Source organism: Betta splendens, chromosome 14 (assembly GCF_900634795.4).
Source record: "Betta splendens chromosome 14, fBetSpl5.4, whole genome shotgun sequence".
In the NCBI taxonomy this organism is placed as follows: domain Eukaryota; kingdom Metazoa; phylum Chordata; class Actinopteri; order Anabantiformes; family Osphronemidae; genus Betta; species Betta splendens.
In genome coordinates, this window is record NC_040894.2 from 8,145,831 (window position 1) to 8,204,140 (window position 58,310).

The window sequence follows — 58,310 nt, forward strand, 5'->3', positions numbered from 1 at the left end:
AGGCCGCGGCGGAACCGGCCCGACATCCGCGTAAACGTCCACATCATCAATCTCAGCCTTTTCTTGTTTGATGATTTCTGACTGATGGGCTCAATTAAACATTGTTTGCTGCTTGGCGGCGGCGCGTCAGTCCTTCATTTATCGCATGGCTTGGTGTGACAGAGTCTGGTTAATGTAGAGGAAAATGTGTTGCGGTCTCAGTGTTTCCCATCTGATATCTGTGTGCACGTTGGGCGAAATATGCTACATGCAGTAATGTGAAGACATATGGATGATGTGTTTTACGGGCACCGGCTGCACACACGATCCTGGTCCCACCTTCTCCTCTATCTCGTTACTTCCTCTGGACATGTTTTCCTGCAGAAAGTAAGAGAAGGTCTCTAACATGCAAATTTAATACAGCCGGGTGCATAAATAATAAAAGGATGTTAAGTTTTAGGGCATTGAATTTGAAATAAAATGTTTGAGATACAAGTGAAGTCCAGAGTTTCAGTTTTATTTTATTGGTTTTGACTATCAGAATATTTTTATACACACACTCACACACTCATACACACACATTTTGTAAATAATGGCTGGTAAGCAGTTCCATTGCCATGGATGGCCTGTTCCCTTATTACTCAATGATTAATCAAGCAGATAAAAGGCCTGGAGGTGGCCCTGAGTGGTGCATTAGCATTTAATGGCTGTTCACTGAGAGTCTCTGCATGAGGTCTTAAAAGGTGTCTAGATGCGAGAGAAGGAGGCCGTCGGTGGGGGAGCGGACAGCTTAAGACGCAAAGCGCCCATGTTATGTGTCAGACCCGGTGCGTGTGCGTCAACGGCTGCTGGAGGAACCAGGTCACTGGTGTTTGCTGGTGACCTGAGGTGTGAGGAGCTGTACTCTCTGCTTATATTCAGCCAAATTCTGAAAATGTAAGACCCTGAACCTTTGAATAGTAGTGAGAACCAACAGACTCAAGTGCAGTGACTCACGGATGCTCCTTTCTGCTGATTGGCTGCGCGTTTGAAGTGGCTTTTTACACAATGTCTTTCATATGCAGACTGGAGGCCACTATGCATATAGACATTGTCCCGCAGTGATACACAACCGCAGTACAACAATATTGCTGCTCAAATGAGCGGCTGCTGGGGTCAACACACCTCACAAAATGAGGTTTCCTCAGAACTCTGAGATGCAAATTTTTGTTTTGTGGGCACAAATCTACGCAAACATTATGCTCGACCATGAGAAGATTATGTGATGGTGCCATAAACTGAACATTGGGATAATAGTTCCTTTATAAGAAAAGGGCCAATCTGGGTTTATTGAGCATGTAGAATATAGCTGCTATGAAACGCGCCATTGATTCAGCAGGGGTGGCTTTCAGTGATGTCAGCATGAAATGCTGCTACAGTATGTGTGGAAGGTGTCGGCGGAGGGTGTAGGATGTCCTCATATGAGTGTTGGAGGTCTTAGCGGGTTTCAAGGCGACCTCATAGCTGGTCACAGGCATCCAGGCAGTGCTTTGACTCTGACACAGTGCAGACTTCGGCTTCACACAGCTTCATATTTCCCCACAGCTCTGTTCAGTCCGGACCCGGCCTTGTTGAGGAGCCTGCGTGGACAAGCCTCGCCGCCTCCTCCTCTATGTGTTCCATTAGCATTTCTTTTCCCCGGTGGCCTGTGGCCCGTGTTGCACCTGCCCTACAATATCCCATCATGCCCGCGCCCCGACTGTGCCCGTTGGCGGTTTCTCCTCACTTTCATTTGCATCCCGCTGAAACAGTCCCGCGGCTCCGACGGTTCCGTCTTCAGAACCTTGACACTGTCGGCTTCATTTCACCTTCCCGGCCGCGGACTCTTGCGTTGGTTTCTGATGGGATTATCTCTCCTGCCGAACTCTTGCTGAGCTCCTCCGCTGTTGAGTTTGTTCACCTTTGTCAAAAGCAGACAAACTAGCAAACACCCACTGAGCTGAATATCCTTTAGTTTGCTGAAACCGAATGCCTGACTCAAAGTTCAGTGTGAGAATCCTTCAACACCCTGTGCAACACTGTAGCTCACCATAACTCAAACTAAATTAACATAATCTAATCTCGTACGATTTTCTGTTCAAAGTGTTACATTGTTACTAATTGCGTTCAATGAATAAGGAAATGTGAGACCACAAAGACAGTACTTGAACTTTAGATCTGAAACGCTACACTATAGTCAACGTCTGTGTAAAATCTGTGTACTGGTGATTTTTTACACAAATTGAATTTTGTGATGGCTTGATGCCAGATGGAAAACCCTCTTTCCACAAACAGCCTTTCCATTTGCCCATGCTGATTTAAAAAAAAAAAAGAATTCGCTTTTTCTGCACAGCCTGAAGGCACGTGAAAAACACACACACACACACACACACACACACACACACACACACACACACACACACACACACACACACACACACACACACACACACACACACACACACAAAATCCATCTCTGCAGTGCGGTGCAGCTAAAAGTTCACATCTCTGCAGGTACAATGGGGGAAAAGCTTCAACGGGACACTGTGAGGATGTGGCCCCAAAAAAACAAAGAACTGAGATCTCACTCCTTTCTCAATAACAAGAAGCCAGTTCTCACACGGCAACGAGAAACCAATACTTTAGCTTATTTTTCGGCAAACAGAGCAACTACGCTACAGTTCCCGCTGGCAAACAGGAAGCGCAGACACTGGGCAGCGTTGGTTCGTGGTGCGTTGGGAGAGGAAATGTTCCTCAGAGAGAGCACACAGTGAGAGACACGAGGCAACAGATGGAGGGAAGAGGCCCGGAGAAGCCGACAGCAGTGGTCCTGCAGCGGGGGGGGGGGGGGGGGGGGGGGGGGGGGGGGTCTACGTCCAGTAAATACTATCAGAACCTTACTGAGAGAAGCAACAACGTGCTTCACAATTACCCCTCAGATTATGTCCTGGTATGAGTCTATTAAGCTCGAAGGGGTCGTTGCATGTGTGCTGATACAAACTTGACGTCAAATTTAATTTAATATTTAAACAGTAACAGTAATTTCTTTTAACAGTGATTGCATTTGGATTTGGCACCAAGAGAGCGGATGTCATTACGCCTTATCGTCATCCAAATTGCACACTCCACCGCTATGCACCAGCATAATGTGTCTGCTCGGAGACAAGGGGAAGGGAAGGAAAGGAAAGTGTTTGATGTACAGTATGAACAAAAGTGGCCTCGCTGATAAAAGCGCGCCGCTGAATGAGCCTGGCAGTGGACGGGCCGGGGCTCTGAGTGTAAGCAGAAAAGGTGATGAGTGAGGGCTTTGCACTGTTAAACCTTCACGCTCCAGGATGCACGGCGTCGACGGCACGAGAGGAGGCCTGTGAATATAAAATATAGCCTTAACTAAATGCTGGAATAAAAGTGGCAGCACACACACACACACACACACACATACACACACACACACACACACACACACACACACACACACACACACACACACACACACACACACACACTGCAGCTGTTGTGATAATGATGATGTCATCACACATACCTCTGTTGGAACACTACAGTCCTCTGTTCCTCAGACAGACACTGAAGTAGTGCTCAGATCCTGAACACGAGAAGTGACGTTTGGAGAAAGATACTTAATTCACTTAATAACACCCAGAACAACATGAGAGTCTTGGAAGTCATTCTAGGGCAGATGGCAACTGATTCTCCTCTGGCTTTTCTGCCTTTTGAGAACACCAGCGGTCAGACCTTAAAAGCCTACAGTCTGATCGGGTGAGGTTCACACAAAAGCACTTCCTCCCCATTGAAACCTGCACAATGGCAGAGGCTCTTTTGGAAACTTTTGCTTTGCGGCCAAATTATGCAACTTAATGGATTCATCTCTGGTCCACTGTGTTGAGATTGATAGGATGGAGAGAATGCCGCGAAAATGTCTGGGAATATGGAGAATTACAGCGGGATGAAGGGATGAGGACGGGAGCCAAAGAGAGGAAGGAAAAGGGGAGATGTGTTGTCTCAGAGGTAAAGACACAGCCGAGGGCTATAAAGCTGTAAATCCGCCTTTTCTTCAAGAGATGTGTTGTGTTTTCTCTTCCTCCTCCCTCGTGCTCCCTTCTCCTTCCACTTTGCTCCTCTCTTGATCATACACACACAAACACAGACACCGACACCAGTGCGCAAACGCGTCCCAGCAGACGCTCGGCTGCACCGTAGCTATAAAATCCACCCATTTATTTGCAATAGCCTGAAGAAGAAGCAGACAATGTGCTCTCACAAAGATGACATGGCAGCGGCATATGGACCAGTGAGAATGTTTACTGAGCCCCAAAACACTTCATTTGAACAAGTCACACAATGAATCCCACTGGAGAACAGTCCCAGTATCAGCTATTATGCTATGCTTTCTAATATTAAGCATGACCATGCATTTAATATCGTCTGCCTCAACATATTAATGGTCCAAATATCTGCTGTATATTAAATGAAGATGACATCGAGCCAGTGCAAGCGCATAGATGGAGCCGGAGAGGTGTGCGTGCAGATGAGGAGCGCTATTAGCGCCCGTAATCTGGCGGCGCCTTTAATTGAGGTCGCGCGCCGGGGGAGAGAGACCGGCCCTCCGCTGTGCTGAGCTCCGAGGAGCGGGCAAACAGACGCAGAAAGGAACCGGGGGACCGCTCGGCCCCTGACCTCCCGACCGACGAGGGCGAGCGAGGCGAGAGAGTCGGGGACAAACAAGGACGACGGCGGGAGGAACATCCACTTGACCCCAACTCTTCTGAGTTTGATGTTTTATTCTAGTTCTTATTATAATTTTCTTTATGGATGTTTTGTTTTTTTCCCAGCCAGTGGTCCTGACATGTCGCCATATTGGCTTAATGTAAATGAAGCCACCCGCTTTTAAAAATGTACACAACAACGCAACAAAAGGGATAATTCCACAAAAATCACAACACATCATATAAACCTGCGACACCTGAGAGTCTGAGATGAGCTGAGACCCACGGACGCCTGGTTGTTCGTCAGCGTCCGTCCTCCACTCACCCCGATCAATACCGCAATAACCGAAGAGGAGACGGCCTCATCTGAATCGATAACGGCAACGCATAGCGCGGCATAGGTAGGCACGCTGAAATCATTCTGTCCAACGGCAGAGCTGAATGTTTCTGACACTTCATTCATTACGTTATTGAATAATCCATCTGCTCCGTCCCAGCCGGTGCAGGACAGAATAAGCTCCTGAGCTGCACTCGCAGCAGGAAGCGGACCTACGCGTGCTTCCTTTGAATATATGAGTTTAAGAACAGATTACCAGCAGATGAGTTGGTCTCCACAGGAGCCTGGAGAAAGTTTGAGTCGAGACTTAAGACCATTTCAACAAGATGTCGAGCGGAGTCGAGGTTCATGAGGCCAAACGTCAGTTCCTCAGATTTTCTTAAGGCTGCATGCGTTTCAACACCAACCTGTGGGATTTTAGCAGCAGACAGCTGTGAATTATGAAATTATCATAACTTCAATGTGCGATAATGTAAATAAAAAGGCAGTAAAGCCTTTACCTACAGTATAAACACAGATGCAAGTGGGAGGAGGAACATTCAAGTATGAGACGCAGAGTCATCAAGTCAGATCCAGTGTGTGACAGTCAGAATGAAACACTTCTTCAGACTGGCTGCTGGAAGGCCGGGAGGCCTGTCACTTTAAACTCAGGGCTAATAAGCATGCGCTGTTAGGAATTTGTGTGTATGACAGCAAGGCAGAAGGGGCGTCTTTGATTAGCTACGGGGGCCATGAATGGAGACCTGAACCTCAAATTAAAGAGTAGAAGCCAAATCTACTTTAAACATGACGCATTCCGGAGGAAAATAAAAAATAAAAGAGATGCTGTCAAGGTCACAGACTTCTCACCACTGACACAAACGAGACGCACGCTTCACTTAGGTATAAATCACTGAGCCAACACACACACATTGCTCTCGTATCCTTGAGAACTGTAGTAAACACATCCACAGTGTGATCGTACCACGCGCTGGAGACCGCTGCTGCATTTCAGCCAGTTGCAACATATGAAATCCAGTGTGAATGGGTTCAGAGGAGAAAAGACGTGTTCATGGAACGCATGGAAGCTGGCAGAGAATAACAAAGAAACACCAGAGCTATGATTCATTTTCTACTATTTTGAGAGCGTAAGAAAATCAAGCAGCAGTTCAGAACTCATCATTTATACCAGATATAAAAATATGTTAAAAAAGCTTATTAGTCGTGAATCAATGCTGCTATTGGACGTTTACACATTGTCTTTAATTTTAATTTTTCAGGCGGATGAGAGAAGGCGTGAAGTCATTATTCCTTTAGTTTTGTAGCAAAGACTTTTATTTATCTCATTAAGTATTTGTGGGAAAAATGTGTTAAAACCTTAATAAAGTGCTTTATTTTTTGACTGTGTATGTTGCCGGTCGAATCCTACAATGGTTACACATCATTGTAAATACTAACAATACTAAGGGAAAGTGCCAATACCACGGAAAGAGGCCACTTCGACCGGGGTCGTCCAGATGAACCTCTTTCTCAACGGGTTCAATAGGATTGATCTCAACAGAGACTGGGAGGACGCTCTCCTCCAATCACTGCCCACAGCAGATGTTTGGTCTCGCTTGTGTCACACTGAGGGGCAGATGTGTTGACACAGCCCCCCCAGCTGCTCCCCCCCCCCAGCTCGCCTCAGTGCTGCCAGTGCCGTTCAAAAATTAGGCTGCAACACTTACACCTTGTTACAGGCTGCAGAGGAGAATGTGAGGATATGAGGAAATTGAGGATGTTTTATAAAGGTCACGGTTTTGATTTAAACGGATCGTTTGCACCTGCTTGACTTCTACCGTTTTTTTTTTTCTTTTTCTCCCTCTTTTCTCGCATGTGTGTCAGAGAAACTCTAATTTGATTTAGTTTCTTCATGCATCCATGATAGTGTGACTGAAGAACTTGTGACAGTGCATGTGACAAGATGACAGACTGAAGGAGTGGAAACACAGTGAGAGATTCTTCTGGACGGCTTCTCGTTACTTCTGTAATGACTCCAAAAGTGGAGTTTAATTTGCAGGACCTATGCAAATGTGCAAAGATTTACGATGAGGATGAAGAATGCAAATCATGTGTCAATTAAGGATATGTTTTAGAGTTACAGTGAGGAGGCTGAAAAAACCTGCTGCAGAAACAAATCAGAGATAGGAGGAAATTACAGGAAGCTCTGTGATTTGACCAAACAAAAGCATAAAGACGCACACGTCACACAAGAGCAGCCAGAGAAAGTCAAAGTACATGACAGTGTCTCAAGGCGACGCGAAATAAGAGGAAGGAATCTGAGTATAAGTAGAAAAAAAACATGATGCAACCAAGCTGAGACACTACAGAGAGAAGATGGAAGCGAGAGAAGATGGATAGACTGAGGGGGGGGATCAGTCGTTCATAAGAGCAATAGAAGACGGCAGACAGAGGCAGAGGAATGGGTGGGTGGCCATCAGTGCACAAGCCCAAAGCAATGAAACATTACACTGGGATAATGAAGATGGTTCTGCTCGGTCACACTCCACATTAGCCCAGAGTCAGGCCGACCCAGAAGTGTCAACAAGTAAATCGACGGGGCCTCGGCGGGTCTTTCACGCGGCTGCTTTCCGCCGCGAACGCCGGTTACTCACAGGACCGTTACGGACAAATAAACACGGGAAGCCGATGGAATCATGAAGGAGCGGCGCGGGCGCGGCCCAAGGTGGAGCAGGGCTGCGTGGGAGTGTTCACCGCTAGCGCTAACGCTGTTAGCGCCAAGCTAGCGACGATTAGAAGCAGGGCTGTCACAGCGTTTAGCGGCGCGAAAGGCGCGAGGAGCCGGAGGCAGCGCTCCCAGTTCAGACTTCAGAGGCCCCCCCCCCCACGAGTAGGACGAGGCCTGAAGGGGTTCTTTTTGACACGGCCTTTAGTTGGAGCTGGCTCAGACTCCCTTCAATGCCCTGAGCTGCTCTGCTCTCCTTTCTGCTCACTTACATGTCACTGCTGCGAGTCTTGACCTTCTTCTTCTCCCCCGCATGTTCAGGTGCTGTTCTCCATCTTCTTTTATTGCTATATCCTGCAATAGTCGGGTTGAGGGTGGATTCCAATCACCATCCTATTGCTTGGCTTCACCGGGTTGTCGATCACAGACGACATCAACGTTCACTCTTTTTTTTTGCATTCTGTCGTTTTTACGGGGTCAAAACCACGTGTTTGTGACTTTAAACGCCTCAGTTCACTCACTGATTCAGTGACAGTGAACATTCGAAGGACGCGGCTGTAAACAAACCGGGCGTCTTCAAGTTTCAATCTGAGTTTTAAATTAAATTAGCATTAGATAGAGGCAGAGCTCTTTAAGACAATTTGCAGCTCTCTATCTGAAGCAATTAGGTGAAGATGGGATTGACAGCGGCAGAGAGCAGATGCAGAGATGTGACAGGCAGCCAGATGCTCTCCAGCGTGCCACATCCAATGCCCCTAATGCTTTGGCTTGTAGATAACTTTAAAGATCAGCTATGATTATGTTGCTTATTAATTCAATCAGTCAGATGGCTGGCTGCACTTTTATTAGCGCAGTCATTTACTAATTCTCTGCACAAAGGCAGCTGTGAGTGATGCAAGCAAGGAGAAAGCAAAAGAGTGAGAGACGTTGAGAAGGAAGACAGAGGAGACCTTTAGCAAACTCGGCTGTAATTGCCTGGAGTCATTTTAAAAGAAAAAGAGGTTTTGAGGATGAAAAATTGATCCATAGATCTATTTAATCAAGAGCTGACTCAAGAGTTGTCCTTTAGAGTAGCTCTGGCTGCAGACAGGGCGGAAATAAAATATGGCACAGCTAGCTTTAGGTTTTACATTTTTGACATTCAGAGAAGTGCCACATTAATTGACCATATCAGAGGCCGCTGCCTCTCACAGCAGGTTTCTAAGGCTTCGGCGTCCGCGTGCGACAGAAACACCAAACGCCTCCTCTGAAAGCCAGCTGAGACCTGTCTAAGGATTCCGTTTTTTCTTTTCCCTGCTTTGGCAGCAGAGATTACAGCCAGAGTCCGCCTGAATTATTAGCAGTGTTGCACTTAAAACATCCTAAACCCAAAAAACATTATTAAATTGTAATGATGGCACATGATAACGATTTTATTTCTAGTCGTAGCGAGTAGACGATGAATGTGTTTAATGCTGGGGCTACATGTTTCTTTAGCATCTGACACAACTGAGAGATGCTGTAATCACAGCACAGCTCCACCAGAATAACAGCGATACGAGCCTGTTGTCTGAGGAGAGCCTCACATGTTTGAATAGTGACATATTTAATGTGAAACAGCAAAACACAGAGTGTCAGAATGATATGAAATGGACATTAACCTTGTGTAGACACAAATTAAAAGTCTTGCTTCCTCTTTTTAATATCTAATATATAAATAATATATGTAATTAATTTTTAATTAATAGTATTTCAACAACTACTACTGTTGTACTGTATATATACACATCTCTATCTATCTATCTATCTATCTATCTATCTATCTATCTATCTATCTATCTATCTATCTATCTATCTATCTATCTATCTATCTATCTATCTGTCTGTCTGTCTGTCTGTCTGTCTGTCTGTCTGTCTGTCTGTCTGTCTGTCTGTCTGTCTGTCTGTCTGTCTGTCTGTCTGTCTGTCTTATCTATGTATATATATACACAACAGTATATACAGTATTTAAAGCTCCATATTTAAGAGAAACGTTATGAAAATGTCACTCAAAATGAGAACACAGTTTGCAGCTGTAGATGAAACTCTTCCTAAAAATCAAAACACCAACCAGAGCTTCTCTTTAAATCGGCCGACTTGTCATCTCAATTGTTATTTTTTTGTCCTTATTCGCTAGTTTTTAATTATTCTGCTTAGTTTTTAATTAACGTCGTTTCAAGGCCACCGTATGTACTTAAGAACAAGAATCAAAGCCTGAGAGACAAAAAGAGACAGAGCAGGAGAAGATGTTTTCTTGTCTTTGCTTCTAAATGAATGTAAGTTCCTCAGCGTTTAAAAGCTCAGTGTTTTTAAGATAGAGCGGTGGCATAATGGGGACTCGCAGGTGTTTCCAGTCTCTCCGAACCTTGATGATGTCTCCAACATGCTGCTTCTTCTCAGCCTTGATCTGAGAAAAGATGGGTTTTCTGTCTGCGGCTGAGACGCAGCGCACATCTTCACACGCGGCCATGTAGCGTGTGATGTCCTCGTGTCAGTGGGTTCATCAGAAGTGCCCCAATCTGCAGCGAGCATAACCCCCGCTTGTAGACTTGAAACACTCCCCGGGAGCAGCAGCCTGACGTGGTCACACAGTCCCAGCAGAGGCTTCAGTAGCAGACGGCCTCCGACGGCCCATGTGCGGCCCGTCCTCAGGAAGTTGGTTAGTGTCAGCAAACACCGCAGGAGTGCAGAGCGTGGGAACCGAAGCGCTGAGCCAGGTCACAAAAGAAGGCAGTGCCTCCATGCAGAATGTAAACACGGGTCCCAACAATGGAAGAAACACGGGCATGTCTCCGGTGAGAGGAACAAAACGGTTAAATCCAGCAGCGTGTGGAGTTCCCGTATCAACATGAGGAACAGTGCATCCTGAAGAGGCTTCATTTCAAGCTCTGCTACAGTGGAATGTATTCGGCTTCATTCATTTGCAACAGTTAATTCTATACGTGCGGAGCTTTGGGACTTGTGCTGATTTCAATTTCTGTAGTCCAATGCATGCATTTAGTGAACATAGGGGTGCATTTTGCAGCTAAAGAGCCATAGATTTCCCTCAGGAGTCGAGAGAGACCAACACAGAGATAACGAGAGTGAAGTTTATAATTCGCCTTTGGTATTTTCAGACTAGCAGCTTCAGCTTGTCTGCTTGAATTTAAAATAAAAGCAGCCCCAGAGACACGTATTTATGATGACCTGCCCAGCAGCAGGTCGCTGAGGTCACGGGGGTTAAAGCTGCAGTCCTTGTCACCAAAGGACAGATCTTTGACCTCGGCGCCGACCTTTCGCTGTGTGTGTCGGCAGGAAAAGCCCTGTCACAGACGCTTTAGCGTCCAAATAATTGTCTGTGGCAAACCTGGGGTTTTACAGTGCATTGATTTTTTATCATTAACATCATCATAACCCATCATCATAAGTTCTAGTGGTTACCAGATAAAGATTTTGACCCACCCTGTGAAAAATATCTAATTATAGCACTCATTTCTAGAAAGGAACATGTAGTTCTGGTATAAATTTATAATATACACTGTGCATTTCATGAAGGAAAGAGGTTGGATATTTGAATTCATGTGTAGGGCCAATCATAAAATATGAAATAATGTATTTATATAGCCTTGGGTGCAGTAACCCATCATCTCCACTGATGCTCTACGCTGCCATTTTGGACCTGAGTTACATCTGTTGATAATTAGATTTGACTGGCTTATTACATGTCTGACCATAACTCCTATAGTTGACCAGGGACTCTGTGATATGGAATTATTAAAAACATGCACTCAGAGAAACCCAGGGGATGCTTTATTTTCTGTTTCAGCTGGCTACATGAGTGCTACCAGCCAAAATCCATACTGCTCCAAAAAGACAAGGAGGGGTATTGCATTACAGGAAATTATAACAGTGGTGTAAAAGCGTATCGCTGACAGAGATTTTCCGTATGAATTAGTCGGCTACATGTTCCCAGTGTCACGTGGAGTTGGGTGGAGAGCGCTGCGTGTAACAGTAGCTTTATTGTGTCTGCTCCCGCTCCTCTCAGCACCTGTCCCAAAAGGCAAATTAATCCCATGCCCAAAACATATCCCTCCGTCCTCCTCTGTGCACAGACATGACACATCTGTCTCAGCCATTAACCACAGCCTGACGTGCTTCTGGAACACATCAGATGCCACTTTGACATGGAGGATGTGGCTACTGCACCTCTCTCTATATGCAGACTCCTACACTCTCATTCCTAATATAACCTCCATCAGATCTTACACAGCGACGAAGGGGTAGTCAGTGAAAATGCTGCATAATGTATGCACACTGTACTGTATGTATGAACCATGAGCCAAGGACACGGAATCTGTGGCCGTGTGGTGCATTGCCCAGTGCTCAGGTGGTGGCTGCCCTGATGAGACATGGCTGCAGTGCTTCCTCAGGCCAACAGAGCAGCATCATCAACAGCCAATCAGGGGGTCCTGCACTGGGCCCTGAAGATCAAAACCGCAGGGACCGGACGCGCCGGCAAAGCTGCCTTTTCATGCCTACTTACACAAACCGAACAGATGCACAGAAATGTGTTCTCCTTAAGGGAAAAATGTTGCTGCGACACTTTGCTTAGAAATATGTTTTCCATTACCTCTGACTCTTTGCCAGATATTATTTTGGTATTTTTTCCATGCTGGACGTAACAATGGAGGAACTAATCATAAATACAAAGCAGAGAGTCATTGAATCCAGGCTCGTTTTCTGCAGAATAGGTTCTGTGATTGAAACAGATAAAACTCAGAACGCATGAGACTCCCTGGAACATTTGATCTCGAGCTTTGATAAAGTAAATTGAGTAGTATTCATTTTTTTTTTTTTTTCACATAGCGATTCAGATCTGTACTCGTGTCCAGCTTATGTACCCAGCATGGAAGGTGACTGCTGTAATATAAATAGCCACGATAAACAAGATATACTGGGTGAAGTAATTATGCCTCATATGGATTTGTACAAACAGCTCTGAGTCCCCATAGTGAAAAGCACTAACACACACACACACACACACACACACACACACACACACACACACACACACACACACACACACACACACACACACACACACACACACACACACACACACACACAAAAACAATCAAGCACATTGTTGGCATATTTTCCCATTCAATTACACAGCTGTCTCAAAATTCAGTCTCAGCAGCTCCATCATTCATTTTGGTGCCATATACCTGCTGAAAATGTGTGTGTGTGTGTGCGTGTGTGTGTGTGTATGCGCAGAAGATATTTAAGCAAGGGAATGTGTTGGTGCATGATTGCGTACGTGTAAGAGAGTAAAGGCTGAATGAAAGGGATGGACTCTATGCCCGTGTCTGTACCTCTTTCAACCTGCTCAGTGAGCCATGTGCTCGGCCTTGTAAACTGCAGTGCTACTTGATTACTTTGTCAGTCTTCTTAAGTGGCTTTTGCTCTGTGGGGAAAGTAGAAAGACACATCTGACAGAGAGTGTCCAGCAGACAGTTGGAAGTACAGGGAGGCGGGTGGCGATGCTGCATCCAAATGAAGGAAAATTACACTCTGCTGTCTTACGAGTGAATAATGGAGCATCATCAGCCACGCTGAGTTTTCTGGGGGTGGTGGATGTTATGTGTTGTGTCAATCCAAACTACCAGGAACAAAGTATCATGCAACAGTTATGCAAAATAACACTTCTCCCTCAGCTTGGTTCTAGGTTATTCTGTGATCTCTTTCTATCTACTTAAGGAAACCTGTGAGACCAGGAGACAAATTCAAGTAGTCTTGGCAGACATTTCAAACCACACTAACGTTTTCTTCCAAAGAGAGGAGAAGAGGCATGTAAATGTTCAGAGCTACTGTCAGACTTGTAAAGTGAAATGATGATGACAAAAGATCATTTTAATCCAGCATGTCAAAAACAAATACTCAAGCTCTAATTCCACGTCTAAGCATATTCTTAAAGTTTTTCAAAAATCTGTTTCACAGTAATTAATTTGATTATTAACTTTTATCTTCTGCCTGTTTGCTCCAGTTAAACAGTGCCACCCCTTGGCAAAGTTAAGTAGTTTTTGCACATTCCTTCTTTCCCATTTGCCAAATATTTGTTCACTTTGTGCTTTGTGCTTAATAAAATGTTCAGGTTTGTTGGCAGAGCAAAGCGGCCAATAAATCATAATGCAGTAAGACCTGATGCAGCACTAAGACCATTATGGATAGAAACAAACGGTACCTATCAACTTCACTTGCAGACCAAACAACGCTTAAAGAGGCTGCTCTGTGATCAAAGTGCATTTAACAGTTGTCATGTGGGTTTTAGTGGCGGCTCTGTGTGTGAACACCTGTTGGTTTTATGTTTCCAGGGAGCATGTCTGGCTGTATTGATATGCCCCAGTGCATTGTTGCACACATCGGTACAAGGTGGGTTCACAATTCACTTAACTGACCCACCTTACATTTAATGACACTTAATGTACCTTAAATGTAAAATGAATAAATAAGATATGAGAGCTCTTGCATCAGTTCAGTGGACGTCTGATAGCCAGTGATGCTGCAGATATTGACGCGTACGAACATGATGAGCCATGACAGCTCTGCGCTGGTGGAGCAGGGCTTAGCAAGAAGCAAGACATGCAGTACGTGAGTTGGGTGGGAAATTAAATATGAGGCATTAATAGTACAAGGAGGGGTCATAATGTTACTGATCGAACTCACTACTGAGTTGGCTCGAGTTCGATTAAAAGAAAAACAGCTGTTTGTGTGCAAATGCAGATAATTCTGAAGGTCGGGTTTAGCATGCAGAGATATAAAAATAGAGTGACTGACAGCTGTTGATACATACTGCGTTTTAAGATCAGAGTAATTTATCAATAAGGTTCAAAATAGTGGATGGACAGACAGTTATGGAATATTGGGGGAGAGCAGATCACGTTGACAGCAATTTGGAGATCAGTTACAGTATTTTAACCCTGGACTAAGACCTGGGCAAATGGTGAGGATATCCCACGTTTGGAAATGTGACTGTGAATTGACTGGAAGCTCTGAGCTAACAGAAGTGTAAGCCCTGAGCTAACAGAGGTCTCAACCGGGAGCTAAATATATATGAGTGAAAAGCCCTGATGACGTTTGATGTCTGTATCCATGAAGAAAAGAAAGGCTGATGCTACAACACAAACCCTCATAACAAAGACAGGTTTATTATGTCTTATAACGATCCGGCCACTGGTTTGGATTTTTAAAGTCCATGTGTGTGATTTGTTATGTGGTAAAACCTGTTTATCTTAGAGCACCCACCACCACAACTTAAACACGTGGCTTAATGACATTTGAGAACAGTGACATTCATTTTACTACTAAAGTAATTGAAGAAACGGTGGCATAATTTAAGGACTTAGAATTACTTGCAATGCATGTTTTTTCTAACAGATTAACATATTATACATTTTTTTTCTTTTCTGTATGACCATATTTATAATTTCAACTTTATTTTGAATACATTTTAGTCAACATTTGACTTCATATTGTAAAATATGACAACTAAAAATGACTATTATTATTTTTCTATTGTTTTTATTTTTTAAGGGAGGAAGCGGAACACGTGATGTCATCGTTGGGGGGCGGGTCTATCTCAAATCTTCCACCAATAGCGCAGCAGCTTGCTAACATATGAAAATGGCGGCTCTGTGCAGTGAGTTTGAAGATTTGGTACCGATCAAGAAACAGTTAATATCGGTGATATCTCTTTGTAAAGAGAGAGGGCTTTTACACAGCACGAAGTGGTGAGACTGCTTATTTCTAATTTGACATTAGCTGCCCATGTATTGAATGCTGTTGTGTTTAGCAGCTGTTGGGAAGCGATGACGTGCTGCCTGCGAGCTAGCTTAGCTGTGATGTTTACAAATTATATTTTAACACAATACGCTTACCGAAAGGATGAAATGGACTTCAACCTATGTGTAAAAATTATTGTTCTGTTGTAGAAAGCTGAGTATCGTAACAGTATGAGGCAACACTGAGCTCAAATAAAATAAAGCGTCTACCTGGTGATATTGTACTAATTGCTAAGGTATCCTTAGGTAAATAGATGCTCTTATACTATAGTGTGTCAATAGCACCGTGTTCAAGGTCAGCTTTAAGTGTTGTTGAAGGCTCTGTTATGTCACATAATTCCTGTCATTACATTTTAGGGCTTCTGAGCTGGCATTTGCTTTGGACTCTCTTCCCAAAGATCAGTTACCGCCTCCAGTTCCTTTCACTGAGGTTTGTACAGAATCAGGACAAAGCCCTCAAACCCACGCGTCCCTGCTAAAAACCTTTAAATAATTAGTGTTCCGTCTTTAATGTGAAGGAAAATGTCACCAGCTACAAATGTTTTTTTTTTTTTTTAGAACAAATGTTATCTGGCATAGAAAAAAACATGTCTGCTAATATGCCTACAAAGACTCTAACAGTTTGTCGTTTGCTAATTTTGAAGAATAAATTTATAAATCTTAAGCCTAACCATAGTTTGCTGTTAATAATAAAAATAATAATAATGTACTGCCCCCTGCTGAAATATGTGGAAACTAGATGTTGGAACATGTTCCTAGGATGTGTTTCTGTCACTATCTGGGGGAAAAAAATGCTTTTGTGGGTTGAAACTGGTTTTGTTTTGTTTTCAAATTTATTGAAATGTAGTATTCTTTTTTCTTTTTAACATACAGGAAGATGCACAAGACCTGGACGCTCTCACACTGGCTAAGTCCTACTTTGATCTGAAAGAGTATGACCGTGCCGCCTACTTTCTGAAAGGCTGCTGCAGTCAGAAGGCTTATTTCCTGTATATGTATTCTCGTTATCTGGTGAGTTTTGTGGATTTTCTTTTATCCCTTTTTATTTATTTCATTGTAAAACTTTTACTTAAATCACATTAACTGTAAGCTGTTTTAAACTAAGCCACCTTTTTTTTTTTAGTCAGGAGAGAAAAAGAAGGACGATGAGACTGTGGACAGCTTGGGTAAGCATTTCTCTGTTTGTGCCACTAGCGTTGGACTGAAAATATATTTGTTGTTAAACTTTTAAATATGTACTTACTGGTTTTAGGTCCTCTGGAGAAGGGTCAGGTACGCAATGAGGCCTTGCGAGAACTGAGAGTTGAGCTTAGTAAGAAGCACACTGCAGGCGAGTTGGATGGCTTCACCCTTTATCTGTAAGACGTTTTCCTCCAAACCATTCACACTTTTGGTTATGCAGGTGAATACAAGGAAAAGAGCTTGTTAACTGTGTGTCCTATATGGAAACGCAGGTATGGGGTGGTGCTACGGAAACAGGATTTGTTGAAGGAAGCTGTAGATGTGTTTGTTGAGGCAATTCACGCTCTTCCTCTTCACTGGGGAGCCTGGTTAGAGCTCAGCAACCTTGTCACCAACATTGAAATGGTAAATACATTTCTGTTATTTAGATGATGTCACGATGCAATAAAAATGGACTATCATGACTCTAACCATCTTGCTCTCTTGATCTTTCTCCTCAGCTAAAGTCACTTTCTCTACCAGACTGCTGGGTTAAAGACTTCTTCATGGCCCACATGTACACAGAGCTGCAGATGATCAAAGAAGCACTGCAAAAGTACCAGAGCCTTATTGAAGCCGGCTTTTCTAAGAGCACATACATCATCTCACAGATTGCCGTTGCCTACCACAACATTAGAGGTTTGCTTTCTTTATTGGCCTGTTAGAAGAAACATTAGTGTCAGGCTTTGTCTTTATAATACTCTTATTTCACTTCAGATATTGACCAAGCATTGGCTCTGTTCAATGAATTGAGAGACCAGGATCCATATCGCATTGATAACATGGACACGTTCTCCAACCTGCTCTATGTTAAAGTGAGATGAGACTGCATACACTAGTTTGAACTATTTTGATGCATTTTAATTGACAAGCCAATAATTTATATACATGCTGGTGTCAATAAATTACTTCACAGAGCATGAAGCCAGAGTTGAGCTATTTGGCTCACAACCTTGTGGAGATTGACAAGTACAGAGTGGAGACATGCTGTGTAATTGGTAAGTGTTTAGACATCTGATACAATACAAATACATTATTTAGAGAAAATGTGTTTGTAGCACACTTGAGTTGTAATGGTCCAATGCATTGATGTATGCGTAATATTTATTTCCATAAATTGTCTATAATTAAGGGAAAAATATTTACTGGCCATAACCGTTGACAGATAACATGATAATGCATAGTTATGGTTCTGTTCGAACCATGTGTCTCCTCTATAGGTAACTATTACAGCTTGCGCTCTCAGCATGAGAAGGCAGCGCTGTACTTTCAGCGGGCCCTCAAACTTAACCCTCGTTGCCTGGGTGCCTGGACGCTCATGGGTCATGAATACATGGAAATGAAGAACACTTCAGCAGCTATCCAAGCCTACAGGTCAGACTGAGGATATAAAGCAAATCTACATATTTGTTGTTATTTAGATGTCTTGTTGTATCTAATGGTTTATTATAACTTTTAAACTGGAGAATTTAAAGTAGTTGTTTTGGTGCCATGATTGTTGTGTCACTACATCTTGTTCTATCAGACATGCCATTGAGGTGAACAAGCGGGACTACCGTGCCTGGTATGGCTTGGGCCAGACCTATGAGATCCTCAAGATGCCCTTTTATTGTTTGTATTATTATCGAAAAGCTCACCAGCTCAGGTATGGACGTCTAAAAATCTATGTAATGAAATATACAACAAAGATATTCAGAAATGAAATAACCACTATTTGTTTTACAATGTTATGTATTTTCTAGACCAAATGACTCGCGGATGTTAGTTGCACTCGGTGAAACATATGAAAAGCTATCACAACAAGTGGAAGCAAAGAAGGTACATATTTTACAGCTGCTAGTAGTTTGTGATATATGGAATCTAAAGTTTCAAGTTCTGATTAATTAAACTATGACTTTGTACATTTTGTCCAGTGTTACTGGAGGGCATACTCTGTGGGAGACGTGGAGAAAATGGCTCTACTTAAATTGGCAAAGTAAGTAGATCAGGGACCAACTATGAAATTTGTGTAAATGTAGTTTACATCACCTTTTGATAGTATTTACACACAAAATGAAGCCATAACTTTTAGCTCTATTTTGGGTAATATGTTTTTTTTTTTATTTTAGGCTCCATGAACAGCTGAACGAGTCTGATGATGCTGCCCAGTGTTACATGCTGTACATCCAGGACATTTTCTCTTGTGGGGTAAGCATTGTGCAGTTGTCTAGATATTGTTCTCATTCTAAAGCCCTTGCCTGTAAGAAAGATGTTCAGCAATCCCAGATAAAAGAACCATTTGTAATAAAGTTCTTGTTAATACAGGAACAATTGGAGCATGCTGAGGTGAGCACAGCTCTGCGCTACCTGGGTCAGTACTATTTCAAGAACAAGCTCTACCATGAAGCGTCCCTCTGTGCTCAGCGCTGTTGTGACTACAATGATGTAAGTGTGCTTTAGCATCGGTACTTTACAAGAGCATGAGCGTAGGAGTAACTCATTAACTGGTGGTGTTGGCTGGCTCTGTCTGTAGGCTCGTGAAGAAGGAAAGGCCCTGTTGAGGCAGATCTCTCAGGTGAGGGATCAGATTGAGACGCCATCTGCAGACCTGTTCGCTCCACTGTCAAACAATAACACCCCAGTGAGACGAGTTTCTCCACTGAACTTAATCTCCTTTACACCCTGACCCCAGCCATGTATTGTGATATGAAACCTTTTGGAGCTGTGATTGATTCTATGCCATGTTTCTGTGTTTGTTAATGACATTAAAAGTGAATCTGTAATTTGTAAAATATGCCACGTTTTATTTGAGTTAAAGTCTAGTACCACAAATATAGAAATAATCAAGACTTTAAGTTGATAATAAATTGTATATACACAGGCAATTTGAATCATGCATTAATAGTGGATGCAATTGGTTAACTAAGCAATCCAGTATGCAATGATTAATTCTTTGCATATTTTAATTCTGATTTTGTAAGTTAAATGTTATTAGTATAATGTAAACTGTAGTAGTCAATGTACTCAGTGAGGTTTTACAGATTTTATTGTGGACAAAGCAAAGATGTGGAGGCGTTTCAGGGACGGTTAATTACACACAGCATACAGTCCATAACACTGAGTAGCTCTAATCAAGGCCACCTCAAATCCCTTAATAGATTACAGTATCCCTATTTGAAGCATGTACAGTTTCACTGGCATCAAAATTAGTATTTGGCATAAAATACGTGAAGTAACTGCACTACAAAAAGTGGATATGAAAATAATATAAAGTTACCAGCAAGTACTTTATGCATAATATAAAAATAATAATAAAAATAATAAGCTTGAAACAGCTTAGTACCTCCCCCTGAGACCACGGGTGAGCAGAGGGCTGGGAGGCGGAGACTGCTGGCGAGAGCGCAAGATCCGTGAGTAAGGGGTTGTGTTTGCTTCTTCAACAGCGCGCGTGTTGTATTTACGATTGGGAGTGCGTGTTGGGAACAGAGAGTGGAAAAGGGGCCGTTTCTGTGGGGGCCGGTTTTCAGCCTCGCTTGGTGCAGCAGCTGCGCAGCCTCTCTTTTTACAGGAACCTGGGGTGTTGGGGGCTGCAAAACCCGAGGGGGGGAGTTGGAGCCGAAGGGCCTCTGTCTGGGCAAGGGTCTCTGCTTTCCGCCTTAAATCAGCTTTGATCAGAATCAGGCTATTCTGCAGCTCCACCAGGATTTGATCCTAAGAAGAATTCAGCCAACAGGGTTAGACAAGACCACAGGGGGAAAAATAAGCTTAATGAGGTCAAAGATTAAATGACAGCATGACAGTGAGGTAGAATGCAGCTCCTAAACGTGCACTAATCATCTTGTGCAGATTATAAAAATCTAGATTTATTTTCAAAGCACACAGTGCATCAATACTGTTAGTGAAGAAGACAGGAGAGAGAAAAACACAGCATTTAAAATTGCTCATTTCATAAACGATACATTGTGCAGTGTCGTGCGACTCATTTGTGCTCGTACCTGTTTGGATAGAGTATCGTCTGCAGCTGTTAATGCCTGACGCAGCCGCTCCCCGCCTGTGTTGCGGCAGCAGGCTCTTTCCCCGGACTGCAGATCTGCCCCAAGCCTCTGCAGATCCAGGCGCAGCTGACGCAGGTTCTGTTGGGGATGGAATATTAGTGATTACCACAGGGGTGCTACTCAGATGCAGCAAAACTATTGTGTATCATTATAGCGCAGCAGTTACTGACCCGTTGACCTTCCTCCAACTTGCGATCAACAGCACCGGTGCCGGAACCCGCTGAACCTGGGACGTCCAGCTGCAACTTGACATTCGTCAGCTCTGAGGGACATCAACAGAAAGGTTAAGTTCAGTTAATATCCCAACACAAACCAAACCAGAGCAGTGCTGAACTCAGACTGCACCTTGTGTCTTGACCAACACCTCTTCGCGGCATTGGTCCAGTTCTGCGTTTAGTGTTCTGACGTGTTCTTTTTGAGCAGTGAGGCGCTTAGAACGGCGAAGGTTTTCCGTTTCAGCCTCTGACGTGGATGCAGGGGCAGATCTTGCTGCTTCAAGGGCAGCAGATAATGCCTCAATTTCCTGATCACGCTCCTTAAAAAAAAATTAAAGCAGATGCATTTATGTCATAAACCCACCCACAAGCACACACGTCATTAGGTGACAGATGACTATGAAATCTCACCATCAGCTCCTGGCTGTAGAATGTCTTCAAATGCTTCTGCAGGTTAGTCACCCTGTCCTCACACCTCTCTTCAACCAGAGCCTTCTCAGCCTCCAAGGTCTCGCTAGAAGGTCAAACACATCTCAACTTAGGAGCTTTCAGACACCAGCAAAATGCTAAAGAACCAACTTTACACTCACATACCTGAAGTCATCTTGCATGTTAGAGATGACCTCCATCATTTCAGAGACCACCTGCTCTCTCACGTTTGCCTCAAGGACTTCCTTCTCTTCCCGCTGGCGCTGCACCTCTCTCTTCAGGACATTGATGGCATGCAGCAAAGCCTGAAATGAAGTAAAGACAGCTGTCTGCCAAAACTGTACGAGTGCCTACCCTTCAAAAAGCATTTTTACACATTCAGAGGAAATTACCTCAGTATTTAACATGGTAATGTCTCCTTCTTCTTCATCGCTCTCATCTTCCTCCTCCAAAACTGTGCTTTCGTTACCATTTTCTGTTGGCTCATGTAGGAGAGAAAGGATGTAGGCCACTCTGGTCTTTGTCGATGGGCCATGGACCAGCTGAAATGGCACATGCAATGTTTTTTTCCTGTGCTTTTGACCTACATTACTAAGCAACAGCATCAGTAGTAGTAGTACTAGTAGAAGCAGTATGAATGTGTGCGTTACCTGAGTAGCAATAGCAGAGAACTTTAGAGCTTGGAGTGTCTCATCGTAGACGGAGGCACATGGGTTCACGTTTACCACCATACTAGAGGTTCCTCTGCCGCAGAAGAAACCCTGCAGCACTCGGGTCAGTTTACTGTCCCTAAAGGGCACCACTTGAGGGGGTCGTGATCTAGGGAAAGTTTATAGAGTTTTTTTACCTCAACAACTGTGTTTTGTAATTTGTTTTTCATATTTATATTAATTTATCACAATTGCTGCGAAATTATTTATAGCTCAACACATACTTGTTGTTCTGGTTGTGCCTCAGAGCAGCAATGCAGCGGCCCAGCGTTAGAAGGGAGGTGTTGATGTTGTTGGCCTCTTTCATCCTCTCACCGTTACGCTGATCTTTGGAGCGTTCGGATCCAGCCAGATCGCACACCGTCAGTCTGAAAAGGACAAGACACAGCGATGTTGAATCGATTCTACAAGTCCAATGAAAACTAAATATAAAACATAATAATGAAAAAAAAACAAAAAAAAAAAAACATGGGTAACGTAGCGTTACTTACTCACTGATGTGCATGGCCTGGCCTGACTCTTTCTGTGGTGGAACTCGAAGGACTCGGATGCAAAAGATGCTGTGGCTGAGTAGGTAGGACATAAAGATATCACCACAAATGCAACAGGGGCAAGTTGTTTTATAAAAGCATAAGGCTTGGTGTGCTCCTACCTCCGGCTGGAATTTTGGTTATGGTGAGTGCTGGCAAAGCTCTGATTACGGTGTCCGCCCCTAAGAATCTTCCAAGCTTCCTCTGCAGTCCGTACCTGGATCCAGGTGAGTTCTGATAATAATAAAAAAAAGAATTGATCAAATGTATCATTAACACATACATTACAGTTCATTGTTACATGCTATAAACCTTCCAGACTTACCTTTAATATAAGCATTGCCCAGCTTGTCTTCACTAAGGCGCAGTGTGGCCCTTTTCCGGGGCTGCAGGGAGGGTGAAGCATCCAGCAGATCATACAGGAACTCATTGTAGATCTCGTAAAAGGACACCCAGATAGAAAATTGCACCCCTTCCTCCAAGTCGCTCCCGCCACTGTGTGAAAGGCCGTCCAGGTCCAGACAGACACTGTCCGTGTCTATGAGGAGAAAAAGAAAAATTAGTAATTGAGGAGGTGTGAGGAGATGTAACAGAAATGAGTGGCCACAAGAGGGGGGAGTATTTGCTATTTTTCCTAAATATAAATTTACTTTGGTAGATTATTGTTGTTTCCTGTGCTGCTCCAACGCCTTTATTTTACCCTTAGGCAAAAATTGATTGTTATTCTATATTGTATAGTGCATATTCGCTTAAATATGCCAACATCTGTGACGTTCCTTGTTAACTGCCTTACCTTCCAGGTGGGAGTTAATGTTGCTTGTAGAAGAGAGTCCTCCCACACCACTATCCCAGATTGTAGTGGTACCACCACGACGAGAAGTCGAGTTATCATCCTGTAAAACACATAATAAAGTCAGTCTAAAGTGTATTTAACATTCACACCACTACATTTTACATTAACTTGAATTAGAAGTAAGGATTAAATCATTTTGCACTGAGGTACAACTAAGTATATTAGAAATGTATATTTGGCAAAAATATATGGGGCATTTTTCCATTTCATTTAAAATATTTTTTTCTGTTTACCTCTTTAAGCAAAGAGTTTCTGCGGATTTCTTCTGCGCGCATCTCGCTGGGTTCAAGCTTTCTAACATCCTGATACATGACAGGCTTCAGATCCATGGCATCGTAGATACGGCCCTGCAGTTTCCTGAACATAGACACCAAGGCCCGTGGCAGGAGGCCTGCCTCTCGGCCACTACCTGCACACAAATGCAATATTCTAATAAGATACAGATACAAAATGCTTCAAAAGCATAAAACACTAAATTCCTCAAACAAAATGGCATACTGATAAATAAAAAGCCTCACCCTGAATTGTATAAGTCTTTCCAGAATTGGTCACACCGTAAGTGTAGAGGAGTCGGTTTTCTCCTCTGAGCACATCTTTTACAATATTCTTCAATGTGCATTCATAAAAATGCTGCTGTGTGGTGTCTGGTCCAAAGATCTATGAATTATAATGGGGGAAAGATATCCAATAGAGTCTTATTAATAACAGTTTGAATCCCAGCATCTAGATATTGTATTATTGACAGTTGTCGCTATTCACAGCCAATATTTAACCTAAATGAGACAAATGAAATTCTGTTCACTTCTAAACAGTCTGCATGATTTCATTTTTAAATCAATTTACTAAATGACATTCTTGAAACTGGGTGAATGTACCTTAGAGAAGCTGAACTTGTGCATGCTCTGTGTGATGCCCCTTTCTGCCATCCTCATGTTCTGAGACTCTTTTGGGGCTTTGAGGAGCAGCGTCTCTTCATCCTGGACAGCCACACAAGCCTAAAAGAAGCGTGAGCATATTGTAGTCTAATCAAGCACTAAAGCGCAGTATGCAGAGTAGCTGCAAAGGTATTTTTAAAACCTGGATAGTAACATCTGATCCTGCAGCTGAAAGTCTTACCTGTTCTTCTCCTCTTTGTCTCTCAGCCTCAGAAAGTGGCCGGATGCGCACATAAACTTTTACCCTTTCAGGACTTCCTTCACCACCGCTTCCTTGTCTCACTAATCCAGGTGTAGCTGCTGGCTTCTACAAAGACAAAATATCCTTAATCATTACTTTCCTGTAGTTCTAGGGGTGTAGAAGGAAAACATTCATTTTCTGTTCATGTTTTTTAGAATTTACACATGTAACTGTTTGAGCTTGATTTCCTTGCAATATACTGAATCTGCATTTACTGCATATACACTGCCATGTGTAAACAAAACTTGTTTGTGTACAGTGAAAACACAGTGACATTGACACAAACTACGTTTTCGTCAGGTCCTACCGGTTCTGTGACAGACACATGGGTGCCCAGGCCAGGAGAAATGACAGATATCTCAGGCAGACGTGGTCTGGCCAGGCCTCCGTGCTCTGCTGCTGTGGAATTAAACACAGCCCTTTCCTCATCATCATCAGAGGGGCATCCATAGGGCGAAGACAATGCCATGCTTGCCTGAAAAATAAGACGTATTCATGGTTATCATTAATCTTAAATTTGCCATAACTAACTACAAAACACACGAAAAAAATTTATGAATGAATTAAACATAGAATTAATGTCTCAATTCCCAACGTTTATCCCAAACAGAGCGCTAAGAATAGTGGGTGAAGACAGGAAGGGGGGTTCATGTGTAGCAGATAAGCATGTGGGAATGTTATGAGGTCATGTGTAGTTAGGTTAGGTTATGTTTGTTGTTACTATTGTTGATGTGTTTGTGGTGTTTCAGCATCCTGAGAAGAAATGGTGTATGTGGGAGTGACCCTCAGTTTGCTGAGGTGTTCAAACGGTGAGAAACATAAAAGGTCTTTCTGCGTAATGAGATAAAAGATAGGAGCTGTTTCCTCGGAGTCGTGCGTTTTTGTGGGACAGGTATTCTCGCAACGCTTAGCCGTAGTTTAGCCTTCCAGAGCGGTGGCCGCGACAGTATTGCACATTATACTGCCCATAGTTTTAACAGTGTAACAAAAGTTACCGCTCTAAAGCTTTAAAATCTTTTGGTGTTTTGCTCTTGTGAAAAACAGCTAGATGCAACTTGCAGTTTATTGGATTAGGAAATCTCAAATAGCATGTCTAATCTTGTGTTATTTCCAATCGCATGAACTGAACGGCTAGTTTATTAACATTACGAAAACATAAAAGAGATGGTGCGCTTACCTCAAAAAGGATAAAGGCCTTATTTGCACGAAGTAAAGCCTCGAACGCTGTTAGAATCTAAATGTCGAGCCACCGATCCTTTGCTCAACTGTTTTTCCCGACTGAGTGAAAATTTTGAACAATGCGCTTCCTCTACAGAGCAGGTCTCTGATTGGCTAAAAAGATTTGCTTACCCACCTCTGATTGGATGGTACGGTTTGATGCGGACTATATAAACTATTCCCCCTGAAACAAGGACGTGTTTCCTTAGTTCCTACCACGTGTCAATAAACAGCGGTCAGAGAGAGTGGGTGAACAATAATAATAACAATAAATTTCACCCATCTGATCTAATAGACATTGTAGTTTTGCAGGATATGGAGATCCTCATACATGCTTATATGTTTATTTTACATAAAAAAATGTATTTTGTGACAAATTATTACATTAATCAGGATTTGGGTTATACTAAATATTGACTTGAATTAAATACAGCAGACACAAAACAGGCCTACTAATTTATTACATGAAATATTAATATGTTTTTAAAAACAATGAATGAAAGACCACATGACCTATTACAAAATACAAGCAAATTTGTATTTACACAATTTTGCTTCACTTTTTTATTTATAAAAAATACAAAAAGCTATTCCAGAAATTAACTTTCAAGAGAATTAAAACAGGGGTCTGGTGTTGGAAAATAAAATGCCTTAAAATTTTGTTTTTTTTCTGTTAAAATTTTAAACCAAATATGAACTTACACCTTCATCATACGCATTTAGCCAGAATGGCCTTGTTCAGGTTCAGTGTTTTGCTCTGGCGTAGCAGTGATGCAATGAATACTGACACGACGATGTGAATTTTGAAGCCTTTGTTTCTGCACACTGTGTTTAACACCATAACAAAAGTAGATGAACAAACCTGTGAAAAGAGGAATTGTATCAGCTTAAGGTCACATTGTTCAATGTTTTTGTTGACATTTTTGAGAATATGACACTTGCCTACTGTCATCCACACTGCATAGCGAATCCACGTGTCTGACCCAAGTTGAACCATAAGATAGACGTTGACAAATGTGCTTAAAATAGGAAGCAGTGGCACAAAAGGGACCTGAAAGAGAACAGGGCAAAATGTTTCCCAGTTTAGTACATATTCAAAACATATATGAAATGTTGATTCAATATCAAAGTATGAAATGTCAGCAATTACATTTCGCTAGATGATAGCAATGAACTATACGAATACAAATATTCACAAAAAACAGCACTCAAGAAAAATGACGTTTACCATAAAAGCAGCTTTTGTTGTACTTTGTGGTTGTCTCCAGATGATTAGGATAATAAAGACAAGCATCAGTACCATCACAGAGACACAAAGTAAAGTCCCCCATTCAAAGGCTTGCAGAGAGTCTACAGTTCCAACCAACAAGAGACTTAGGATGACAGCTAAAAACACTGGGGAACAGAGAGAGAGTCTCTGTGATGTTTACCAGTAGAAATAATATGTAAGTATGTCTGTATTTTATAAAGAGAATAACTTACTAATACAAACAGTCAAAACAGACACGTTTTTGGATGTCCGTACGCTGCTGTGTGCAGGAGGAAATAATAGTCCACCGAGAGTAATGGGTTCAGGTGTGCTAGAACATGAATCCTCACTGAGGTCAGCTTCGTATCTGTGAAGGCAAAGAAAGTTAAGTATATATTGTGTAAAAAACAGTATTTGGTCATAGTTTGGTTCTTGTAGCAACTCTCCTTTATCTTTTGCATCTTTTCTATAATCTGTCCTTGCATTTCATTTGAGCTGAACACACTTGACTGTGTGGTTCTCTGCACTGAACTGATGTGTTGTGTCCTCTTTTAGTTTGTGGTTGCATTTTAAATTATTTTAAAACCACACTATTACCATTTTAGTAAGTGCTTATGAGGTTCACCTTAATATCAGGATACAAATTGCAACAAGTGTGTAGGCAAAGAGGGTCCCGATTGACATCATGTCCACCAGCGCCTTCAGGTCAAACAATAATGCCATGACAGCTGAAAAGACATGATCAATGTTAAAAAGATAAAAAATGTGGTCATATAGAAAATGGCTTCTCGGTCTAAGATAAATGTTTTCAAAGCATTAGTTTCAGGTTTACCTGCTACCACCCCTGAAGCCAGGGTTGCTATGACAGGACTTTGCCTGTTACTCATTCTGCTGAGAGGCCTGAAGAGAAGTCCATCTCTGGCCATGGCAAAGAGAACACGGGGCATCGGGAACATTGATCCTAACAGACTTTGGAAACATTTGTAACAATTTATTTTATTGTTGATTCTGACTGTCTTCCTCCTTGCTACATATGTTTCATTGAACTCCAAATACAAATTAACTACGTCAGCTGAACAATATTGCGAAGCAGCGTGTGATCGCCTCCTGCACTGAAGCCTACCTTGTTGACAGTGCACAGAGGGAGCCCACAGCCACTGCATACTTCGCAGGGCCCCAACCAATGTAAGTAAAGGCCACAGGCAGCGGGCTGTGGACGCTGAGCAAATGATATGGCATCATCAGAGTCAGGGCAGCAGAAACACCAAAATAAGCCAAGAAACAGATGAGAAGAGAGGCCACAATGCCCAGCGGAATCGACTTCTGAGGGTTCTGGACCTCCTCCCCTAAAGTAAAAAATAACAGCACTGGTCTGTATAGCACTGAAAATGCTTTTGAAAATGTAAACAGTACACTATACACTACAGATTTGTACATTTACCTGTTGTAGCAATGCAGTCAAATCCAACAAATGCATAAAAGCAAGTGGCTGCTCCTGCTAACGTTCCTTCGAAGCCAAAGGGGAAAAATCCTCCACTGCCATAACTGGTGGTTTCATTCAGGAATGTGTGATTTCTACAAATACAGATGGCAGATTGGCAGAGCGATGGAGAGGAGAGCATCACAGATTGCTTTGTGTGTTTTTTTTATGAATGGTACATACTCGTACTGATTTTGAAGAGAATCTTCAGCAATGTACCAGTTGTTGATGTTGCCCTTTATGAAGCCAGAGAGGATAACAAACACCAACACCAGGATGTTAACAGCTGTAAAAATCTTGTTCACTGTGGCTGATTCCTTCACATTAAAAGCAAGAATCCCTAAAAACAAAGCATAAACAATTACAAGTTGACCATGACCTAAAATTACACCTTGTTTGTAAAACACATCAGTGCACGTGAATGGATAGCTGCTGCTGAGCCCAGCATGTGGAATGGGAAACAGTTGTAATTGCAAAACACAGTAGATAACAACAAGGTTTAGAGGTTCAGGTTATGAAATCTACCTGCCAAGAGCATTATGAGGCCAGCTGCAAAGAAATCTGGGTAGGGAGCTAATCCAGGTAAATCCATGGGCGCCTGTTTCCCCAGAGTGTTGGCAAAGACGTTTCCAATGAGATCATCAAAGGTGGCGCTCCATGCTCTGGCTACACTGGAGGTCCCTACAAAGCAGAAAGCAAGTTACTAAATAAGAACATTGCTCTTAATTAAATAAAGTTCATGATATAATATAAACATAATTATTTACTGACTTGTATTTATTCATACAACAATCAAACATCTGCCACTGGCTGCAAATGTATTTAAAGAAGCACTATCTTTACCAATGATGTAAGACAGCAGCAGGTTCCAGCCAGTGATAAAAGCCCATATCTCTCCCACAGTCACGTAGCTGTAGAGATAGGCAGAGCCGGTCTTGGGAACGCGGGCTCCAAATTCTGCATAACACAGTCCTGCAAAGATGGAGGCCACCGCGGCTATCAGGAAGGATATTATGATACTGGGCCCGGCCACGGTTCGGGCCACTTCGCCAGAAAGTACATACACTCCAGCCCCCAGCGTGCTGCCGACACCCAGAGCCACCAGGTCCAGAGTGGTCAGGCACCGTCGAAACCCGGACGCTTCACCTTCAGGCTCCAGAGGTTTCCTACGTGATAGACTCTGCAGGAAACGCAGGATCTTTGCACCAGACATCCTATCAATCCGGATATTTTAAGTGTTAGAAATGTTTAAGATGCAACAAAATGCTAACAAAAAAGGAAAGTTAATGATTCACACAAGCAGTAAGAACACAAACCATAAAATGCGACTGGAAATTTCCAATAATGATCCTTAAAATAACCATGAAAAAATAAAGGGATGAAATTACTTGTAGCAGGACTTTTTACTTTCAATCAGCAACGAATATCCACAAACACAGCAGCAAATTAAAAACTATCAAACTGCGGAGTTATAACATGAACACAAAAAGTAAAAAAAGGTCAAAATCAGCTTTCATATCACATTTAATGAGCTAAAAGTAAGAAGCTCGTACCTTTTCAGCTGATGCAGCAATGTTATTAAGGTGTTCTGATGTGTCCCACACCACAGTGTGTGTGAGGAAAACTCCATTCACTCAACTCCTCACTGCTCCACATTTTTGACACATTATGTTACATTTCAAACATTCAGGACCCGAGTGTTTTGTTTGCAGAGCAAAGCAGCATGTCAAACATCGCCATAAATCTCACAAGGCAAATGATAAAACGCTGTCTGTCTGGTTCGTGTGCTAAAAACGCGATTATTTATCAAAATGCTGTGAGACAATCCTCAAATTGTCAGTGGTCACTGAGCTGAAGGAACAAAGCACCTGGTTTTAAATGGAGTTAGAGTAACCTTTGAAAGAATGTATGAAGTTGAACGGTGGGATTATTCAAAACAAAAACAATAATTTAATAAAACTCCATGCGTTAATGACTGGACTCATTCTCCACATGAGGAAAGTGATTTTTGAACTAAATGGGTCAGGAAAAGTGTATGTGTTTTTCATGATGCATTTTGCATGATCTCAGATTATTTTTGTTTAGTGAAATAAAACACAGTGTGAGGGGTTGCTGACCCACGTACCTGACGTCTCAAGGACATGGAGTTGGATTAGAACAAACATAAGTCATCCTGTCATAAAAGTAAATGGTTTTCACCAGAGACATCTGCTCAGCAACAAATGACAGATTTGTTCTTCAGAGCATAAGACACAGCTAATTGTTTGAGGAACCTAATGGTACAATCCATTGCTTCCAGGGGTTCCTGGTATCATGTAGCTGCTAAAACTGATCTGATGCTTCAAGAAACTGGACAATAGGAACGATATATGTGCTGTGAGACAACTGAGACACGTGTATGTTGGATTTTTATCAATCATGTAATTAGGTTTATTTATTTTATTTTAAATCTGATACTGTACTGAATTAAGCTTTGACATTTGAACTCCTGCCATTCACATACTGTACAGGTGTAATCAGTCTTAAACATCTTGTAATGTTGTACTAAATCTCCTTTAATCACTAATTAATACAATCTTAGTTCTTTGACGCTTTAACTGTGTGGCTTTGAGGAGTGAACTGTGAGCAGACTTCATTAGCTGAAGGAAATGGCCTTCCCCTCTCCCTGTTAATGATTGATCTGGTAAAAGCGGTACAGAAGCTTAAGCGCTGTCCAGTAAATTCATTCAGAGCCGTGGATATATTAGGAAAAGGCCCGTAAACCAGAGTATATGTTCAGAATTAATGTTTCAAGTCGTTAAAAACGCTGAGAGAGGGGACGTTCAGTCGGTAAGTCTGTACCTGTGATTTTTCCTATGTTTCACATTTTAAGTATTTTATATGAGGATGTGAAAAAGCTGGAAAACTGTAGATCTTGATATTCCAGTTTATTTCTGAGCATCAAGATACAGAGATGATAATGTTAATAACTTTTTATATTCTCCTGGTATATTCTACTGGCATTAAAACAATGTGCTTTAATATAGCAAATAAATTGAAAGCGTTGGAAATGCAATTGGATAAAATGTTTAAATATTTTTGTAATTTACAAAGAATAATCTTAATTGGTCATTATTAATGACAGAAAGAGTAACAGCCTATTTATAGAAGTGCTATATTTGAGATTAATATGTTAATGCAATAAACCCTTAACCCTTAACTGCAGAATAACAGCGTCAAACTAAAACCGATTTGGCGAGAACTGTTAAGCATTACTCTCAGAAATGGTTAATGTGTCAAACAGAGGCTCTTAAAGCTGTTAGTTACTCCATTATCACAGCTCTGCCCCAGCATTTTTCCAGCAGTATTAGCCAGATGCAGCGGGACTCTATAGTTTTTCACCATGGTGACTTGGTTGACTGGCCACGGCGTGAGACTGACTGTTTGCAGGAAGGTCATTAACCAACGTAAAGCCTGTGTCTATTTTGGTGCAGATCAATATTTCAAGCAACACAAACAATGTGGTGGTAAATGGCACAATCCTCTCATTAGAAATATTACTGAAAGACACAACTCAGGTATTGGTTCTTAAGACGCATCAATTACACAGAGTAGCCCTGCTGAGTAGTAATAGCCTTGGGTCATGCTAGTTCTAATGCCATTATTGTACCTCTGACCTTGTTTATGGAATCATGGGCTCAGTAGAGTGGAGACAACACCAACACGCTTTAATCTTAAGAAATATGTAAGAACAACGTAAAGTAAACAGGCGTTTGCTTGATTTCTTTCTCTTTTTTTTTACAGGTACACGTCATTAGTGCCAACATGAGTAACACAACACAGATAGAAGATATAAACTAGAATATTTTTACTCTGGGCATAAAAAATTAAAAAAATAAACATGAAACTTGTTCTTGTTCATCTGATGCTGCTCGGGTTCAGTTACGTCACTTCAACATACGGGCCTCAACACAGAGCACAAATGACGGGCGACATTTTGCTGGGGGGACTTTTCCCCATACACTTTGGTGTTGCCTCCAAGGATCAAGATCTCGCAGCCCGGCCAGAATCCACACAGTGCGTCAGGTAAAGTCGAAAAACTGCCTTTCTAGTTTTCAATAAGGCCTAAAATAGTAAGATGCTCAGTGGATGTAAGTGCTTGTCTGCATGTGTGTGTCTTTTGCAGGTTCAATTTCCGTGGATTCCGTTGGCTCCAGGCCATGATTTTTGCAATCGATGAGATAAACAACAGCAGCGTTCTCCTGCCCAACATCACCCTGGGATACAGGATCTTTGACACATGCAACGCTGTGTCAAAGGCCCTGGAGGCTACGCTGAGTTTTGTGGCCCAAAACAAGATTGACTCTCTGAATTTAGATGAATTCTGCAACTGCACTGATCATATCCCGTCAACTATTGCTGTGGTGGGAGCAGCTGGATCAGCCATCTCCACAGCGGTTGCAAACCTCCTGGGTCTTTTTTATATTCCTCAGGTGAGTAATTGTACATTAGCATAAGTTTTTTTTATTTTACACATGAATGACTTTGAGCTGAAATTAAACTTGTTGCAGATCAGCTACGCTTCTTCTAGTCGGTTACTGAGCAACAAGAATCAGTACAAATCCTTCATGAGAACCATTCCTACAGACGAGTACCAGGCCACAGCCATGGCAGACATCATCGAATATTTCCAGTGGAACTGGGTCATTGCAGTGGCTTCTGACGATGACTACGGACGACCCGGGATTGAAAAGTTTGAGAAGGAGATGGAAGAGCGAGACATCTGCATCCACCTAAATGAGCTCATCTCTCAGTACTTTGAGGATCATGAAATCCAGGCTCTGGCTGACAGGATTGAGAACTCCACAGCGAAAGTAATAGTTGTGTTTGCCAGCGGTCCAGATGTTGAGCCTCTGATCAAAGAGATGGCCAAAAGAAACATCACGGATCGAACCTGGTTGGCCAGCGAAGCATGGGCTAGTTCCTCCCTCATCGCCAAACCCGAGTATCTTGATGTTGTGGCGGGAACGATCGGCTTCGTTCTGAAAGCAGGACACATACCTGGCTTCAGACAGTTCTTGCAACAGGTCCAACCAAAGAAAGACAGTCATAACGAGTTTGTCAGGGAGTTTTGGGAAGAAACTTTTAACTGTTATCTAAAGGACAGTGTGAGGCTGCAGGAATGTGGCAGCACCAGTCTGAGGCCTTGGTGTAGTGGTGAGGAAGACATCACGAGCGTGGAGACGCCTTATCTGGACTACACCCACCTCCGTATCTCCTACAATGTATATGTCGCAGTTTACTCCATCGCACATGCCCTGCAGGACATACTCACCTGCAAACCTGGACATGGGCTTTTTGCCAACAATTCCTGTGCAGATATAAAGAAAATGGAAGCATGGCAGGTACTGTACTTTTTATTAAACATTTATTATATGTTTCATTATATTAACATCGTAAATGCGTCACAGGTCTTGAAGCAGCTCAGACATTTAAACTACACCAACACTATTGGGGAAAGGATGCACTTTGGGGAGAACGCAGACATGGCGGCAAGCTACACCATCATAAACTGGCACAGATCGGGGGAACACGGCTCTGTGGTGTTTGAGGAGGTCGGACACTACAAAGTGCAGGCCAAGAGAGGAGGCAAGCTGTCCATCGACAGGACCAAGATTCTGTGGAACGGCTACAGTTCAGAGGCGAGTCGACCTGTTTCGTGGAGGTTGCTCCCATTGGTTCTTGGTGTTTCCAGATTGTAAAGAAGAAAAATACACAGAACACAATCAATTAAAGTTATGTTTGTCTGTTGATGGTGTTAAGTTCACGTTCTGCTCTTTCTCACACTGCCTTTGTGCCCATTGTGTTTCCTATAGGTGCCGTTCTCTAACTGCAGTGAGGACTGTGAACCTGGTACAAGGAAGGGCATCATAGACAGCATGCCCACATGCTGCTTTGAATGCACAGAGTGCTCAGACGGAGAGTACAGTAACCACAGAGGTACCCAAAGGTCACAGTCAAACTCTTACACACCTAGTTATTGTCGCAGTTGTAATGGTGAGTGTGTCGTTATTTGTACAGATGCCAGCGTTTGCACCAAGTGTCCAAATAACTCCTGGTCCAATGGGAACCACACGTTCTGCTTCCTGAAGGAAATTGAGTTCCTGTCCTGGACGGAGCCGTTTGGGATAGCTCTGACCATATGTGCTGTGCTGGGCGTGGTCTTGACAGCCTTTGTGATGGGAGTCTTTGTGAAGTTTTGCAACACCCCAATAGTGAAGGCCTCAAACAGAGAACTGTCCTATGCGCTCCTGTTTTCGCTGATCTGTTGCTTCTCCAGCTCTCTCATCTTCATCGGGGAGCCGCGGGACTGGACGTGCCGCCTACGCCAGCCTGCCTTTGGGATCAGCTTCGTCCTCTGCATCTCCTGCATCCTTGTGAAAACGAATAGGGTGCTTTTGGTATTCGAGGCCAAGATCCCCACGAGTCTCCACCGTAAGTGGTGGGGACTGAACCTGCAGTTCATGCTGGTGTTCCTCTTCACGTTTGTCCAGGTCATGATATGTGTGGTGTGGCTTTACAACGCTCCCCCCTCCAGCTACAGGAACCATGACATTGATGAAATCATTTTTATCACCTGCAATGAGGGCTCTGTGATGGCTCTCGGGTTTCTTATTGGCTATACTTGCCTGCTGGCAGCTATTTGTTTCTTCTTTGCGTTTAAATCACGGAAACTCCCAGAAAATTTCACAGAAGCCAAGTTCATCACTTTCAGTATGCTCATATTCTTTATAGTTTGGATCTCTTTTATCCCTGCCTACTTCAGTACCTATGGCAAGTTCGTTTCAGCTGTAGAGGTCATTGCTATATTGGCATCTAGCTTCGGAATGCTGGCCTGTATCTTCTTCAACAAAGTCTACATCATCCTTTTCAAACCCTCCAGAAACACCATTGAGGAAGTCAGATGCAGTACTGCAGCCCACGCGTTTAAAGTAGCTGCAAAAGCTACACTGAAACATAGCACGGCTTCCCGGAAGAAATCCAACAGCATTGGTGAATCTTGTGCCTCAACTCCATCCTCTTCCATCGACCTCAAGGCCAATGGCAATGACTGTGACCCAACTTCAGGGAGGCATATGCCACGGGTGAGCTTTGGCAGCGGGACAGTTACCCTGTCGCTAAGCTTTGAGGAGTCTAGGAGGAGTTCTCTGATGTAATAGTTTGTGATATATGTGGATGTGTTAAACTTCAGCTTCACTCATTCCATAAACAGGGTGAATACTGGTCTTTATTTGAAAAAGCAAATGCTGGTAGGCCTTATCATCTTTCCAAATGCTCAGCTCTTTGTCAGACAGATGATGTTTTACTTGAGGAAAACCGTATTAGAAAACCAGTAATACTGTTCTGTACCTAAATCCCGATTCTTGTTATTTTCAGCAAGGCCCTGATGTATAGTACACTAAAGCTAAATAAAGGTTTTTGTACAATCCGAAATATAAAGTGTATAGTACTCTATTGTCTTTCTTACTATTTCCAATAATTAAAAAATTGTTTTGTTCCATTCAAAATTATGTCTCTTTTTGTAGGTTATGAATGTATATAATAAAAAAAAATGTGATCGCATTGTATTTTTTTAAACATTTTAATTTGTAAGAAATCCCCATAATATAATAAGAGAAAAGTATGATTAGAACAGGAAACGTGAACATGATGTTGGGGGCCCACAAGACATTTTGATGTAGAGAGAATGTTCTGTGCTTGTTTATCGCAGGTCCTTGACAACTGCAAACAGTGCAGGTCTGTTTCACGTGTTAATGTTACTCACACTGTAAGTCCTGCACTCCACAGTCACGTCCTATGAGAAGGGCACTGTTTTATTCACACCCGCTCTGATGAAACACAAAGCTGAAACTATTTCCTGATTAGAATAAAGGTTTCGGTTTTTTGAAGTACAAATAAATAAATAAACAATATACATCGTGACATCTATTTTAAGAATGTGTACCTAAATTACATTTAATTCGGAATCATCAGTTGTTACAGCTCAAGGTGAACAAAAAAGGGAGACCTTTTTGTTGTACTGATAAAAAAAATCTTTTTTTTTAAAGTTAGTAAAAAGGCACTTGAATAGTACAGGACCTTGTCCATTGCTTAACAAGAGACATGCTGTGGCGTTCAGGATTATGGCTGACCTGAACTTGATGAGCAGCTGGACAACCAAGTCATCTGTAAGGAGGAGGAAAAGACCTTTATCCTCAGCACCAGTGGGGTCCAGCAGAGAGACCAGCATGCTGCCTTTGTCTGATCAGCAGGGCGCAACATGTGGGCGAAATGTCCAGCACGAATTGCATGACGGGATTGTTTGTCACAGACTACCCTGAATAAGGAAGAAGAGAGGAGTCCTGACTAGCAAGGACTGATGATCGGCAATTAACAAATCACCTGACTCTCTGACACGTTGACGCGAAAAATCACGTTTCCCACAACACAACTAGATTGACAAAGTTGGAGAGAAAATAATTTTGGCAACACTGTGGGCTGCCTTGATGTGTAGTGTGCGCTCGTGGTGCAGATTAATTTATTGGTTTCCATCAGTACCAAAAATGTGATGACTGATGCAAAATGTTTTTATAGGATTCCCAGTGACTGAAGCAATACCCTTATTTTGAAAAACAAAAAATGCATTTAACAAATAAAACAAACAAACAAACAAACAAACAAAAGAAAGAAATAACAAATTATTATGAATATTTATTTTTTAATTATTATAATTGTTTTAGTTCGTGTTGTTGTTGTTGTTGTGTTAATGGTGGCTTGCGTAAGTAAAAGAAGTTAGTTTAGCATAACACTAAACTAACCGCAGACTGTGGTGAAATAACAACAGTAGCGCGAGGTTGAGTTAAATATTAGCCCGTGACTCCGCCCCCATCGGCCAGCTAGCATGTGCTAGCAGCTAGCTACGGCGAACAGCCCCGCTGCGGCTACTTTCCGAGCAGCCTCGAGCTTCTCCTGCCACGGAGCGTGGACGTAAGGCAGCAGACGAAGGAGCAGCCGGCGGTGTGAAGGTCGCATCTTCCCCGGTGTCATCCGGAGCCGACACACACTCCGGTGAAAGAGCTTTACTGGTGTTTCGCGTAACGTTGAGCTGAGTTTTCAGGCAGGCCACCGTTCACGGCTGCGCGTCTGAGATTGTCCGTTTAAGCGGCAACGCGTTTTCTCTGTCGTTTTAATTTGTGTAGGAGCTGTTGTGTAGAGTTGTTAGTTAGACATGAATAATTCGCTGGACGTGTTTTTCCAATTGAGTCACTTCGTAGAGGGCACGTGCCACGCCTCGCCACACCTCTGAGTGGCTACCTGCCTGTCATTCTGGCGGAACGACAGTAGATTTAACCTGAGGACGGAGCACGATCACATCTGAACACTAACCTTTGTTCTCTCTCAATCCGTTCACAGATTTTTGAGACGTCGGAGGGTTTTCGGGATCCCATCATGGGTCGTCGCCTGTAGTTTTTTTTTGATGATTTCGTCGTCTGTGCGACTCAGCAGAATGACTCCTCGTCATGGGATGACTGATGAGTGAGTCTGTGGCTGTTGGCAGTTTGCTCCTGCACGGAGGAGATTAACTAACGAGCTCCCAGTATCTCCAGTCTCTCCTTTTCACGTCACCAACGCAAACAGCCATGGGCTTGTGCTCGCTTCTGTGCAAGTTTACGCGCAGGGCGAAGTACGTTATACTGCTCGTGCTCTCGCTGTCACTGCTGGCGTGGATCGCAATGTTTTTAGGCGAGACGGGGAAACCTCTACTGGTTCTCTCTGCAACCGCACAGACTCTTATCAAAGAGCCCAGTCTGAGAGAGAAACTGGCATCTTCCACATCAACTCCTGATCACGTCAATACTCCACTGCCAATAGTCGAATGCCCTCAGAAGTCACCATTGCTGCGTAAGTGTACACCAATGGGTGCAGGTTATCACTCCCTCCTCTGATTTGATGTAACATCGGTGAAAATATGCAGCTTTTTAAAAAGCATGCTCGTCCAGTGTCACATTTCTGAACTCTTTCCACAGGGGGAGCTCTGAACTTATCCTTTGAATCGTCTCTGAAGCTGACTGACGTGGAGAGCGAGAACAAAGGAGTCACTGACGGCGAGTACAAGCCCCCAGACTGCACCGCGAGGCAGAGCGTGGCGATCCTCATCCCTCACCGCAAGCGGGAGCGACACCTCCTCTATCTCCTGCACCACCTGCACCCCTTCCTGCAGAGGCAGCAACTGCACTACGGCATTTATGTCATCCAGCAGGTCCGTCGCTGCTTTGTGCGTTAACTAATTGAACCACGGCTCTCAGATAAAATGCAAGAAATCACGATTGTGTGTGTGTGTGAGATGCCCAGTTATAAAACATAAAGTAAGTAAATATCAGACTTGAATGACTTTACAACTGGGTTTTCTTTGAGTAACTTGTTTATTTTGGTGAGCTGTTCTTTCCGACCCTGGACACTTTGAGATTGCAAATCATGCAACATGTGTTCAGGGATGTTTTTGTTATTGTCTTCAGTTGTTAGGTTTGTCCTGAGTCATTGTGACACTATCATAGTGATTTTACCTTTAAACACCGCCACAAGAGCAGACTGTGGTTTTTAAGGACTTCCTGTTTTCTGTTCAGGCTGGTGATGCAACCTTTAACCGTGCCAAGTTACTGAACGTCGGATATTTGGAGGCACTGAAGGACTACAGCTGGGAGTGCTTCATCTTCCACGATGTGGATCTGGTCCCTGAAAATGATCACAATCTATATGTCTGTGATAAGCAGCCCAAACACTTGGTGGTTGGCCGGAACGCCACAGGTTACAAGTAAGTAAACCTGGAAACATAAACGTGGTGCACGCCTAGCAGAGAGCCACGTAGTATAAATGGTATTTTTAAACCTATGACCTCACCTCCCCCTCTCAGGCTGCGCTACAAAGGCTACTTTGGAGGTGTGACCGCCATGACCAAAGCACAGTTTCTCAAAGTGAACGGATTCTCAAACACCTATTGGGGCTGGGGTGGAGAAGACGATGACCTTCGAGTCAGGTAGGACTTCAAGTAAAAGCGGCAGCCGAGGCTGTCCGTGCATATTTCGTTCACTTTTATCTATGGGTCGACTGTCTCCTGCAGGGTCGAGCTGCAGAAAATGAAGATCGTGCGGCCGCCTGCCCATGTAGCTCGCTATACTATGGTGTTTCATAAACGGGACAGTGGCAATGAAATAAACAAGGACAGGTAATATACATGGGAATTTAATTCTGTGTTAGCATGTAGTAAACCAATTGAATGGAAGCATTCTGCAAAGAAGAAAAAATAATATCTTATATAAATTAATTAAACTTTTTTTTTTTCCTTCAGGATGAGGTTGTTGGGGCGAACATCACTGGTATGGAGGAAGGATGGACTCAACAGCTGCTCATATAAGACTGTATCAGTGGAGAGGTTCCCTCTTTATGTAAACATCACTGTGGACATTGGGAAGCCCCAGAGGTGAGGTTCCCAACAGGAAGCCTGATGTGACCAAGACCAAATATTTTCTGAACGACTTTATACACTGTGCCAGACCAGAGTGCAGAAAAGCTACTACACACTAAGCACATAAAATGCACATTAGGTTAAGCTGAAGAACATTTAGTTATAAGTTAATTTTTTGCACATTTATGCATATCATTTTATATTTGTTTATGTCTTAATAATAATTTAAACTGAATTAAATAAAGCTGTGACAGAAAGAAATAATATTGATAGAATAAAAATCTCCTGATGATGGCCTATAGTGTTTGAAAACCGATGCTCAAACATCTGGTTACTGGACTTGACAGATTTTGATTAGTTTATGCCTTATTATTTGCCTGCATGCTATATTTGCATTACATTATTTTGTACATAAATCTCCTTGAACAGGGGAACGTTTATGTTCTGTGAGCATCATTTTGTGGATGTATCAACATCCTAAAGCTCCTGCAGACATTTTGCCTAGTTACGCACCTCCCAGATGTGTCTGGGACTGTCTTACTGATATCACCATCAAGCTCACAATAATAAACAACATGTAGTGGCCTTGTGTACAGTTAGGTCATTGTCCCAGTACCTCTAGACCTAACTGTACCTCTAGCACACTATAGTAGATCTGGCATGTTTTATTGTTTTGTAGTGTGAAAATAATAAAAAGCTCCTAGAAGATGTGCATTTCTGCACCAGAGCAGGTGATATCGCCACTCCTGAGGAAAGGTTTAGTTTTCATTTAATGGGTTCGAACATTTATAATGGGTGAAAATATTTTAAGTGCTTAATTTTGATCAGAACCAATTAAATGTGTGTTAGTACTGTTGCATCAAACAGTGTTGATTTCGAAAGGAAATTAGGTGCTTTTAATTATATTATTGTTGCTTGAAATTGATGCCATATAAGCTTTTTGAAAATGTTACTGGAAACGTGTCCCTTGATCTGGGCTGATGTGTTAAGAGACTGATCATGAAAGAGATTTTGCATGTTCAAATTGATTTTTATGATATCTTGACACAAATGTTTATTAAATAGTATTTTTCATATTAATGTTTTTATGGTGGGATTTATTTTATTTAATAAGATTAATTATTTAACAGGACAGTGTTCTAGAAATTATAATGTTATTGGATATAATACGTACAATGGCACATGTGTTTGATCACAAACATTTGTTTGAGCCCATGCTCGTTTTTGAATATCCAAATTGACTCTTCTCTGTACACGAACAGAGACACTTCCCTTACAAATTTGTGGAACCAGAAACCTGGAAACTTTAGTTAGGACAGACTCTGATTAGATGTGTCCAACCTTCTCAATCTATTCATTTGCAGTCGCCACATGAATTTCACTAAGCAAATAGATCTGGGGCTGCTGCAGTTCAAGTCTAGGCTCAGCAACAGTGTGTCCTCAAAGAATGAGGTCAGCTGACTACCTGGATATACTGAAAGACCAGGTTGTTGTGTCAATAGACTTTTTCTTCCCTGATGACATGGGCATAGATGACAATGATTCATCAGGCTCAAACCGTGAATGAGACATGGTTTCACACATGGTTCGGCCACCACAGATTCCAGACCCTCACCCCATTGAGAATCTTTGGCATGTGCTGGAGAAAGCTTTGCACAGCGGTCAGACTCTTCCACCATCAATGCAAGATCTTGGTTAAAAATGAATGCAACACTGGATGGAAATTCATTATGACAGTGCAGAAGCTTATTGAAACAATGTCACAGCGAATGTCTGCTGTAATCAAAGCTAAAGGCGGTCCAACAAAATATTAGTGTGACCTTCTGTTTTGAGCAGGCGGTGTATATAAAATGCTACTAAACAGCATTTCACATACAATCGATATTTAATATTTTGCCAATACTTTGTTTTTCCTCATTTCTCTTTTCAACAGCAGCTAAGGTTTTAGCAGAATGTACATTAGCTACAAATCTAGACATTGCATCACCACAAGTACAATTAGATCTGCTAAATAAGAACAAGAAAAACCCGTGTATTATTCAAATACAATGACATGTCTGAGCTTCTCAGTAGGGACCTTTTCTTTCTAGAGGCTTTGTATGGACAGAATGATGTCATGTCCTCTTCCTATGGTGCAGAAAGAAAGCTTTGTGTTGTCGAGGCCAGGCCGGCTCATCTAGTTAGCATGTGACATTCACATTTTAACACAAAAAATGATTTCCACAAGTGAACAAGTTGTAGCTCTTATTGTGGTGGTGAAATAATAATAATAATAATTAACAGGAGCAAAGTAATCATTTTTACTGATTTATAAATGTTGTTTGACTTCTATATATTTTTTTACAAACAAATACTTTAATGATGAGGAATGTACGGCCAGTATTTAGGTACAGTCTGAGGATGTAACCTTTACTCTAAATATCAAATAATGCTGTAGGATAATGATAAAAACAAGAATATTTTCATTTCAGGTTCTTTTCACTTGTTTGTGAATTATGTGCTACTGATAATGTTGCTGTCAAGTGTTAACTCCCAAAATAAGACGTGCATATCAGTTACTAACGGGAACCATGTGTCGTCCATCTCCTCACCCCAGCCCCCCTAAAACCTCGCTCCGTTTCCCATCTGGGCTCTTCCGGCCATAGCTCCAGTCACCTCCCACTTCCCTGTTCCTTCAGAACGCGTCTGTTTTGTTTTTGAGGCCGGGCTCTTTGCACAGGAAATTGTACACACTGGGAGCATTCAGGAAGGCAGAGGGCAGCTTCACATTAACGTTCACCAAGTTTAGACTCCTGGAAAAAAAAGCATAAAAGATGCCACTAGTTCCTAAACTAAGAGAGAAATGACTTGGCTGTTCACATTTTCATTTTCTTCAGTCGCAACATCTTTACATCCACAAGTCTAACCCCAAACATACCATAGAAGAACTTCAACGTAATAAAAGCTAATCATCCTTAGTGGATTTGAGACTCTTCATACATGTTTGCCTCCTGAGCTACGGCGAAGCCAGTGAAAAGCTGAGACTGTGGAATGAAGGAAAAGAGGAGGGGAGAAAGAAGCAGAGTGAGACTGGCTGGGGGTAAGAAAACAACAGGAAACCCAGCGCTTCTAATGCTGTTTCTGCAAATCCCTCACAGATAGCACGGTGGGCTGCCACGTCCCAGCCGAGCGCGAGGAGCGCCGCCGCGTCTTTTCCGTCTTTGATCCCCACTCGAAGCAGGAGCAGCAATGTAACAGGCTCACAGTTTCAAACGTGACGTCACTTCTGCTCTCAGCCTCCGACAGTGTGGTTAGTCAGAATGTGAGCGGATGCAGACTTCTGGGAGCTGATTTCTGGGATTTCTATGTGGCTGCTTTTCCACCGACAAACTCAGCCTTGTTCTCGGGGCCATGTGGACCGATCGCCGTGCCGCTGAGGACCTTTGATGTTTTAAACATCTGCACCACTAACTGGAGCCACATGAAGAATAAGGGGACAAAGCAAAAGTCCAAAAAGAAAGGAAGTGAAAATGCGTTCGGCTGTGACCTGATAGAACATCTCCAGAATTCAGGACAAGATGGTAAACTCAGTTTTTCTTTTCTTTAAAGTCTTTAACATTTACAAAAGAAATCAGATTGACTTTACGTTAAAGAAAACACTTCTGCTAAACTGTTAAAATGTATTACATACACATGATGTGATGAAAGTAGGACAAAAATGTGACAATGTAACAAATACTGTCTTTGAGTATAAATTGGCTGTAGGCGTAAGTTGAGTTTTAATGTATGAAGCCATTCATTCACCCATTGGCTGCATTAAACGCTCATTTGCGTCTTTGGGTGTGGCGCTTACATTTTTTGCATCAGTTTCCCATAATGACGCTGGTTTGTATGGCTGGGTTTGGAGTCTGACATAGGACCAGGTGGTGCTGCCTTCTGTGGACCGAAGATAAAACTGAACAACAAACAAGTATCAAATAATAGATATTCAGATAAACTGACAGGTTTGCCTCAAAAGTTTTTATTATTCTATTTATCTTATTCTACTTATTTCCCCTTGTGTCTATTAACCACAATTAACAGCATGTTGACATATAAGTCACTGAACCGAAGTCTCCCACGTGCAGTTTTGTATGAATAGCCGTGTTTGGGAGAACTTTAAGAAGGATCGGTTGGAGTGGACACACACTAAGGCGGAGCATCCAGTGCAGGAAGTGAGGGACGGATAGCACCCCTCCATCAAGGCTGTCCAGCAGACATGTTCTGCTCTTAGATGGTGGTTCACTTGTGTGTTACTGCCTTTCAAAGTAAGAACCACAAGTACTGGGAAGCTACTGACAAACTGAGGCATGAGGTAGATGTTATATGATACAAGGGTTTTGATCTTGTGTTTAGTTCTGTGTAGTGTGTCAGAGTGTATCTGGTGTGTTCTCTGCAATAGTACATTTGTTTCTGTTTGACATTTAAAGAATTATATTACTGTAAATGTTTCACTCATTTTCATCGAAGGTTTGTTAAGATGACCCTCAGCCTTTAAAGGGGATGTGGTTAGAAATGCTGATATAAATGGTTCCTTATGTTTACACATGTGAGTGTTGCTTAAAATCTGGCAAGAATAAAAAGAAGAAGTGATGAAGTCATCATTTGACTTCAGCCAATTTCAGGATTCAATAGAATGCTGAACACTGTAGATACACTAATGAATGAAAGAAAGCTGAAAACTACAACAAACAAAGCATGCAACTACTTTTTATTCTACGTTATTATTAAAGGCAACCATGTTGTAAACTATGGTTTTTCACATTAATATTCAGTATCTGCACCCACTGAAAACATCAATACGTATACTACTGTAACTGTGTCAGTCTGAGCTGGTCCCGTGTTCCCGCATGCATCACACACAGAACGCCGTTCGGTAGAAGCATCCGTTTTTCCAACTGATTTACAGCTAATTGTTGGTTTCAGCATTAGTCAAAGGGAAGTTGTGGTCAGATTGAAGCAAAGCTCGTGATTTACCACACGCTGAAGGTGGGTCTGTGTGGATCTACGCTGTTGTGCGTGGAGGATGATGTGCAGCGGTTGAAAAAAAGCTGTGCGGCCCCCGGTCACATTTCAAAAGCCGTTTTCTATTAGAGGAAATGTCGTAAGTAATACCCGCTACAAGGACTGGGTGTGTCAACCTTCCTCTGAAACAAACAAACCATTTTTAACTTCCTGTCGAAGCCCACCTACAAGCAGCAGCCCTAAGGAATAGACGGGTCATGGTGGAACAGCCGCTATAGCATCAACTCCAGCATCTGTGTGGAGGCCTTTCCTTTACCTCACCTCACAGTTGCTACGGAGTTGAATGTGAAAATGTGTCAGGCAGAATATCAGAAATGGGAATGAATAAAGGTGTTTGTGTTCATCTAACAGTTCAGGCCTAACACTGTCTTGATTCAAGTTCCTCAGGTTCTGAAGAAATGTGCAGAGTTTATCGAGAAGCATGGGATCGTGGACGGGATCTACAGACTGTCGGGGGTCACCTCAAACATCCAGCGTCTCAGGTACGAATATGACGTATACAACAGGCTGCGCTTCCTCACAGTTCCCTGAGGATGCTGAGCAGCTGGATGAGGCTTCATAAGTTAAATAAAAATATTGGAATGAGGTACTAGAGGCGGAGTAGAGTGATTTTTACAAGAAAGCAGGATTATTTATCCTCCTGCATCATCAGACTCTCTATAATTAGAATGTGCTGTGTGTTTGGAGCTGCTCCAGTCATTCAGTAAAAGCTAATGCGATGTTTGTCCCTGCAGGCCAACTAAACAGTCACGGTATATTAAATCGGCTTGCTCTGATGAGTACTGATGTCCTTTATTTTCATTATTTTTACAGTTTTATTTTTCTTTGCCATAACAACATTATTTAACTTGAAAGTCTTTGATCTAACAGCCTGCATGATGTTTAATTCAGCAGTATTTATATGGTTTTTCAAGAGTCAAGCCTGTGTGTGTGTGTGTGTGTGTGTGTGTGTGTGTGTGTGTGTGTGTGTGTGTGTGTGTGTGTGTGTGTGTGTGTGTGTGTGTGTGTGTGTGTGTGTGTGTGTGTGTGTGTGTGTGTGTGTGTGTGTGTGTGTAGGCAGGAATTCTGCTCCGAGGCGTGCCCTGACCTTACAAAGGAAGTGTACCTCCAGGACATCCACTGTGTGGGTTCTTTATGTAAGCTGTACTTCAGGGAGCTCCCCAACCCTCTGCTCACATATGAGCTCTACCGCAAATTCACTGTAAGTGCATTCACACCTCATCTGTTGCGTGTCCAGTCTGAACGCAGTCGGTTGTGTTGCTTAACGCAAGTGATGTTAGCGCTTCACTGCAGAACTCAAACATTTGATAAAACGATTTTGATCCTGGTTGTAGCTCGTGGGAAGCTTAACTGTAGTTCAAGCCAATGGTGTAATGAAATATATGAACCAGTTGAAAATGGAGACGATATCTTGTGTGGCCCAAACGGGGATGAACGAGACCTTGGAGAGAAGGGGAATAAATTCCAACCCGTAAACTCTGTGTGCTTTGAGGACTCGTATACCGCATACCTTGGCCCTCGTACATCACACGCTGCTCTGTTCACAACTTATCCTAATGTGAAAACAAAAAGGCACCAGTTTATCTTTAAGAAAAACAGAACTTTCTCCTACTTCAGCTGTTTTTGGAGCTCCGCAGCTCTCATCATTCCCTGCATCACTGCAGTTCATCAACACAATACGAGCTTAGAAATCCGCGTCATATTTGGGGTTAGGTAGCCAATGGAGGGAAAGTCCGACAGTTTTCGAAACCATAATTATGATGTGAAAATGAATCATTATAGCTCTTGGCCGAGCACAGAATCCTGCGTGTGAATCATTTTGTCTGTGTTACAGGAAACCGTCTCAGTCCAGGGGGATCATGAGAGACTCGTGTACATTCAGAAGGTGGTCAAACAACTGCCGACCCCTCACTTCAGGTGAACCGAGGCCCTTTACATGCTCAGCTATTAGAGCAGTTACCTCATTATTGACTGTGTGTTACCCGTCCACAGGACTTTGGAGTTCCTGACTAAGCACTTGGCCCACCTGGCCACATTAAGCACCCAGACCAACATGCACACACGTAACCTAGCGCTGGTGTGGGCTCCCAATCTACTGAGGTGAGCTCTGATTTAGCCTCACAGCTGATTAGGGTTGTTACTTTTGCCTTCATTGTGTGGATCAGTCAAATTTTTAATTGATTTATTCAGACATCTGTCACTTCCGCTTGTCGTAGGTCGAAAGACGTAGAGTCGTCGTCCGCCAACGGGGACATGGCGTTCCAGGAGGTGCGGATACAGCAGTCGGTCATCGAGTTCATCCTAAACCACACAGAGCAGATTTTCAGCAGTGATTCTGTGCAAATCAAACCCAAAGAAGGTATGAAATGAGAAGGTTGAGCTCATTTTGTGGGGTGTTTGACGGACTGAGGCATTTTCTTACGTGTGTCTGTGATAATGGACCTATTGTACGTCTCCAGGCCTGAGTTTGATGTGTGGGGAGAAGTATGCCACACTCCCAATGGGCGGCCAGTGTGGGCCCATGAAGCTGATGAGTTTGGAAGAGGCCCAGGCCCGCTCCCTCAGCCCGAACCACCCTGTGCACAGAGAGCGTCAGCGAGAGAACAGCCTGCCGGACGCCAACACCGCCTCGCTGTTCCACACCGTCATAGACGTGACAGACAGCAAGTACGACGGAGCCCCCTCAGCCTAAACCTGAGGCCCCTTCACGCAGAGCCACCCGCTGACGGTCCCCGGTTTGTCTGCTTGTTTGTCAGGAGACGGGTGTCTGGGAAGTCCAAGAGGTGGAAGTCGATCTTCAACCTGGGGAGGTCTGTGGACTCCAAGGGGAAACTGAGCCGGAACGGGAGCGTGTTTATAAGAGCCCAGGGGGGAACAGGTTGGTGTCAGACAGGAATGTTAACAGCAATCAGCCACGGAGGCCATTACATGTGCTGCACGTGTTGTTCCTGCAGCCCCAGAGGGTCCAATGGGAAAATAAAACTTATCTAATGAGATATATTATCATTAGGGCAACACAGCTCTCCTCAAGAACCATGAGATAAATCTTGACGTGGAAAAAGCTTCATCTGAATTATTTTTGCAGCCTCCAGATGTTTAACGTGTTCTGCCACATTGATTACAGAAAAGGCAGCTCTGCGTCCATCCAGGAGCATGGAGTCCTTGTGCTCCTTGCCCACAGGTGGGAGCATCAGGCTTTTCTTTGCCCCGTTATAAAAAAGGCTTTGTTGCATTTCTCTTCCTGCTTATGACATCATAACATGCTATTTGTTGTGGACAGACGATGACAGGACAGGACACAGTCCAGCTGGCGGAACAGTCAGCGTTTTTGTTCCAGAGGTGAAATCCAGAACGCTGGGATCGGACTCGCTCTACGACCTGAGTGAACATGACCAGAGCTGGGACGTTAAAGAGGCCAAATCTGGAGGAGCGACCGGCGGCTGGAGCCCCGGCGGGAACCAGAAGGCGTCCCCCGGGGCTCCCGCTGCGCCTCAGAAGTCGCTGCCGGAGCAGCTGAAGGTCTTCAAAGGCGATGACGTCGGCGGCTACAAGCCCACGTCCCCCAAGAACAGGAGGATGCTGTACGCGGGCTCGTCGCGGCCCTCCTTCCCGGGCAGCTTCTTCCCGCTGGAGTCCTCGCCGCGGCACCAGCGCCGGGCCGTCAACATATCGGAGCCCTTCGCCGTGTCGGTGCCGCTGCGCGTGTCCGCCGTCATCAGCTCCAACAGCACGCCGTGCAGGGGCCACGCGACTCTGAAAGCCTGTAAAGAGACCTCAGAGCTGGGCAGCAGCAGTGGAAAGAGCAACACCTTCCCCCAAATGGAGCCGGGCAAACAGGAAGCCATGGAGAGGAAAAACACAGAGGAGTTGACCTCTAGAGACCCGCCAGGGGGTGAGGATGTCAGATAGTTCATATTAGAACCAGAAACATCATCATGATAACATAATCATTTTGTATTTAAAACACGTTTCTTATTTAGATTTAAGGAAAGAATTGGTGCCAGAAGGTCAAGGAGAAAAAAGGATTTTTAAACTGGAACTGTCGTCACTTGCAAATGTAATGGGAGGAAAAGATGCAGCGCCCCCTGCTGGGAAACAGCCCACAGCTCCACACCTGGTAAATAAAGAGGATTTAAATCCCAATGCCCAAAAGGAGATGTGATACGTTTGAACCCATTCTAACACGCGTGACTCAAACCAGCAGGGAGGTTCGTGTCTGAGCTGATCTTTCGTAATCCTGTCTTATTTTTCCAGGACAAGGGATCCTCCTCTGAGCAACAGCTGTGGTCTGAACTGAAGATAACGGAAACTGACCTGCTGGACGAGGCCTTGGAACCGGCCGTCAGCTCCGGGAGCGGCTGCCGGGGCGCGAGGCTGACCGTGGATGTCAAGTCCAAGCGAAGCCGCAGCTCCCCGTCCCTGTCTCTGCTGTGCAGGGATCCGTCTTCTAGTGCCTCACCGGGCGACGGTGGAAGCGCCGCTGGATCCAACTGTGCGAGGAAGCAGCCTTCAGAGCCGGACATCGTGTCTCGCCTTCACGGGGACGCGGCCGCGACGGCTCGACCCGTTGACGCTGCCATTGGGAAACCAGAGAGACTGCAGCGGAGCGCGACGGCCTCGGATTTACACGAGGCAGGCGATTCTCCACAGGAAGTGGGTCCAGATGAAGCTGCGATTCCTTCGACAGCAGATGACGATCAAGCAGCTGGAAATGAGACGGATAAATCGCAAAACCATGAACTCACTCAAGGTAAAAGCATCGGTGAGGCAGCAAAGAGCCTGATTCCTGACGGGGGAGCTGCTCTGAGGCTTTCGCTGAGCTTCGACGACAGACGGAACACTCTGGAGCTTCCGAACCCGGACGACGATGAAGGATGCGGGGGCAATTCCGAGGAGCTGGACCTGGTGGAGCCCTGGGAGGATGTGAGCTCCGCCAAGCAGTGGGTGACCAGTCCTCTCCACTCGCCCGACGTGGAGGAGCTGCTGAACCAGCTGTCCCCCTTCGGCACGCGCCTGGAAACCGCGCGCCCGCAGGAAGGAACCACTCCGCCTCCTCGGGTCGTCGGCAACAGCGGCCCCCGGACGCCCGCGGGCCAAGCGGAGCCTACGTGGACGCCCTGGCCCCCGGCGCCGTCGCGGGTCGGCGCAAGCGGGGGCGCCGGAAGGAGCAGCGCAGCCAAACAGAAGAGCGCGGCGCCGGCGCCGGCGCACAGGTTTCACAGGCAGACGTCCCACGAGCCCGCTGCCTCCGAGAAGAGGGAGGAGAGAGGCCTGTCTAAGAGCAGGCCCTGCTCCCTCAACCTGGAGCAGGGCTTCAGGTGCATCCGGGATATTTCCAACCAGCAAAACCACAAATCGTCCGAGAGGGGACCGCAGAACCCGGCCGGGGCCGCCAACAACGGGCCGCCCTCGGAGCTGGAGCTGTTCCTGAGCGACCGGCAGGCGCCTCTGCGGCGGAACTCGGCCCCGGTCAGCGTGGCGTCGGTGCGGACGGCCTTCATGATCAAAACGTGCCAGGCCAAAGCCGTGCCCGTCGTGCCCCCGAAGGTGCAGTACAGCCAGATACCTCACTCCAGGCAGGACGCGGCCAAGGAGCAGGACAGGGAGCAGCCCCGGGCGAGCGCCGACGGGATGTCGGACCTGAGGGAGGAGCTGGAGAACAAGGAGCCGGCGGAGAAAAGTGCTGAGTCGGAGAAGGGCGCGTCCGGCCCGGAGGGCCCGGTCATCAAACGACGCCACGCTCCCAGTCTGGAGGTGTTTGTGGACTGTCCCCGACCCAACAGAGGGAGCGTCCTGCAAAGGCCGTCCTTCAGGAACAGGCAGCGGCCTCAGAGCCTCATCCTGCTCAGCCCGCCCTTCCCCATCATGGACTACCCGCCGCCGGGCGACGACGGGAGGCTGCTCTCGCCCGTCAGGAGGGAGATGGCGGAGAACTTCAGGACGCCGGACGGCATCTCCGTCCAGAGCAAAATGACCATTCCTAAAAGCGGGCAGAGGCTGGAGACGTCCACCAGCTGCTTCTACCAGCCGCAGAGGAGGTCCATGATATTCGACAGCAGGAGCCACAGGCAGATCGAGTGACTGATTGTATGTAAATATACACATGAGAGGATGAAGCCGATACTGTAGATGAAGAGTATTTAAACTGTACCTTTCTGGGCAGGAAGTGGACGGTCAGGGAGAGCAGACGGATCAAATGGAAACTGAGCAGTTCAACAACTATCATTTGATCAAGTAAAGATGTTATTTATCCCATTAACTAGAAAAAACTTGACACCTATGAAGTATTATACTGCACATGTAGCCACGGCTCTGTGACACGCTGATGTCCATGTGGTTTTAACTGATATTTATATGGTTTAATTATATTAACACTGTTTAGCCAAAGAAGGATTCCCATGTGTGTCTTCATTTTCTGTAATTACTTTATAATTCACAGCATTCATTTTTATTGGTTGTTTGTTTGTTGGGTTTTTCACATTATTGAGAAATGCGTGTATCGTGCTATTAAACGTGAAGTCCTGGAGCTGCCTGACGATGAGCTGGAGGTTGATCTGTGCCGAATGACTCACTGCTCAGACAACGCCGTCGCCAGGTTTTGTTGTTGTTGTTGTTGTTGTTTTACATTTTACAAACATCAAATGGAAAAAAAAATGCATTTTGTGTGTGAGTGCGAATGTGTGCACCATAGTTTGGATGGACTGCTCCCTCACTGATTGTTTGTATGTTAATGGAGATTTCAGTGTTTTTTATTTGTCTTGTAACTTTTGTAAAGTTGTCGATACTGAAAATCACTGACGTGTGTATTCACAAGTAAACACGTAAATTGTGTCTGTTGGGGTGAGCATTGGGTTCAACTGGCTTCAGACCTGAAGTCATGTATATAAAACACTTGAGTTTTGTTACAACAAAAGGTTTTGAGAATAAAAACTGATTCCAGTCATAGCAGCCATTGGTTCTGTGATATAAAGGTAAATCTACAGAAATATAATCTCACAATTTACACATATAAACAAAAATAATATTTTGTTACAATCAGCCCATCAGCTCCTTTTCAACAGTGTTTGTCGGTCAGTGCAGCTGCGTGCACCCTCTTTGCCACCAGGTGCCGCTATCGCTTCACACCGCGCGGCCGAATTACGCTACAAGCTGCGGGATAAACAGAGCTGCCGCAAACAGACGCGTCTCTGCGCTTCGGGCACGTTCGAGGCAGCGAATGCTGCACGAGCGCTAAGGGAAGAGGCGACCAGGCCGACTGTACCTGGAGACGCCGCCTCCATGAACGACGCGCAGGAGTCTGCTGTGTGCGTCTGTTTGTGTGCGCGTGGCTCTGAGCGCGTGCGCGTGGCTCATCTTTACAAAACAACTTAGGACGTGCACTTGCTTGTCTTCCGCCTTTCTGTCAGAATAACGTTGCATGGTTTTAAATGCAAACAGGTAGGTCTGCACGTGTTTGCTTCCTAAAGTGAGGCCTGCACTAGTTCACATACAGTAGGTCTCACAGAACCTATGGAGACAGAAGGACTGTTTTTAAATTAGGACGATAGTGGTTCCCGTATAACTGCATTATTCTCACTGGTCTTCAAAAAAAACTTTCCTATGAATTTTATTTTTTATGTTTTTAATATTAGGCCATAAATTGTATATTCTCCATAAGAGGCCTTTTTTCAATCGAATCCACTATTTATCTGAAATAATCCACTGTACTTTTTTCCAAATGCCAAACCTAATATTTGCGCGAAACTTCCGTTCAGATGCATTAACTCCGGGCCAACGGTGGCGCCTGCAGAGATCACCTCCGTGTCTTCGCAGTTCATTATTTCTCGACCTCTGACCACTGCCTGTGTACGGACGGAGAATGATAAAGGCGCATTGCCAGCACGCTGAAAAAGGCGAGCAGAGCGCGGTGCGCGCGTTGAATATTCAATTAGAGAGGGGGGCACCGAGGAAGGAGTGGAGCTGCGTGCCGGTCCTTCATCTTACATTACTGATTAGCTGTTAAACAGATTATATACAGCTGAATGGGTTCAAATGTTGCAGCCGAAAACAGTCGGAGTTCAAGGCAGTGACGAGCGGCTTCCTTCCCTGCCACTCCAGCGGGCTGAGCATTCTTTGAAACCACTAACAGCCCCATAATGAGACGCGTTGCTGTTCCGTTTTTACCACTTCTATCCGCAGCCGTCTCAAAAAGCAGAGAGCAGCAGAGAGAGTGTGTAGTTTACTGATGCAAGTCGAGTTGTTTTGCTGAAGCTATGCCAATAAACAGAACACGTCTGCTATGGACTATATAATGTAATATTTTGTAGTTTCTCGGTCTTAGTGCTAAATTAACACTTTAACTATTTTCAGATGTGACTCACACGCTCACATTTCTAAAATTACATCAGTACGAATCCTACAAGTTCCTTAATCCTAGTAAAAGTAAATACGCGTAAAATAAAAACGCCAACACATATCAAATAAAGTCACGAAATAAAAAAGATAAAAGTGCATTACTATCTTCTTTATAATGATCACACTAAAAAATAGTCTTGCCTTTTGTAACAGTACATTTCGAGGAAAGGCACAAGTCTGGGACAGCAGGCGTTTGTCCCTGAAAATTAATTCAACAAACAAGCTGTAAAAGGAATAAAGTGTTTAAAAAGCTTCTTAATAATTTGCTTTATGTTAGTGGGTTAACATCTTGAGTTTACTACGCACATTTCTTTAGCTGGATAAGTTTAAAGTAGTTGAATGTGTAGTGCCACAGCAAGCCACGCGGGTCCAAAAGAGCTCTCATTGAGAAGCCACGTGTCCGTTTCCAAAGCCTCTCCAACTTAACCACCTCCTTTGTACGACTAACCCACATCGGCAGCGTCCCTCCACATAAAGGGATTTGCAATTTCAAGATATTTCAGCTTAAATGTTTTTGACAGTTCCCTCGCTTTTACCTCGGCTTGGTTATTTTAACTGTGCCAAATGGGTCACCTTGGGTTGCTGTCTGCGCGCAAAGGGCTTTTGCGCGCATTCAGTCTGAATTTTTTCCAACTTTCCTTGACGGGGAAACCAGCTGCTGGTCGTGAAAAGACGGCTTATTAATTGTCCTTTGTCATGCAGAATTGCTTGATTTCTAAAGAAACGTACAAAGGCTCTTTTTCAGGATTCAAGTATTTTGTTTCGTGCGTATTTTCAAACCATCGAATCAGCTGCAGCGCCGCGCCGTCTACCAGACTCTCAGGTACTGACTGCCTGCTCCCTTTGTCCCCTTTTAATGCTGTTGTAAATCGTGCAGACTGATTTGTTACAAGCTGTTCTTTTAATCTGATAGATAAGAGACATGTCAAAGAAAAGCCGTAAATAAAAAATTAGCCAGAATAAAGACAAGGGCGAGTCTGCTAGATGGGCGCCTGTTGACTCAAGCGGCTCTCCAGCGTCAGGGGAGCCCTCTCGTCAGCTCCGTCAAGGTTACGTCCACAATTCCCTTTTCTTCTTTTTAAAAAGACACCGTAGTCCTTTTTGCTTCAATGAATTGATCGGCACAAAATTAAGAATAAATAAATTGAGCATTTGGAGCACCGAGCGTATAAGCTCCCCCAGGGCGCATACCCCCGGGCTATTGAATGGATAAAGGGCGCTTTGCAGAGGACGTTGTGAGCAAAATGGGGCACTATGGTGCAATTAACAAAATAGCCTAATCCCATATCTTAACAAATGCAAATATTAGAGTTTTGTTAAAATGGTTAAGTGAACAATTAAATGAAAGTTTACCAATGAAACTGCACGTCCAAAAAGGCACACTGGTGCAAATAATAAGCGGTACTCAATTTAAAAATAGTTTTGGCACATTTTAAAAAGTACACACATACGTTTCCAATACGGTAAATATTAGTTAAAGCATATTCAACATAATACGTCTAATTTTGATGAGCAGAGCTTCAGTGAAAGAGCAGCTGCAACGGTGCGTAAAATAGGTGAACAAAAGTGGAACTACGCCTTCTTTGGACTGTTTGAAAAGGTTTTAGATCTTAGATTGCATACTTTTTTTTAACTGCAGGGAAATATATTTGTACTGATGTATTCTTTCAGACTCATTTTAACCAGAAGAGGTTAGATTGTTTTTTTGAATAAGATCAGAAACGTGCTGCGTATTGAACGTTGCTCGCCATTTAATTTTGTAGTTTAAAGGATTTTACATTAATATAAATTGTAGTCTAATTAATAATTATGATACATCTAATCGTTTTTGAAGAAAATAGGCTGTGTTGAAGAGACTTACATTAGGTCTATAACGCACCTGCAGCTCATAAAACAGACAATAAACCTGGCTAAGCTGGTGCGTTAACAAAAAGAACAATGTTGGTCATCGACACCAAACAGTGTCTTTTCTCTATTTATGGTCATGTCAGATCCATATCTTAAGATAAGCACACTCCCGATGGACTATTATACACCCACAGCCATTATTAACTCGGTCACACGAGACCAATCATTTCAGCTGGGATGGAAGTTTAAAAGGGCTCCAAATGGCCAGGCATATCTGGGCCGAGTGTCCCCCAGGGAAAGCACCCGGGAGGACCCCTTAACAATGACATGATTTCTCCTCGGTGATAAAGATCATTGAGCATTTGCTTTTAAGGATTCAGTTAATATTCAGTTAGGACTAACTCTGCTCAGACAGGACATTTCAGAAAACCTAGATATAGACCCTTCGTAAAGGTTGGCACCAAACTATGATCCTTTTTATCGTATTTGGTCCTAATCTCTAAACAGTAAACTCCCTTGCGCACAGCACCCTGTTCCATGTAAAACTATTTTGAAATATACATTCAATATTCTAAGCTGCAATATGAGTCTGAGTCCGGATCAGTCACTGCACATTCATGGACGCTGGCCACGTTCAGCGTAACAATGGGCAGAACGTCTCCACGTCTCCAGAATGTGTGGAGACGTGATTATTTATTATAATAACTTTTCACCTCGTCGCAGAGTAGCTGCTTTTATCAGGTTGCCTTCGTGCGACGTGTTGTAGAATTCCCTCCCCAAACGCCCAATATTCGGCTGGTTTTACGCACCGCACTGTGCGCGCTGGGTTGTGCGCAAAGACCGGACACACAACTCACGTGACAAAGTTGTCTACGGCTCAGAAATATTTTTATTTAAGTATCAACATTTTTAAATAAATAAATATTCTTCAATTACACTGACGATAAAATTTCAGAGTGATCTCGGTGACGTGACAGTGAAGGAATTTCTCTTGCGAGTTCCACGTTTTAAGTCACAGTTCCATCCACATAGAATGAATCTAACCAGTATTCGCCATTTATGCAAAATACTCCCAAAGTTACTAATAAACAATGTTGATATTGTTTTCGTCATTTGGGTTTGTTTTTACAAATGTGCCTCTCGTGTTTATCCGATTGACAACAACAAATTGACCGTTTTCAGAAAAAAACTACATACAAAACGTACAACATGTATACAGCTATACAATGTTTCAGGGCAAGTCCCTGATTAAATATTCTCTGTCTATGTACAGGCGACTGAACACAGGTGGAACAGTCCTTTTTGGCTGTATTTAAAATCACGAGGACCAAAATCTTTCAGAGACGAAGCTGAAGAGAGTTCATGGGGAGACGGAAAGGTCCACGTCCTCCTTTTCGGAAGACGAGGGCGATATGGGAATGTCATCCTCCTCTTCCTCTGAGCATCTCGCGGCCGACAATGAGGAACATTTGCAGTTATGTGATCCAGTCCTTTGGCCGCTGCTCTTCCCCTCCTTTTTGTGCTTCACCCTGCGGTTCTGGAACCAGATTTTCACCTGTTTCTCGGACAAGTTCAGGTACGTGGCGATCTCGATGCGCCTCAGTCTGGAGAGGTACATGTTGGACGTGAACTCGCGCTCCAGCTCCAAAAGCTGTGTGCTCGTGAAGGCGGTGCGCATGCGCTTGCTGCTCTGAAGTTTGCCGTTGCTGTTTTCTGTGGAAGTGAGACAACTCGTCAGCCACTGCAATGTTACGAGAACGGGGTTCTTCGTCTACTTAGTGAAAGTTGATAAAAGGCCAGTGCGCATCTACTTACCGATAGAGATACAGTGGAACTGCCGCGGATCCGGCACCGTGTAGGCGGCCTGGTAAATCCCCGCTCCGTGGCTGAGGCTGACGCTGTTGGATGAAGAGTGTTGCCGGGTTAGAGCCGAGTGGCAGTACTGGGAGCTGAAGGGAGGGAAGGACGTCTTGAGCAGCGGCAGCGCCGGGGGAGAGGGATGGAGCTGGGAGGCGGCCATGCACAGCGGGCAGAAGCACAGCAGCCCGGCTTTCCTGGAGTGGCAGGAGCCCGGCAGTCCGTGCGCGTGGTGCGGCGAGTGCACGGCGTACGGGAATAGAGGCGCGTTACTCTCCGTCCCTTTGTCGTTGGCCTCCCTTAAAATCAAGGAATCCACGAGAAAAGACCGCGGCATGTTTGCAAACGGGTTGGTCAGTGCGGTTGAAGTCGAAGCCGGCGCGCCGTTCGTCGTCGGGTGTGTGCGTGTGCGCTCCTCGGGACCGTGGACAGCGAAGTGGTGCTGAAGGCTCGCGGCCGCCCCTTAAATAGCCGCCGTGGACCCGGTTCGGCCATGTGACGGTTACGCGGTAAGCGGCCAAGAGCTCTCAATAGGGTTTTGTGCCTTTCTCTCGGCATTCCCACTGCACGCTTCCCCATTATTTCACTTGTTAACTATATGAACTGCATAATGTAGTCTATTCTTGTCAGCCCCACCCACGCCGCAAGAGGCGGCACAGCCCATTCTCCCTTTTATCATCACTCTCATTTTATCATGGAGCAGAGCTTAAATTTGCGAGAGAAAACGTTTGTGTCACAATCGGAAAGCCAGGAGTCTGTGCATATACGCTTTGTCTTATGAAGGAGCCTATTAAATGTGCATGTGTGTCTGAAGCCTGCAGCGAGAAGCACCACTGGCAACTTTCACAAACTGGTAACTTTAAAACGGCTTTTTCACTTTTTTATTTGTACAAGAGCTTCTTTTACGTTATTTGTTTACTGTGCAGGAATGTGAGGAAATAGGAGATTGTAAAACTACATATTCTTATAAA

At 43.8% G+C, this 58,310-nt stretch overlaps 7 protein-coding genes across 8 annotated transcripts; 4 read left to right on the forward strand and 3 right to left on the reverse strand.

Annotated features, from left to right (window-relative positions):
- The first annotated feature begins 15,392 nt into the window (after positions 1-15,392).
- On the forward strand, positions 15,393-19,592 carry cdc23 (CDC23 (cell division cycle 23, yeast, homolog)). The gene is made up of 16 exons (XM_029173654.3): positions 15,393-15,549; positions 15,958-16,030; positions 16,474-16,611; positions 16,724-16,766; positions 16,853-16,958; positions 17,055-17,187; positions 17,283-17,460; positions 17,539-17,636; positions 17,738-17,819; positions 18,042-18,195; positions 18,347-18,466; positions 18,564-18,639; positions 18,735-18,796; positions 18,930-19,008; positions 19,126-19,245; positions 19,334-19,592. Exons 1-16 carry the CDS (start codon positions 15,437-15,439, stop codon positions 19,484-19,486), a joined length of 1,728 nt encoding a protein of 575 aa, XP_029029487.1. The 5' UTR covers positions 15,393-15,436; the 3' UTR covers positions 19,487-19,592.
- Positions 19,593-19,828: 236 nt separating this feature from the next.
- kif20a (kinesin family member 20A) lies at positions 19,829-26,105 on the reverse strand. Its single transcript, XM_029173652.3, has 19 exons — positions 25,946-26,105; positions 25,076-25,243; positions 24,709-24,834; positions 24,468-24,587; positions 24,111-24,249; positions 23,826-24,001; positions 23,533-23,632; positions 23,065-23,277; positions 22,862-22,973; positions 22,701-22,775; positions 22,434-22,577; positions 22,150-22,318; positions 21,892-22,041; positions 21,665-21,804; positions 21,482-21,584; positions 21,201-21,390; positions 21,026-21,117; positions 20,796-20,933; positions 19,829-20,511 (listed from the first exon to the last, which is right to left on the reverse strand). Exons 2-19 carry the CDS (start codon positions 25,235-25,237, stop codon positions 20,137-20,139), a joined length of 2,724 nt encoding a protein of 907 aa, XP_029029485.1. The 5' UTR covers positions 25,238-25,243; positions 25,946-26,105; the 3' UTR covers positions 19,829-20,136.
- Positions 26,106-26,339: 234 nt separating this feature from the next.
- Positions 26,340-38,252, reverse strand: zgc:175280 (cationic amino acid transporter 2 family protein). Its single transcript, XM_055514623.1, has 13 exons — positions 38,121-38,252; positions 36,887-37,071; positions 29,559-29,929; positions 29,241-29,396; positions 28,899-29,055; positions 28,677-28,810; positions 28,359-28,581; positions 28,068-28,204; positions 27,861-27,963; positions 27,469-27,602; positions 27,215-27,381; positions 26,929-27,037; positions 26,340-26,848 (listed from the first exon to the last, which is right to left on the reverse strand). Exons 2-13 carry the CDS (start codon positions 36,982-36,984, stop codon positions 26,706-26,708), a joined length of 1,932 nt encoding a protein of 643 aa, XP_055370598.1. The 5' UTR covers positions 36,985-37,071; positions 38,121-38,252; the 3' UTR covers positions 26,340-26,705.
- On the forward strand, positions 32,036-36,189 carry casr (calcium-sensing receptor). The gene is made up of 6 exons (XM_029173649.2): positions 32,036-32,780; positions 32,881-33,187; positions 33,266-34,099; positions 34,166-34,441; positions 34,571-34,694; positions 34,776-36,189. The coding sequence occupies exons 1-6, from the start codon at positions 32,596-32,598 to the stop codon at positions 35,909-35,911; spliced, it is 2,862 nt and encodes a 953-aa protein (XP_029029482.1). The 5' UTR covers positions 32,036-32,595; the 3' UTR covers positions 35,912-36,189.
- A 121-nt stretch (positions 38,253-38,373) lies between the features above and the next one.
- b4galt4 (UDP-Gal:betaGlcNAc beta 1,4- galactosyltransferase, polypeptide 4) lies at positions 38,374-41,281 on the forward strand. The gene is made up of 6 exons (XM_029173655.3): positions 38,374-38,636; positions 38,762-38,994; positions 39,359-39,546; positions 39,646-39,768; positions 39,853-39,957; positions 40,081-41,281. The coding sequence occupies exons 1-6, from the start codon at positions 38,375-38,377 to the stop codon at positions 40,214-40,216; spliced, it is 1,047 nt and encodes a 348-aa protein (XP_029029488.1). The 5' UTR covers position 38,374; the 3' UTR covers positions 40,217-41,281.
- Positions 41,282-43,218: 1,937 nt separating this feature from the next.
- On the forward strand, positions 43,219-52,188 carry arhgap31 (Rho GTPase activating protein 31). Of its 2 annotated transcripts, XM_029174128.3 has the most exons (13): positions 43,219-43,757; positions 45,620-45,722; positions 46,297-46,441; positions 47,075-47,157; positions 47,233-47,340; positions 47,457-47,599; positions 47,700-47,907; positions 47,997-48,118; positions 48,365-48,421; positions 48,521-49,132; positions 49,221-49,357; positions 49,495-51,327; positions 51,404-52,188. In XM_029174128.3, exons 1-12 carry the CDS (start codon positions 43,658-43,660, stop codon positions 51,319-51,321), a joined length of 3,645 nt encoding a protein of 1,214 aa, XP_029029961.1. In that variant the 5' UTR covers positions 43,219-43,657; the 3' UTR covers positions 51,322-51,327; positions 51,404-52,188. The 2 variants fall into 2 exon arrangements, with proteins under 2 accessions (XP_029029961.1, XP_029029960.1); XM_029174127.3 differs by having other exon boundaries at positions 49,495-52,188.
- Positions 52,189-56,348: 4,160 nt separating this feature from the next.
- On the reverse strand, positions 56,349-57,843 carry gsx1 (GS homeobox 1). Its single transcript, XM_029174576.3, has 2 exons — positions 57,298-57,843; positions 56,349-57,195 (listed from the first exon to the last, which is right to left on the reverse strand). Exons 1-2 carry the CDS (start codon positions 57,674-57,676, stop codon positions 56,843-56,845), a joined length of 732 nt encoding a protein of 243 aa, XP_029030409.1. The 5' UTR covers positions 57,677-57,843; the 3' UTR covers positions 56,349-56,842.
- Between the last annotated feature and the right edge of the window lie 467 nt (positions 57,844-58,310).

Bases quoted from the DNA above. Each gene is read 5' to 3' on its own strand.
- cdc23 (XM_029173654.3), top strand. From the start codon at position 15,437: ATGAAAATGGCGGCTCTGTGCAGTGAGTTTGAAGATTTGGTACCGATC. The intron at 17,188-17,282 runs GTAAATACATTT...CTTTCTCCTCAG, and splicing joins TTGTCACCAACATTGAAATG to CTAAAGTCACTTTCTCTACC. The intron at 18,797-18,929 runs GTAAGTAGATCA...TTTTTATTTTAG, and splicing joins GCTCTACTTAAATTGGCAAA to GCTCCATGAACAGCTGAACG.
- kif20a (XM_029173652.3), bottom strand. From the start codon at position 25,237: ATGGCATTGTCTTCGCCCTATGGATGCCCCTCTGATGATGATGAGGAA. The intron at 22,319-22,433 runs GTATGTGTTGAG...AACTTTCCCTAG, and splicing joins AGGCACAACCAGAACAACAA to ATCACGACCCCCTCAAGTGG. The intron at 22,042-22,149 runs GTAACGCACACA...GTGCCATTTCAG, and splicing joins TCTCTGCTATTGCTACTCAG to CTGGTCCATGGCCCATCGAC.
- casr (XM_029173649.2), top strand. From the start codon at position 32,596: ATGAAACTTGTTCTTGTTCATCTGATGCTGCTCGGGTTCAGTTACGTC. The intron at 33,188-33,265 runs GTGAGTAATTGT...AACTTGTTGCAG, and splicing joins GTCTTTTTTATATTCCTCAG to ATCAGCTACGCTTCTTCTAG. The intron at 34,695-34,775 runs GTACCCAAAGGT...TTATTTGTACAG, and splicing joins AGAGTACAGTAACCACAGAG to ATGCCAGCGTTTGCACCAAG.
- zgc:175280 (XM_055514623.1), bottom strand. From the start codon at position 36,984: ATGCTGGTCTCTCTGCTGGACCCCACTGGTGCTGAGGATAAAGGTCTT. The intron at 28,582-28,676 runs GTAAATGTACAA...TTTTTACTTTAG, and splicing joins TGACTGCATTGCTACAACAG to GGGAGGAGGTCCAGAACCCT. The intron at 27,964-28,067 runs GTAAACCTGAAA...ATGTCTTTTCAG, and splicing joins GGCTTCAGGGGTGGTAGCAG to CTGTCATGGCATTATTGTTT.
- b4galt4 (XM_029173655.3), top strand. From the start codon at position 38,375: ATGGGCTTGTGCTCGCTTCTGTGCAAGTTTACGCGCAGGGCGAAGTAC. The intron at 38,995-39,358 runs GTCCGTCGCTGC...TTTTCTGTTCAG, and splicing joins GCATTTATGTCATCCAGCAG to GCTGGTGATGCAACCTTTAA. The intron at 39,958-40,080 runs GTAATATACATG...TTTTTCCTTCAG, and splicing joins AATGAAATAAACAAGGACAG to GATGAGGTTGTTGGGGCGAA.
- arhgap31 (XM_029174127.3), top strand. From the start codon at position 43,658: ATGAAGAATAAGGGGACAAAGCAAAAGTCCAAAAAGAAAGGAAGTGAA. The intron at 45,723-46,296 runs GTACGAATATGA...GTGTGTGTGTAG, and splicing joins TCAAACATCCAGCGTCTCAG to GCAGGAATTCTGCTCCGAGG. The intron at 48,422-48,520 runs GTGGGAGCATCA...TGTTGTGGACAG, and splicing joins CTTGTGCTCCTTGCCCACAG to ACGATGACAGGACAGGACAC.
- gsx1 (XM_029174576.3), bottom strand. From the start codon at position 57,676: ATGCCGCGGTCTTTTCTCGTGGATTCCTTGATTTTAAGGGAGGCCAAC. The intron at 57,196-57,297 runs GTAAGTAGATGC...TCACTTCCACAG, and splicing joins GTTCCACTGTATCTCTATCG to AAAACAGCAACGGCAAACTT.